Source organism: Triturus cristatus, chromosome 4_1 (genome assembly GCF_964204655.1).
Source record: "Triturus cristatus chromosome 4_1, aTriCri1.1, whole genome shotgun sequence".
Lineage (NCBI taxonomy): Eukaryota > Metazoa > Chordata > Amphibia > Caudata > Salamandridae > Triturus > Triturus cristatus.
Window position 1 is genome coordinate 812757461 of NC_140585.1, and position 72089 is coordinate 812829549.

Genomic DNA, 72089 nt, shown 5'->3' on the forward strand with positions numbered 1-72089 from the left:
GTGGAGTGAGCTGGATAAATGGCAAGGCAGGTGGGCTAAGAAGAAAGTGCCAAAAAAAGTAAGACTAGAACTGCCACGACCTGAAGCAGAGGAAGAGGAGGAGATATGCAAGTCCTTCCGATGAGAGAAGTGCCTGGTGGAAGCTATGTCCATTTGCCCAGAAACAGAAGTGATCTTGTGTCATTCAGAAATGATTTTCCAAAATTGAGGGAAAAACCAGTGGAATGGTCCAAACAGGTTGACCAGTTTGTGAAAATGTCAAAGGTCCTGTGGATAAATATGAATACCTTGCATGAGATTGTGGTTTCAAGTGATTTGTGGGTTGAATGCAAAATAGCTGTGGACTGTCCTGGGAAGGAACCTATGAGCAATCCAGTATCGAAGGGTGCATCACCAGTGGTGATGAGAATATATCATCAGGTGATTACATTTTTTAACTCCAAAAATCCCCTTGACAAAATGGACCTTGTTATAGTTGAGAAGCGCTTAATCTTAACCATGTTCCAATATACTGCCAACACGCACCCTTGTCTTACCCTCTTAGAAACAGGGAACCTGTCCGTTACATTCCCCTGCATACCCCAGCAAACCTGTGCATAGTTAAACTCATGTAATTTAACTAAGATGGCCAGTAGTTCCAATGGCATCTCCATATCCACAAAAGCACTCCGCATTTTGGTTCGAGGGACCAAATCAAATGCGGATTTAAGGTCGATAAAAGCCGCATAGATTGAGCCCCCTCCGAAAATAACAACCCGCCAGTAAATTAACAAAAGTCTAAAAACCTGATCTATAGTACTAGTGTGTGGGACAAACCCCACCTGTAAAGGAGTCAAGATATCCATTTTATCTATCCAGGTCTGGATAATGCACAACACTAGCCTAGCAACAATCTTTTGGATGGAATCAATAAGACTTATCGGCCTGTAATTACCTGGTAGGGAACGATCACCCTTTTTATATATCGGAAGAATTTCGGCACCAAACCATGTATCTGGGATAGGAGTGCCACTCGCTATTGCATTGACAAGTATCTGTATGTAAGTTACCCACATTTCTTTATCATGCAAGAACAGGTCCGCCGGAATGCAATCAGGGCCTGGGGCCCTGCCTCTCTGGATCGTTTTAAGGACAGATTCGGCCTCTAATCTAGTAAAGTGCAAAGCGATAGTTGGAATAGGCATTTGAAAGAGGTCATTACTGTGAGCGGAAGCAGTAAACTGAGCCTCATAATACGAAGTCCACAACTCAGGGGCTACATAATTAACTGGTGTTTGAATTAGTACGCCACTACCCCATTTTACAAGCTGCCAAAATGTTACCATGTTTTTCCCTTTGCTAGCTATGAGCAGATCTTGCCAGCGTTGCTCGTCCCAATCCTTCTTTGCTTGATGTTTGATTTTCTTATACCCAACTCTTGCCTTTTTAATATCACCCATGACTTTGGATCTAATGGCTCTTGAGAGTAATTTATAAGCCTCTCTACATGATTTGTTGTACTAGGAAGCTGCCTTTGGGCGGGTTTTTACCATCGTTTTTTTGGATTTAATAATACTTTTTTTTAAAGTTTCATAAGCAAATCATTATGAACCTGAAGAACAATTGCATTGGTGTCCTCCTGCGTATCACAATTTTGAAGGGTAGCTATCGAGCGAGCAACCATTATCTTCATCTGTTCTAGACCCCCATCGTTATCAATGATCATAGCCGATCTAACTCTCCTGGTATCATTAGTAAGCATGACATCTGCTATTGGCAGCTCTGCAGGCTGATAGTTGGAATTAAATAAACCCAATGCCTGCAATAATAACACCAGAGGATTATGGTCACTCTCATTCCGCTCCTGTACTACCATATCCAATAGGGATGACCAGAATTCTATGTTGAGGAATATATAGTCTATCCGACTACTTCTCAGGCCATTATTAAATGTGTGGGAGCCCATTGTGTCCGACTGGGAGCTCCCATTTGCTGCCCTCACACCCTGTTCCAAACACAGCCCCTTGAGCTGCAATGCAGCCTCAGTCCATTTTTTAATTGGACAGAAATCTAGTTGCGGAATATTCCACTGAGCATCCTCCTCTACACTAAAGTTACCATTGTCTTGGTCGAGGGGGTCGAAGGAGCAGTTAAAATCTCCCCCTATTATCAAGTTACAACATCCCCTGTTATTTTCTATAAAACTATCTAGAAGGGTGACTATGTTGGATCCTCAACCACCCGGCATCCCTCTTGCATAGACATTAATAATCAATATATCTGGTACTTGTGCAAACCGGAGCCTTATAGCCATGATGTCCGGACTATCAATATATACTTCTTCCACCTTATAACCTGCTTGCTGTCTGACCCAACAGGTAGGTCCACCTATAGGCCCACCTCTCTGTCCCCCCAATGCTACTTTTGAGAAGTTTAAGAACCCAGGATGGTAAATTTGCTCCAAGGACCAAGTTTCCTGGAATACCAAAATATTGTGATTTTCGATATATGCTGACCACTCAATTGAAGTAGTTTTAGAAGATAATCCCGCTATATTCCAAGAGACTATGGACAGATTTGATTTTAAGTACCCTTGGGTTGTGGCATCCGAATTTGCAGGAGTGATGGGCATAGTGACATTACCCAGAACTTCCAGTCCAGAGGTACTGTTAGGAAAGGTGGATCTAACTAGAGGGGGTTTTATAAGGCCTTTCTCCCTCGCCACCACCAAGCTCATATCCACCCCAATTGGAGATCTTCTCTCGATGTCCCTTGAATTCTTGGGTACCAGTCAAGGTGGAACAAACAGGTGTTCTGAGTCAGTCTGTTTCTTCTAGAGAAGCAAGGATTTCAAAGCGATTGCTTATGGGGACAAAATTATTAGATTGGCCATAAGGTAGAGGTGCCCCCCTCCTCACACTGTGCCTGGAATCACTGTTTGGTTGATAAAAGAACCCAAAGGGGAAGATGTTAATGCCATCCACCTTGATATGATGATTACCTGCCCTCTCCAATATAAACTAAACCAGGCTTGGTGACCTAAAACCCAAGACCACACAGTCACCAGCTAAGGACTTGCGGGATTTTCCGACCCATGGTACTCTGCGAGCCATTTTAAATTCCGAAAAAAGATGGTCATTTAAGCTGATCCTAGTGCTCAACAAATGTAGGGCCTTGTTCCTTAGTGTTGACCAATGCTCCAGTGTATTTGGAGAAAGCACTGGAACATTAGCCAAAATAACTGTGTATGGGTTGATTCTGGAGGAAGGTGAAGGGACATTTCCGCACTCGGAGCACTACCAACATATTGCTGGGAAGTCTGAGTACAAGTATCACTCGTCCCCTCTATCGAGGTTGATTGTTGGAATGTGCCACTTTGGGGTAAGTGGGTCGATTGAATGACTTTAGTTTCTATCCCAACTGTAGATGTGGGACAGTGTTGTTTATTTGGGGGACCCATGGAGACTGCGTCTACTCCCCTCACCATATGCATATCAGACCTACCTATTTTCCGGTCACCAGGATTAATTAGAGAAACACCAAGAATACTCTGCTGTATTTTGGTAAGTCTTTCTTCTATCAAGGTCAATTTTTGTAATGAGGGATCAAGCAAAACCGAAAGTTTTGATTCTAACGTGTGCTACACTCATCCTCATTTAACTGAGATGGAGGATCGGTATTGCCTAAGGGAGTGCACAGATTAGTTGACAGTTTAGTAGGTACCTGGCTACCATCGCTCTCTATAACGACACCCTTGCGTTTAACTACTCTAGAAACCTAGTTGTTGGACTTGGGTGGTCCTCGAGCTTTCCTTTTTTTCAATGGTGGTTCACAGCCATTAACCTGACTAGACTTCTTTCCCCTAGTAGTAACCATTAAAGAACGAGAGCTACTTTCCGGGCTAGAAGAAGTATGTGGCACTGGATCTAAAAGAGCCGGGAAAGTCTGGCTATGATGGGGAAATAACTAATCTGTATGAATACGCAAAGGATGGGATAGAGATACTGAACTGCTGGGGAGTGATTGTGGTTGGGGCTCTAGCAATAGCCTGCGTTCGGTTAGTTGAATCTCATGAATTGGCGCTGTTTCTGCCCCGGTGAGAAATGCGTCAATTGTCCCAACAACCCCAGAACCCACTCCCACCTTGCGTTTGCTCATATTGCCAAACCCCAACAACAATTACAATACCAAATATGGAGTTGCAAACAATAGCCGTTTACAATTTTTACGTTAATAAGGTGGCCCAGCCCAGTCTCCTTCAGGCTCTGACGGGCCCAGACGGGCCCGACCTTGGCCCGGGCTTCGCCCAGACACCGCCCGTGCACGTCCCGTGTTGCGTGTGAGAAGGCAGCGCTTTAAAGTGCGATGACCATGCCTCCCCTCGCAACAGCTGAGGCAGATCGGTAGAAAGCGGTTCACCCTGGGACAGCGAGTCCCAGCAGGATGTTATAGCGACAATGAGTCCCCGCACAAGCTGAACCAAGGTCAGGAATGCAGTGATATGACCGTGGCCCACACACGAAGAAATGTAGCAGCATCCGACGACCAAGTAGGACAGTGAAAGTACAAGCGCGTCCCGCGTTGCGTGTGAGAAGGCAGCTCTTTAAAGCACGATGACCACGCCTCCCCTCGCAACAGCTGAGGCAGATTGGTAGAAAGGTGTGCACCCTGGGACAGCGAGTCCCAGCAGGATGTTATAACAACAATGAGTCCCTGCACAAGCTGAACCAAGGTCAGGAATGCAGTGATATGACCGTGGCCCTCACACGAAGAAATGTAGCAGCATCCGACGACCAAGTAGGGCAGTGAAAGTACAAGCGCGTCCAGAACTGTCACAATTACAGTGCCCTCACACGAAGAAATGTAGCAGCATCCGACAACCAAGTAGGGCAGAGGCAGACCAGAGTTGTCCAATCGTGGATAGTGAGGTGAATGGCCACCAATATCATTCTTGATTGACACTAGAGTTACCCACTCTCCTGTTAGAACAGCAGAGGTTTCCAACTTACGCCTCTTGAGAAAAAGAATCCAAGTTGTAGGAGTTGCCAGCAAACAATTGACTAGCCCTGTTACTGAAGCAGTACCTGTTAAAATAGGGTCTTTTGAGAAGAATCACTGATTTGTGGTGTGTGAATCAAGTTGTGTAAATCTGCTTGGATGCGATCTTTTGTGCAAACTAAATTGCTCCATTTACTGAACATTGATTTCCAAACTCATGATGAAGTTGTTGTCTTCAAACCTTTAAGTCAGAGTTCTGATGTCAGAATGTACCCTACATTGACAAGTGATGATCTGCCACCAGAGCTGAGAGACACAGTGCCACCTGAAGTCTGGGACTTTTCAGAGATAGTCATAGGGCTCATTGAAGGTGTTGAACCTACCCGCATAACAGTGAAACCTAATGCAGAGCATCCAAGAATCCGCAATGTAATCTGACCCCTCAAACCCCTCCTGGGTTTATTCCTGCAATTGACTCAATGATTCAACAAGGCATTCTGAAAGAGATTATGGGGGTCCGTGTAACTCACCCGTTATGGGCTTGCAGAAACCCAATGGCAAGTATCACATAGTGCAGGGCTTCAGAAAGATCAATACCACTGCAGTCCCTTGTTGTGCTTTGGTACTGAATCCAGCTGTGATTTTATTTCAGATTCCATTTGGGGGCTCGAGTGGTTCACTGTCATTGACCTTTGTCAAGCATGTTTCACAATACCGTTGCATCAGGATAGCAAATTCCTCTTTGCTATTTTGGTTCGGCAGCCATGTTTTGTCATGGTGCCGAGTCCCACAAGGGTATACAGAAAGTCCGTCCATCTTCAACCAGATCCTTAATAAGAATCTAGAGTCCCCAGTAATGCCCTATCACTCAGTCTTGGCCCAGTACAATGACAACCTGTTGGTGACGTCAAATACACAGGATGCGTGTATACTATTGTCCTGCTGAACCCCTAAGCTGAGAATGGGCATAAAGTAACTCTCGACAAGTTGCAACACTGTAAAAGAGAAGTTCTGTACCTCAGACAGCACATTGAGAAAGGAGCAAGGAAGGTGTCAGAAGAGAGAATCTCGGCAATTCTGAGAATTAATCCACCAACTGCTCAGAAAGAAGTCAGGATAGTTTTGGGAATGGTGAGCTACTGTCGACAGTGGATTCCCAACTTTTTCCTAGTGACCAAGCCTTTGCAGAGGCTTACACACAATAATGTGTCAGATCCAGTACCATGGGATGACATTTGTACGTGTGCCTTCTCAGAGCTGAGAGAAAGTCTCTGTTGTGCCACAGCACTGGGAATGCCTGATTACAATAAGTGTTTCACTTTGGTTTGCAGTGAGAGGGAGGGCTGCGCTCTCTCGGTGCTTGCCCAGATGCATGGGAATGCTCACAGATTTGTTGCTTATTTTTTCAGCTACACTTGACCCAGTAGCTGCTGCTTTGCCTGGCTGTCTCAAAGCCGTGGCCGCAGATGTCAGCATTGAGCAGTGCAAAAGCATTGTTATGGGTCATCCTTCAAATGTTTTTGTCCCCCATTCTGTGGAAATATTGTTGACCATCACCAGAACTCAACATCTCATCAATAGCCATTTAACTAAATCCAGATCATGGTTATGAAATGTTCTGCACACCCCAAAGGGGATAATTATGAAACTGTGGGCAACAGGTATGCTGATGAGATCTCCAGATATTGTGCCTTTAAATGCTTGTACTTTCAATGGTGAATATCGAAATGAGGGTACAGATGGGATCAATTACAACATTTTGCTAATCACAGCTGATACATGGGAGGACGTTAAGAGGCTTCAGGAGGAAGTATCAGAAGCAGAACTGGAAGACAGGGTTAGAGCAGGGTGTGTCAAGAGAGATGAGGATGACATTTGGGTTTCAGGAGATGGAAGACTTGTGTTGCCACACACAGCTTGTTACCCCAATGGTGAGACACTATCATGGAACTGCTCATGGAGGTAGAGATGGTATGGTGCATTTGTTTTGGCAGATGTGGTTTAATCCAAGGTTCAGACTGGTGGCTGAAGGGTTGTGTCACAGGTGTGTTGTGTGTCAGCAGATGAATGTAGGAAGAAGAACTGCACTAATACTGGGTCACTGAGGGGAATCAGGTGGTCCCTTCAACAGGATGCAATTGGACTTCATTGAGATGCCTGTGTGCAATTGGCTGAGATATATCTTGGTGATTGTGTGCATCTTCTTGCTTTGGGTGGAAGCTGACCAGACCAGGAGAAATGACAGTCTAACAGTAGCTAAGTTATTGTTGAGGGAATTAATTCTGGGATGCAGGTTTCCAACTTCTCTGGAATCAGACCGAGGAACACATTTTAATAATTAGAGCCTGAAGATGTTATGTGCAGCATTGCAAGTAGAGCAGAGGCTACATTGCAGTTACCTACCTGAGGCTTCAGCTATTGTGGAGAAAGTCAATGGGACACTGAAATCCAGGCTTTTTTAAGGTATGTGCTTCGACATCTCTGAAGTGGCCTGATGCATTGCTCCTTGTGTTGATGAGTCTTCAGAGTACTCCAGATAGGAATACAGGAGTATCTCCATATGAGATAATCATGGGCAGAGCCATGAAATTGCCAGCTGTGCCGGCAGAAGCACTTGTGAACATTACAGATGATATGGTTCTTGATTACTGCAAAGGACTGGCTGATATGGTGTGTTCTGTGTCTCATCAGGTTGCAAAGGCTACAGCCCTGCCTCAACAGGAGCAATACCATGTCCTCAGTCCCGGGAACTGGGTTATGGTGAAGAAGCATGTGCGCAAAACGTGCTTGGAGCCACGTTGGCTCGACAGATGTGAAGTGCGAAGTTCTCCTCATCTGGGTGCATACCACGCATACTTGCAGAGTCCTGTGTCCCCTTGATAATGTAGCCGCACCTCTCCCTGAAGTGCCAGTAGTTACAGTGAAACAAAGGGAGCAGGTTAGTCAAGCATTTGGCCTGAAGATGTCTGAATGAGTCAACCGTTGAAGTCGGAACAAGAGCGTCCCATCCTGTAGTGTTGACTGTGAAGGGCCTAGTGTCGCAGTAGCGCGAGTCATGCCTGGAGACCAGTGGCCAAGAGGACAGGAGGGAAAAAGATAGAGTTTGCCTGAAGTGTGTGTTCCACACACTATTGCAGAAGATACTGAGGAATCTGGCCTAAGTGGCAGTGATGATGAAGGGCCAGTAGTAAGGAGATCAAAGAGAGCAAGAGTACCCTGTCAGAGGTACTCATCACTCGACTGGACTATCTTGCTGCCAATAACTGGGAAAGAGATGTTTGAACATTTTGTTGTAACAATTTGAATCCAATGGAGCCTCTTTGAACTGAACTTTGTGGCTGAACTGAGTTTGGAAATTGTATTGCCGCTAAACAGACTGAGACACTATATCCTAGATGTGATCATTAGGGAATTTGATCTGTGCATTTATTAGCGACATTTAAATAGATTTTGTAGGTAAGAAAGAAGAGTAGCTAGGCTCGAGTCTGCTGAAGGAATGTAAGGTTGTCATTTAGAGGAACACAGAATAGGGCTAAGGAAAGCTTGTGAAGACCTTGAAAATACCATAATTGCATTTCATTGCACGGATATTGTTTTGCCATTTGCACAGGTGGAAATCAACGGAGAAGACTTTTACTGCTGCTTTATTTCACCCAAACGGTCTGAGCTCAGAAAAGGTATGGAACCTAGTAACAATCGTGTTAGACGTAGATACATATGTACAGGAGTGTTAATTGTAATAACTATAGTAATTGCTTTGCTTGCAGGGTTGAGCTTACCCACACATTCTAGTACAGGAGAGATTGCATCCACAATTGTTCCTAAAGCAACATTTCCCACTGACAATAGTTTGTCTTCATTTGATGAGAAAGTCTTACATATAAATACATCGAGATTAGATTACAAACTGAATGTTTTTTCTAAATTACTTTATGAGTATGTTGATACAATGGATGCTAGGGATTGCAATGTGTGTATGCAATTACTTACCTCCACTATAGAGGGCATCACGTATCACCATATTCCTCCAACTTATGGTGTATCGAGTAGTCTGTTGATGAGCCTTTTCTATGGAAAGGGACATTTCCAATATTGTTACTCAAACTTTGTCTTAGTTTTCGCAGCAATTCCTTTGCTGAAACATTTGAAATGTCCACCTGATGCTAAAGCACTAGCATGAGTTGGACACTTCTTTAAACCTACTATGACATTGGACACTGCTTAAGCTCATAGACACAACTTGCCCTGCATATTGACAGATGTTGAGAAGAAATTAATAGCTCCAGTAGAAGACAGGAGAAGAAATATAATGGGCAAAGTAGAAAATCATACAAGTGCACCAAATTGGGCAAAGAAGGATCTCAAGCATAATGTAGCAGGAAACATTAGATTGGCTACACCATGGGAAATTGTGTGTATATACTGGAAATCAAAATTAGACACACATTTTGTGGGCAGGATGTGATTAAATGTCTTGTATATCTCTCTTTTATACCGTTTTTTTCCTTTTAGGTTAATAGGAGTATCTAAGACCCATTGGGGCATTACCAACTTTTGGAGGCTATTTACTTCCATTCTGATTTTTTTCACCCATTATTTTTAACACATCACAGTGCGTCGTAGGAAGGGATCCTTAAGGTCCTGACGAAGAAGCATGGGGAAGCTTCGAAACATGTCGACACCAGGAGGCCTAGCTCATTGAGGCATACACCCTCCTCCCCCCACCTTTTTACTAATACCAGCTTAGACGGCAGAATACATTTTCCTAGTCCAGAGAGCCAGGTATTTTTTAAATCACTCTCCATCCACTCCTGACCCTTCCTTGCACACCCCTGCACTACACATAGTAGTCTCATTAAGAACAGTGCTCCCACGTATACGTAGGTTGTAGCACGCCCCGTCCCGTAGAGGGGCGGGAAGACCCCTATGATGAAGCATGACACCAAGGGCCCTTTTGGTGTGTGAGGGGTATTTTAACAACTGATGTGTATTCTCCACGACCGTGGGATACATATTGTATAAACGGGAGACTCTTGATTTACTGTATCTGCGGGTGGATCCTTTTGTTTATGTACGCTTTACTGGGAGGAAGTATCCACCTCCACCACTCGTTGAGTGGTACCTCTCTACTCCCTTCTTTGTTTTTCTTTCTAGGATGTGATTACACCTTTGAAGCCCGTGGACATTGGGGATTGTATTTAGATGGAGTCTGAGATGGTATGGATCATGTTACATGGAGATAGTTATTCCACAGATTTATCACGTTGGACATCTTGATGACTCAAGAGTGGAAGTTAGTACCAAAAAAGGTGCCAGTGCTAGTTAAATTGCTGGAGACAACTTTGGTGCAATTATTCCATCTGTAGGAATGATACTGAATTCTTACAAGATCAGAAAACTTTCTACTGTGGTTGATAAGTTATCTTATAATACAGCTAGAGCATTTTTTTTTAACAACAAATTTTATTTGGTCATTTTGCGATATATCGGGCGGAAGCCATACAGTGGCATGTATGATCATTTGGACAGTATGTGCATCAATAACCATTTCCATGAAAATAAACAAACTCTGCCAAACATGCAGGTGAACCAATAGTATAAGCAAAATGCAGACAGCCGTCAAATTCCGAGGTACAGCACATGATTCAACAGATTCACAATATTCATCCCAGCAAAATGGTAACACAATCTGTTGCAGGGATTCTGCTCTTGCACAGAACTATGCACAGAAAACCAGGACCTCAGTGAATTGTGGTGTACCAAAAAACTCACCTCAGAACACAGAACCCCTATCCGACTAGCATCAGTGTCTCATTCGTTCTCCGTATCATCTCGAAGCTACCAATGATTAGACAAACCAGAACAAGCGACTTAGAGTACTCTCAGGAATGGTGGGAATCAGAAACACCTTTTCGTTTTTATTCTCATATCAGTCCACAACAAGAGTAATCAGAAACACGGAAAAGTTTAAAATGTTTATTTTTAACTACGTGCTCTAAGGTGCAGTACTTTAGCTAATATAAGCAGACAAATGATAAAAAATAAAACCATCAGCATTGTTACAATACCATAGAAAATGAAGGGAGAAATCATATTCAAAATGATAGTGGAAAACAAGTCCTATAATACTTTATGAACCACCCTCCCATGGCTAGTAATTTAGTTTTATAAACTAATAGAAGGTCTCTAGGATTGAATGGGGAACCCCATACCTCAAAGATCAGCTTAGGTGAATCACATCACAGGATCAGCTCTGCTCTCTGTATCTGGAAAGGTTTTCTCCAAGTGTCTGAATCATGCATGCAAAATGCAATATTAAAGGCACCCGATTTTCAGATATTTGCAGCTGTGTGCGTGTTGTGTCTAGAGCGTGGACTGATCAACCTGAATTCAACAGCATACATTGTTATTTGACCTTGACGGCTTCTGCACACAGTGTTCAGACTAAGGTCGCAGTGCACGTCTAGGGATGTGAACAACAGACTGTTCTCATGTGAAGAAAAAGAAAGCAGGCCGTTTTACTTGTAATAACAGCTACTTGTAGTGTTGTGTGCAAAAGCAGCAAAGTGGCTTATGCTAACCTAGCAATGTGTGTACATAAAACCCCACCCTCCCTTGATCGGACCACGAACAGAATAGGGAAGCAATGTAGGAACGCAGAGTTCAAGTTTGAGCGAGACAGAGCCAAGTTCATGTATTGCCAAGCCATATTATTGGTAGTAAAAGTATGAAAAATGTGTTGGGAAATGAGAAAAAATTAAAACATCTCTCAGGGGCGGTATACAGCCCACAGTGGAGTAAAGAAAATTAAAAAATATCTGGATCAAGACGTGCGGAAGAAGGAAAACTGCCAATTTAATCCATCAACGTGTAGGCACAATAAGTTGCAACTGCCTCTAAGAGGAAGTCATTATAATGTTCAGTAAAAGAGTTAGCCATCCAATCAAGTAAAGTAAATTAGCATACATGTTCTTCGATAACCGGAGCCTCTAGCACTATCAGAGGACAACTTGCGTGTTCTTCAAGATAGCTTCTCGCCAAGAAGTCATATGCCGCCGAAAATATATCCCAATTCCCTAGGACTCCGTGCGCCGCTCCACAGGCCATAATCCCGATACCAGAACAGTCTAACTCATGAGCCACTAAGGGACTCATTAGTCGATCATAATCCTGGGCAGGAGACGCCGTGTTCGACAGGCACAAACACAGAGCCTATTCGAATGGACATTCTAGGCAATGGAAAACAGGTTGCACGCAAGTAAAGTATGAGAACCAGAAGGATAATCCATAGGCTACGCTCAAAGTGGCCAATGGTAATGTTCCATAGTAATCAAGCATCCAGTCGCGTAGTTGAAGCAGCCGGGGCAGGCTGTCGCGTGATACAGATCGTGCAGCCAATGCGGAGCAAGCAAACCAACAGCAGCACACCAGCAGTCAATGCGAGAATCAACGGAAGCCTGCCGAAGATACTGGAAAAAATAGAATGAAAAAATGCCGGTATCACACCAAATATTGTTTGGAAGGAGGTCACAAGGCCGGAGCCCACAACTTTGAAAAAATGTACCACGCCAGTTGTTGACAAGGCATTGAATGTAGTATGAATCAGAGCACCGAAATGAAGTGGGAGATCAGCATCCAAAAGCGCATGCACCTTGGTGCGTGTGTTTGCTACGTGAAGGACAAATGTTTCATGGGAGGAAGTCAGGGCAACTTCTTTTTGAGACAATAGAGTCCGTATTCTGCTCATCTTGTTGAATTCTGCTTTCAAGGTTGGTATGGAAGGCCAGATGGATACATCTAGTCTCCCATGCAGGGGTGGGAAAAGGACATTTTTACAACAGACTACGCGTTGTGAGACAGTTACAATGTACGGAATCCCCACTAGCATCCCGCAGCATGCCTCATTATTCAAATGCAAATAACTACCATTAGCTAATAACATGAATGTGGGTGTAATTGCTGGCACAGGATTTCCTTCAGAATGCAAGCTAAATTCGGTGCGTGAACGTTGCATGCGCCATGCAATTGGATGTTCCTACAGACTACTGAGTGATCAGGTGTGGAAGTGCATGCCTCCCCTTTTAAATAAACATCTTTACCTTCTCTCAGGCATCTGTATGTAAATGGGAGTGATCAAACTTCATGCAGGAAAGCGGTACCCAATGGTTCGTATCTGCCTAGGGCATAGTGTTTCATACATGAACTGAACTTAAACAATGGAAATGGTAAGTGATCAATCCATGGATAAGCCACACAGCTGAGTTTGATTCAGCCACAGAGAATGGTAAAAGTTCTAACTTTTCAATATGCAATAATGAGTATGTTGCATCTTTCATGGACATGAACTGTTGTTTATCAGTCAGATTAAACGGCAGGAATAAAGATGATGTGTTCATGTAGTCCCTGGGAACTTTCCCAGCCTTCAAGGTTTGTAAAGTCCATGCAAACTGTATTATAAAACGCAATTGATTTTGACCATGGTATAAAACAGACACATCATCCTGTACAATATCCACAACAGATGAAACAATATTATCTAATGTGTAAATTCTGGAAGAAAGGGTGCTAATGCTATTATCAATGACAGTAAGCACTTTTTCCAAATTTGCTTGATCAATAGCTCTTAATCTCAAAGCAGTTTCAATTTGAGATAATTTCCAAACTTCGTTATAAACAGCATACACCCATCTTTTGGACCTGCCCCCCACAGGGCCCTTTACACAATCATTTAAATCTACTTTGTCATTTAATTTGGATAAATGAAGTTTAACAGATGCCAAGGTGGAATGTTGCAGCCAGGTTTGACATAACTTTCCTACAGAATAGGAAGTAACAGAATGGGAAGATTCAAATCGGGGGTCCACCCTAACCTGTGTATAGCCGGGGTACAGACCCAGAAAACGATGTTGACAGGAATCTGAGCATTTCTGTCATATTAACCACCTTTCAGGGTCTAGGTTGGAAATGTTGAAGGACGTATTAATAATGAATGACTGCAATGCATCAAGGGACAGATCTGTGTGATTATCCCATCTTGGATAAGCGCCCAGATCAGGAATAGAGGGTGAATTCATCTTTTTAGAATTAGCCAATCCAAAGCAGGTGATCTGAAAAATGGTAGAATTCAAAAACAATATGTTTTTTGGGATAAGGCACGCATGATGCAGAGCTTCTGTTCCTTGTACCTGCCATGTTTTAGAACCCCAAACTGACTTAAGATCAATGGTATCTTTCCACAGCTCATAGCCCCTATAGCTAATTCATCCATAAAGGACTTGGAATACAATAATTTAGTGTGGGTCAGTCTAACTTTGGAAGCTGACTCAGCGGACATTTTAAAATAAAAGGCTTCAGGGTCAGATACACTGAAATCAGTAAAATATGTAAATTTTTTCACTAGAGTTCTGGAGCTGCCCTCAATCGGTGCTGGACAATGTTCTCATTGTGTATAATTGATGATAATTCTAAATGTATTAGCTTTATGCAGGAAATGATTGCCATAGTGTTGGTAGCAAAACAACTCTCCATAATTTGCTGTGTCTAAATATAAATCTTCAGCATCAAAAGCAGCATAATATTTCAAATCAGAAAAAAGAGCCTCTACGGCTTGGACATCCCAATCATCACAGCGTATGTTTTGTTTCACAACATCCCCCATAGAAACACGAAGTACATTGGGGACATTGATCACCTCTGTGGGACCATGTATTTGAAATTTGACGGCATCCCATCCTATCCCATCCAACACAGGCCAGGCAGTAATATTCACAAAAGTCTGCTCCCTCTTCATGATGTGCGATGAGGAGTGGGGTGCCAAAGTTCCATCAATTAATCTAATTGTAGATCTTTCGGTGAGATAGTGTCCATTTACTAGTCGAAAAAATACAACCACAAATCCAATTGACATAAACAAAAAAATAGTTATAAGCACCAGCCAAATGTAAGTCCACGGGGGAATTAAAAAATGCCTTTTAAACCAAACAGTAAAAATAGAAATTTTCGATGGGGCGTTCGATGTTATAGAGTTAGTGTCAAACTAAAAACGTGACTGGTCAACTGCACTTGATTGTAAACCAGGCAACGACGCATCTGTGGGATAAGTATACTCAGCATCTTCAACAGGACCACCAGCCGGTGGAGTCAATAAAGGATTAGTAACTGTATGCATCTCGATTGCAACGTCAGGCCTGTTGGTATTTGCCGGAGCCAAAACAGAATTTCTCAGCATTGCTGGACAAGAGACCGTTGGAGTCATACTAAGAAGAATCGGCCACTCGTTGTAGTTTGACATTGTCAATGGAGATGTACCTGTTATCCTTGCGACCAGGAAGTGGAGGTAAAATGACTGTTCTTGTACCCTGCACGCCAAGCACTGGAACTGGAGCACGATAAGAGGGGTCGAACTCCTTCTTGTTCTCCACCTTCTCACGGACCAGGTCACCAACTCGAGGTAGCCATCCGACTACCGGAATCTGAAGTGCAGCATCAGATGTGGAGGGCAAGTGTTCCTTTGCAAGACTGTCTCTGGTCTCTTGTAGATTCTGTAATACAACAGAATGAGCATCTATGTCAAAGGGTGCGGCCGACGCCGCCATGTCTAGACCATCAATATCCAGGACAAACATCTTTATGCCAAGGAGCATTTTGTATGGGGTCCGCCCACCAAGAGACCTTCTAGGGAGATTATTAAGTGCACTTTGAAAGCTATACAAATGGGCCAACCAGTTCCGACCAGTACCTAAAACCCTAGCTGTCATGGATTGCTTTAAGTAACGGTTAATTCGTTCCACAACGCTATTGCCCTCAGGCCGGTATGGAGATGAAAATTTGACTTGGACCCCCAAAGATCTCATGGCATCCTTGTACGCCTTAGAGGCAAACGCTGGACACTGGTCAGAATGAAGGGTACCACATGCAAAAATTCCCACAAAGACACGCAAATCCCTGATGACAGTTCGAGCATCAGCACTCCGTTGTGACCAGACCCATAGAAAATGTGTGCACGAATCCACTACAACTAAGATGGTCTTATACGCAGTATCAGAGGAGAAAGGACCGCAGTGATCTAAATAAACACACCCAAGTGGTTTATTAGATATGTACAACTGTGTTTGAGGTGGACGCGCAGCAGTCGAAGGTTTAATCTGCTGGCAGATGTCACAATTAAGAACATAAGCACGAGTCTGTTTATACAATCCGCACCACCAGTAACGTTGTTATGTTATGTTATGGGGGATTTGTAGAGCGCACGGCTACTCAGAAGAGTGTCCCGGCGCTAAAGAAGTACCTCAAGAGAAGAGAGATCCTGAAAGCTTCCGTTCCTACTCGGCAAAATTATTGATGGAACATCCAGGTGTAAAGTTGGCGTCTAAAACTAAGGAGTTCAGGTTCAAGTCTGAGGGAGAGAGGCAGTGAATTCCATAATCTGCCTACAGTCACCTGAAAGGAACGTCCTCCCTTCCTTGTTAGAAGAAATTTTGGCACCACTAACAGATGTTGGGTCGAAGATCTTAGCGTCCTACCCGGACAGTAGGGAGTGATTCTCTTTCTGAAATACTGGGCCCCGCTATCATGCAAGGCCTTGAAAGCTAGTACCAGCACCTTAAAGTCAATTCTGTTTTTCACTTGTAACCAGTGTAGAGTTTTCAGGTGAATTGCCAAATGGGTCCTAGGCCCGACCATCATGATAGCCCTGGCAGCCGCGTTTTGCAGCAACTGGAGGCGACTTAATAAGTATTTCGGAATGCCCAGGTACAAGACATTTGCATAGTCCAGCCTTGAGGTGATCAAGGCTTGAACTACCATCTGCCTGTGAGACAAAGGCAGTAGTGAGAGAAAATTTCTCAACATTTTTAGGAGCCTGAAGCACATGCCAGTCACCGATTGAACCTGAGACTTCATAGAGAGATCAGAATCTAATAAGACTCCAAGATCTTTCACAGTGGTGACAGGGCTAGGGGGGGAAGGTTGATCCTGAGGCCACCAATTCCTCCATTCATCACCCGGTGTATGTCCATAAAAGATAATTTTGGTTTTGGCGGAATTACAGGAAAGTTGATTCCGGCGAAACCAGTCAAAGATATTGGACAAACATTGGTTAATTTCATTTTCATTAAAAGGTTCATCCTTTCCATATGTGAACAGAAGTTGTGAGTCATCCACGTAGGTCATAATCTTGGCCCCGAATGTTTCCGCAAGTGAAGCCAGAGGGGCCATATAGATATTAAAAAGAGTCTGGCTCAGAACTGAGCCCTGAGGCACTCCAACATTCAGTGAAGGGATGTCTGCTGAAAACCGTGGGGACCAGACAGATTGTCGACGATCATTCAAGAAGGAGGCGAACCAGCTAAGAACCGTGCCCCCAAGACCACATTCCCTAAGTCTCTGAAGGAGACGGTCATGGGGCACGGTATCAAAAGCTGCCGAGAGATCAAGCAGTATTAAAACTGCCTTTCCTCCTCTATCAAGGGTGACTTTAATGCTTTCTATGATTTCCAATAGGGCTGTTTTGGTGCTATAATTAGCTCTAAAACCTGATTGACAGGATGGAGGGCATTAGTGACTTCTATAAAGTTAGTAATGACTGAGTTCACATACTTCTCCAACGCCTTGGCAAAAAAGGGAAGCAATGTTATGGGCCTATAGTTGCTAACAACGGCTGGGTCAGCTGAAGGTTTCTTCAGAAGAGGGAGGATTTTACCCTGTTTCCACCTTACTGGAACTTTACCACTGACCAAAGAAAGATTCATGATTTGGTTAGCAGCGGGATTTAAAACCTCGGCGACAGAAGCTACTATTTTAGCAGGGCAAGGGTCTGTAGGCGATCCGGATTTAAGTGCCCTCAAGATGGTAAGTGAGGTATCCAAGGAGATAGATGTTGTAAGATCGTAACAGTCGCAGAAACGCCGGCATGGGCAGAGGCTATACCTTTGTGAGCGGCTGTTATCAAGGAAAGTCTGCAGTCCGCGTTGGGAATCAATCTGTCACCAACGTCGTTAATTCTCACGTAGGGAACTTTTTCAGGACTTATATGATAAGAGTATTTAGAAGGGGAACCCCGAGGGTAATTATCACCCTTCTCTGTTGCAGCAATTGATGCCAAGATGTCATCATCAATCTTACTTTTGGATCTTGTAACTGCTGCTACTAAATATGTTGCCACTGCTGTTTTCGCTGCTTCGTCATCTAAACTGTTGCCAACAGCGTGGACACCTACGTGTTGGTGCCCAAGAGTATGAATTACATTCACGAGCGGCAGACGTTGTTTAAGTTCTGCGACTTCAACCCAAACCATTTTATGCTTGATTGTGCTACCTTTGGAATCACGATACTCATTTTGAGACCAAAACAATAAATTGTCGTCGTAAGGCTGAAAACAGTAAAAAGCATCACTCAGTATAAGAGTAGTCACTCGAGGATCAGCAAACTCCAGTGCAAGCACCAAAGCACGAAGCTCTGCCAACTAGGCGGTACAATCACCCAATGTCTGCGTGTGCACAACATCAGAATTGAATTCACCATTCACGAAAGTACCAGCCACTATTGCGCAGGCCGCCGAATAAGCATGCTTAGAATCCGTCGCCGGTTGCGCTGAACCGTCAGTGTAAATGATGCAATGGTAATCATCAAGCGGGCGCAAGGACAGAGGAGCTGTATGAACAAATTCATACTGCAAGTATCCCTGAGTCTGCAATGAGGCATCAAAGATGTAAGTGACATCCGGAGATGTCAAATAAGTGGCCCATTGTATCCAACGCGGATGCAAAGCTTTAGAATTTAGTACACTTGCTTTCGTTACTGCCTCTAGGGCAGGATACAGTGTGACAACCAACATGCGTTTCCCTTGCGACAGCGCTCTCTCTTTCAGAATCGCCATCTGCACTGCAGTCAAAACTTTTTCAACAGTGGAAAAGTGCATTTCAGCCGAAGTGTACAGGTGTGACTTGTAAGCAATAGGGACTGTGTCACCCTCATTGAACGTTAAGTACGTGAAACCCACTGCGTCTGGCACAATTCTTATAACCAGGTATGTGTGGTTATCACGCGTCAGTAAGTATTTAGAAGCAAGAAGATCAGCCTGCAAAGATTGCAGGATAGCTGAATGTTCCGGCAGCCAGCTCTATTCGGAAAAAGTTGGTTGTACTAAGGCATATAGCGGCTTGATATGCTGGGCATAATCGGGAATGTAAGTACGGCCAAAATTTTAAAAAAACAGCAAAGATTGTAGTTTTTTCAGAGTTCTTGGAGCACGCAAACATGCCTACTCCTCCAGGAAGTGAGGTGCTAAACCTCGACCTTCGTTGTAGAGTTCATAGCCCAAAAACAACACTGTATACTCTGCAATGTGTGATTTTGCAAAGTTGAATTTGTAACCAAAGTCCGCAAACATAACAATGATGCGGTCAACGCGACACAGATGCGGCCATAGTTCGTCGTCTGTGAGATAGATATCATCAACATACGAGTACGCATCAGGGTCAATGCTCTCTAACAGAGAGACTACACATGCGGCAAAGACACCTGGGCTGTTTTTGTAGCTCATGGCTAATTTTTTTAACTGTTTCTGTTTGCCGCCAGAAGTAAAGGCTGTCCACTGACTGCTAATAGAGGACAGGTTATGGCTTTAAAAGCCATTGGAGATGTCAAGTGTGGTCTTAAACCTTTTTCTCACGAGACTATCAACAAGGGCAGAACTGTGGGTGTTTTGGACCGCGCAGGTCCGACAATGAGAGTTAAAATGCCGGTAATCCAAAACTAGGCGGTACGACCCATCAGGTTTGGTTACAGTGAAAAGAGGATTATTCATGGGTGACACACATGTTTCTATTACTCCTTGATATCCCAATTGTTCAAGGATTTCTGCGACGTGAGATCTAGCTTCGAGGCGCATGGGATATTGGGGTTGTGCCTGGTGCATAGACTGTAATGGAATCTCATGGCTAGGTGACAATTTATCCCATCCAACCTGAGTACGGTACAACGCCGGAGCAAGCACCTGTGCCCACTCTTCTGCAAAGTTCTGAGCTTGCTCCTTCGTCACAGTGTGCACGAAAGACTGGAGGATTACCTCCTCCCCTCTGGGAGCTGCCAAAATGAAAGCTGGGGGCCAGTCTGCCTCCGCTAACAGAATGTCATATGTAGAGGTTAGATTTTCCCCAAAAATCCCTTTTATGGTGCGTTGTATGTCACCTTCAATTAAAAGGGCTATGTCATATAGTCTGTCAGGGGGAGCCACTCTAGTGTCAGCAGTTTCTACAGTAATGAATGTATTAGTTGCTGTCGCCTTCAGATATGGACGCAGTGCTTGCCGCACTATTGTAACTTCCGCAGCGCTGTCGAGCAGCGTTAGTGCCCATGTCAGGTTCCAAAGCTGCGTTCTCACTATCTGTGGCATACCTCGCTGTTAGTGCAGCAACTTTCTTTTTCTGAAACGGGGGTCGCTGACGTGCAAACTCTTCTTGCTTGTCTTTACCGTCAGCCGGGCGGGGCTGCTCACGTCCTTGTTGGGCACCCCAACCTTTGCCACGTTCTCCTCCACCGGACTGTGAGACCGATTTTTCCTGTGAAGAACGAGGAGAACGTTGTTCAGGAACCTGAAATCTATCAGGAGACCTAATTCTAGTGCGATCGCGCAATTAATATGTGCGTTCAGTAGTCACTTGTACTGGTGACGTGGGACGAGACCCCTGTTTCTGTTGCTGCTTCCCCTGTTTTTTAGTTTTCCAATTTTGTTTAGGAAAAGCTGGACGGTCGTCTTTAGGAGGCGCAACCGTCTGAGTTTGCGGTTGCGCTATTGTTTTTGCAAAAGGCTTAAGCCCCAAACTATTGCGGCCAATGGTCTTATAAGCCTCTGCAATAATTTTCGGTAACTGTCGGAGTTTATTGACGTCGGCGACGAGGCGCAGTTCATTCGACACCTGAAAGTTATCCGCATATCCCTTGACGTTAGCAAGGATGAGATCAGCAACTACGTCGAACACACCGACAAGCCTCATTCCTAAGTCGATCGCTGCCTCCGGACTGTGTTGATCTTGAACACGCTTGATCACGGAGGGCAGTACAGTCATAGACGGTGTGCCGAAGCACTTCGAGTAGACTGCTGCAAACACTTTACCCCAGTTCTGACAATCATTTACCTCTGGGACCAAGTCTTTCTGCAAACTAATGGTAAGGATCCTGTGTTTTTCCACAGGAGTAGAATTAGGAAATACTGCTTCCAGCTGGTCAAATTTCTCAGCAAGCCAATAAGGCATATCCTTATTCTGGGGGCGCTTGCCCATTACCGAATTAACCATGACGGGACTAATAGTAATGTAGAGAATATTGTGGGGAGTGTCACCTTCCCACCAAACAAGTGCGCACTATATTCAATGAAACACTAAGGTTTCTTCACATATTTCTATTTATTGATTTTGAAAATGATTTCTCCATTGATTAAACTTCAGAAATTCATGAATCAACCGAATGTTGCATGCATAATTATCTTCTTATGAAGCAATTCATTCTTTGTTTTCAACGTTAAACATCCACCCAATGCATTTCGGGTCAATCAAATCTGACCCTTCTTCAGGGGTCTATAAAAAATGAATGAAACGGGACCATTAAGTTCACTGCACAATTCGATGAATGATAAACATGATATGCATCCAAAACATAAAGAAGAAATCTAAAAATAAACATGATTCTACAGGTGTAGAGTTGTCGAAACGATAATGAATTGCAAAAACTGGTCAATATCATAAGGCGTCAGCGTAAAACTACCTGTAAGATGTCTTAAGGATAAACGCGCTATAACGTGTGCAAGAGCAAACATGTTCATATCTAACATTCATTAAACAGACACAAGATTCTGTCCAAAGACCTGAGTATTACAAATGTCAAACCTTACAAACATTCGTGGCGCGAATCTAAATTCAAGAAAGCTTTAAGCGTATAGCCTTCATTCCATTCTATTGCAAGCGTCTATAAACATTTCTACAAAACAACTTACTGAGGACCGACGGGTCTCTGTTGCCGTTGAATCACGCTCTGTTACCAGAATTCGATTTGCGCGCCAATTCAGTAGCGATTTAAAAAACGAATGCTAATGATCATGTGATGTGTTGTGGTCATCGCCACGTGATGAGGGTAAACTGAGTACGATGATATGTTAGCAGGAGAACCAATCCTGCTGTATCACTCAACGACGTCTGTCCCACGTGATCGGGAAGACGACGGCTACACCTAAAAATGCACGTTAATGTCAACATTACCTGACTAATAAAGTTGACCTGTGTGATGTGAACTAAAAACAAGCTTACCAGAATATGAACAAGTCTGTGGTAACCTAATGAAGTGCACAGAGCTCCAAATCTTAAGTGCAAACTAGAAATCAAATATACGAAAGTGAAATAAAAGAAAATAAAATGAAATCTGAGTAAGTGAATACAAAGGAAATAAATACAAATGGTATTGGGTCCAGAGGATTCCTTCAGCCAATGCAGTGTCTCTGGAACATGTTATAGAAAGCACGAGTACTCAATTCAGTCATTTAGCCCAATAGGATGGGAACAGTTCAATTTTCTGATCCAAAAATATTCTGTTCTTAACCTCTGTTTCATAGGATCCTGGTCTCGGCGTTGTGTGAGCGTCTCTAATATTGTAAAGCGTAGTTGAGATATTTGATGTCGAGCTTCAATCCAGTGACATGCCACGGTTGATTTGGGATTCTTCAATCTGATGTTACTTTTATGTTCTGTGATGCAGATTTTCACTTTCCGCTCAGTTTGACCCACATATATTTTGCCGCAAGGGCATTTGATGGCATAAATACAATTGGCCGTATCACAAGTGCTGGTGTGGTTTAGATCAATTTGATAACCTTTTGTGGGGTGAGTGAATTTATTCCCAGCGATAACATTGCCGCAATGTGTGCAGTTTTGACATTGAAGCATTCCACGCCATTTCATAATGGTTTTCTTTGGAGTATTCAATATTTCTTTCAAATTTTTAGAGCGTTGAAATGCAAATGTTATCTTGTCATCATATAAATCTTTCAGATCTGGTTCCATTTGTATTATTCTCCAATGTTTGTTTATGGCTCTTTTGATCTTTAGCGACTCTGTGGAATATTTCAGGACACATACAGTCTTTTTCTTTTTAGTTGATGTTCGTTCTTGAAGTAAATCATCTCGTGATTGCAATGACACTTTTTCCAAAGATGTTTTAAAACGCTTTCAGGATAACCTCTTTGTCGATATTTGGCAGTTTGCTCCTTAAGGGTTACTTGCAAATCTTCGTTGTTGGATGTAATACGTTTAATTCTGATGTACTGAGAAGTGGGTAAGTGTTTTTTGAGAGGCTCTGGATGAAAACTTTGAAATAATAGACTAGAATTTTTGTCTGTCTTTTTTGTATGGACTTGAGTGCTGATTTGGTTCTGTTCTAATTTTACTTTTACATCCAAAAATGCAATAGATTTCTCATCAATGGAATGTGTGAATTTTATTCGATCATTGTAAGTGTTTAAGATGAAGATGTTGTTTTCAAGTTCTTGACGAGATCCTTTCCAAATTAAAAATGGGTCATCAATGTACCTTTTGGACTAATAGTAATCCCAGCTGGGACAGCTGGTGGCGCCGCAACTCCAGGTGCCCCTACCTGGACATTGCGAGAGACGTATTGCATTAAAGCCCTATGTACCGTAATCAAGGCGGTATGGAGTTGACGTAAGTCATCCAGCGGGGCTTGCAAATAACGTGGATGTGGTGTAAACCCGGCCAAGACTGGCCAAGTGGCCCCTGGAATGGACAAGGGATCCAAACAAACCAGTGTAATGGTGTTGGGGAGGGCGCCATTGAACCAAATACGATGCTGCCAAGCGGATATAGGAATTTCCTGCTTCCTATACGGCGTATAACTGCGATTCTCATATTACCATGACTAGTGAATCTCGATTTCATTAAAGACACGGGGGCTGACATTATGCATTATTCCTTTAATGCAGTCCAAGCAGCCGCTTATATCACAATATTAAAAGGTTCCAGAATAGAACAATAGCAACACATGAAAGCCATGAGCCATCAACAATCTGCCTCTTTTAAATGTGGAGAAAAATAAGTTCATGAAACTTGAAACATCAAAACGATCTTCTGATGAGCAGGATGAAGGAGAAGGAAGAACGAAGAACGAAGGAAAAACCAAAGGCTAGATGACACACAGTTAAGGAGCGTTACCTGAAAAGAGAAAGAAGTAAATCTCTCTTGAATGTAAAAAATAGAGTCAAGCTTATCAAGCTAAAAGGAACAAGAGATGAAACAAGTACTGTTAATAAAAAGTACAGTCATAAACTGTAACAAAAACAGCATTAAATCATTGTAAGACCACCAAGGGGTGGGATGGGAGGGATAATGGCAGCCTCCGTGTCTTTAATGAAATCCAGATTCTCTAGTCATGGTAATATGAGAATCGCTATTTCATTACAAGAACGGAGGCTACATTATGCATGTTGGTAGCTTTGTGAAACATCAGACATATGTTCAATAGGCTTGCAATAATGACGTGCAAAGGTGCTAGCATTTGACCAGTCAGCAGCTTTGAGAATATCTCCAGACCAGAGAGATTGACTAGCCATAGCACCCATCTAAGGGAGTGAGTTTGAAATTTCTTTAAGTCAATACCTGCTAAACTCATAACAGTCTTAACCCATCTAGCAATAGAGGTCGAGGTTATGCCTTTGTGGGGTTTAACAAAGGATATAAGTAATTGGTTAACATCCTGAGGGCGAAGAGCAAACATTCTGCGATCATACTCTGTCATGCAGTCCACAAAGCAGAGTTTTGGACATAAATCAAAACGTGGGTAAAATATTGAATCAGACATAGTCTTTGTTCTTCTATAAATCTCATTTTTTAATTTTTTTACAGGAACGTAATGCATTTTATTGTATGTCCTTTTGAACTTATTTTATTGATCCATCTTGTAATGCTCTCTGTCAGTTACCCTTTTATGTTGCTGCCTCTGTTTCTCAGTACCTCTTTTTCCAGTTTCTCTTCCTCCCAGTTTTCCTTCACCTGTTTACCTTGTTTTTTTTTTTTTTTCTATTAAAACATTTTGTTGAATAACATTGATCTGTACTTACAATTTCACTGCTTGATGTTACACAGTTACAGTCAATTAATACATGTTTTTACTTTTGCGCACACAAGCTTCCACTAGTATCACACGTCTTCGTCCGAGTCGCTGTCCTCCACTGGAGGGGTGCAGATGTTTCCCCTATATATGTTCCATTTACCCCACACTCTTTCCCATTATTTTGGGACATTTCCTATTGGTAAATGTGGCCTTCTCCGTTACCATGATCATTTCCATATCATTACACCAGTTCCGTAGCATCAGTACAGTCCCTACTCCCCATTGTTGCGCTATGTTTCGTTTAGCTATTATCATGCCTGTAGTCACCCACCGGCGTTCGGCGTGTTTAAGGTCTGTTGGACCCCAGACATTAAGAAGGCAACATTTAGGCTCAAGTGGGACATGTTTCTCTGTGACCTCTGTGATTGTCCCCACCACTGCCTCCCAGTACGGTACTATCTTTGTGCATATAAATCTCAAATTTGATTCCAAACATGTTATAAAATCTATTCGTAATCTCCAGGGCTTTGACATCAGAGACCCCTCTGCATGAGATTAGGAAAGGTGTTTTTCTATTGAGGAGAGTATTAACAGGCCAGTTATTGAAAAGATCAAGGATTAGTTTGACATCCCAAACACTTTCATATTTAGGTTTAGGAGGACTTCTTAAACGAATGCTTTTCATCACTCTACAAACAATGACATTTTTACCTACCGTTTTACCATTGACAAGGACATGACCAGCAGAAATAGCCGATCTGTAGCAATTGATAGTTCTATAGCTGAGGCCTTTATCAAATTGTTTAACGAAGAAGTTAACTATGTCAACAATAGGTGCTTCCAAGGAATCCAGGTTCCTTTCCAGGCACCAACGTACCCAGATTCTCCACATGTTGTTATATCTGTAGTGAGTGCCTGGGGCCCAAGACTCTCTGAGGAGAGTTGCAGCCGTCGCCGAAAGTCCTGAGATTTCATTGGATCTCCTCACACTCTCCAGGCAAGAACGGTTAAACTCCTGTTCTGAATTAGGGGGTGAACTCCTCCATCTACATCTGCAAGAAGATTCTCTAGGGTCGGAATTCAGAAGGGGGGTTGCAAGCTAGTTCTAGAGTGGTGGGGAACCAGGCTTAGGATTGCCAAAAGGGAGTTATTAGGACAAGGAAGCACTGATCCTGTCTCACTATCTGAAGAACTCTCTGAATCATGGCAAAGGCAGGGAATGCGTACACCTTGGCTCCTTTCCAAGATTGTAGTAAGGCGTTGACTGCTAGAGCACCCAGGTCGGGCATCCAGCTGAAGTTGTTCTCCAGTTGAAAGGTTAGTCTGCTTGCAAATAAGTCTAACACTCGAGAGGGCCCCAGATCTTGTTTAGGGTACTGAACACGGAAACATTCAGTTTCCAATTGCTGTGATCCAACAGGAATCTTGAGTTCCAGACTGCAGAGATGTTCGATTTCCCCAGAAGGTATTCTGCTTTGAGAGCGATCTTGTGTTCCAGACAGAACATCCAAGTTTCTTTCCTAGATTTAAGAGGTCCGCAGATTTGGTGCCTCCCAGACGATTTATATAGGCTACCGCGGATATGTTGTCCATCTTTAGAATGACGGACCTCCCCTGGAGAGTGTTTGAAGCTCAGTAGGGCGTAAAGCCCAGCTATTACTTCTAAATAATTTATGTGGTGAGATGATTCCTCTTGTGACCAGATACCAGCAGTGTTCTGATTGAGAAGGCAAGCTCCCCAGCCATGAAGGTTCACATCTGATTCTAAAACAAACTCTGGTTTTGAACCAAAGATTGCTTTTCCGTTCCACGCGTCTAGGTTCTCGAGCCACTAGGCTAATGCTGATTTGGCTTCTTGATCCAGACAGATCCGATCTCCGTACCATAGGCCAGATTTTAGGGCTCTCGCCTTTACCCTTTGGAGGGCCCGATAGTTGAGGGGACCGGGAAAGATGGCTTGGATGGAGGAGGAGAGGAGACCCAGAAGTCTGGCTAGCTCTCTAAGAGATAAGTCTTGCTGTTTCAGGACGTGTCTTATTTCCTTCCTGATTTTGGTAATCTTTTTGAAAGGTACTAAAAGGACACATTTCAATGTATCTACTGTGACACCTAGGAACTCCAGAGATCTGAAAGGGGAGAGAATTGATTTTTCTTTGTTTATGATGAATCCTAAACTTTCTAGGAGATCCATCACAGTCTTCAGGTCTTTGGCTAGTTGTGAAGGATCTTGAGACATTATATGAATGTCATCTAAGTAAATGATTAAACGAATGCCCCTTATTCTTAAAGATGAGGCAACAGCTCTCATGACCTTGGTGAAGCACCAAGGGGCAGAGGAGAGTCCAAAGGGAAGAGCCTGAAATTGGTAAAGGTGATTTTCCAGACAAATTGAAGAAAGGGTTGGTGGGATTCGGCCAATCAGAATGGTGAAGTAAGCATCCTTTAGGTCCAGTTTGACTAGCCAGTCTCCCTCCAGAAGTAAATTCCTCAAGAGATGGATGCCCTCCATCTTGAAGTGTCTGTAAACCAAATATTTGTTCAGTTCTCTTAAGTTTATGACAGGTCTCCAAACTTTGTCTTTCTTTTTTACAAGAAAGAGTGTGCTTATAAATCTTAAAGTTTCTAATGCGACCTCTATTATGGCTCCTTTTTGAAGCATAGAGGATATCTCCTCCTCTATTATTTTTTGTTGCTCTGGAGAGATATGAATGTCTCTCGGGAAAGAAGTTTGTAAAGGTATGTGAGTCAAATCTATCATAAACCCATTGACAGTGTTTAAGAACCAAGGATCTTGAGTGATCAATCTCCAATTGTGAAGGAAGTATTTGAGTCTGCCACCCACTTTTTGGGGTAAAGAAGGAGAAGGGACAGGGAAGAGAGTTCTCACTTGCAGGGTTGTTTGAGATGAAGGTTCCAAGGGATCTAATTTCTCTGATGCGTTGGCCTCTATTTCTCTGGGGGTAAAATTGAGGCACGTTGTACTGCTGATACCCTCTTCCGTAACCACAGATCTTGAAAATGGCCTTTGATTGAAGCGGCCGGAAGAGAAGCCCCGTCTTCTGGCCCGCCCAAAAAGGTTAGGGTTGAAAACGCTGCGCATATTTTGCTGTGCCTTGTCCAGGGCGGTGAAAGTTGAGACGTATTTCCCCAAGGATTTAATGGGGTCTTCTCCAAAGAGTAAACCTTTAGGGTTTTGCGAGGGTTCTTTATCCACCATGTCAGTTAGTTTTGGATTTATTTTAGTTAAAACGATTCCTTGTATTTCTGCATTAATGCTAGCGTTGGCATTACCCAGTAGATTTAATGCTCTCTAGCTTCATCCCCTGATGAGATTTGCGTTGAGAGGGGTGCCATTGATGTGGCTGTCTTCTGCGGAATCTAGGATTCTGGCTAATGGTCCCAGTACGTCGAGAAGACGGTCTTGGAACCCTTTCAGGGATTTTTCCATCCCTTTTCTTGGATCACTTCCAAGTTTTAATAGGAATTTAATGAGTTCAGGGTCCAAATTGGGGGTATAGCAGCTTTTATCCTCAGTAGAAGGTCTAGAGCATTCAGCTCTAAGGATGTTGCGAGTGTCCCTTTCTAAGAGGTTTCTTATCCATTTTTTAATGACTTTTGCGACGTGGTCCTGAGGGAACCACTCGTAACTTCTTGGGTGTTTCACATTTAATGGGGAAAACATTTCTTCCCCTAAGGGGTCAAGGATAATGTCCTTAGAGGATGATGGGAGTTCCTCTGATACCCTCTTCCGAAACCACCGAATATTGGAAATGGCCTTTGATTGAAGTGGCCGGAAGAGAGGCCCCGTCTTCTGGCCCGCCAAAAAGGTTAGGGTTGAAAACTCTGCGCATATTTTGCTGTGCCTTGTCCAGGGCGGTGAAAGTGGAGACGTATTTCCCCAAGGATGATGGGAGTTCCTCTTATGGATTGTAAAATTCTTGATCATCTTCATCATGATCAAGGACATACTCATCAGGAGGTGTCTGAAGATTCAATATCATTAGATTCGTTATCTCCCATATTGTAAAGAGCCTTTTGATATTTTGTGCTGCTAGGGACACCCAGATGTTTCGTGCTGCTAAGGACACCCAGATAAGTCATGCCGCTAGGGACACTTTGGGAGTTCGAAGTGTGAGGACCTCCATTAGAAGTTGAGGTGCTAAGACCTTTCTGAATTGATGAGGTGCTTGGACCTCCTATATGGCTCTTATCAATGTTTTTACTTTTCTTAAGTCTTTTACCCCTTAATTCAGTGATCTTGTCAGAGTAGGGGTTTGGAATTTCTGAGATTTCGTCCTCATCAGGGAGTGACCTTTTAGAGGACATGATCTGACTTAAGGTCTCCAACATGCAGGACCTCAATTCCTTATGAAGGATTTTTTGCAGGGCTTCGTTGTCTATATTAGGAGTAGGGGCAGAAGCCTTGTCTGAGTCAGAGTCAGACACGGTATATAGAAAATGTTAACTTGTAAAAAGTGGTAAAGCCCTTTAATGAAAGATAATTAGGGAGGATTTCCCTTAATAGTGACAAGGTTTATAGATGAAGGAATGTCAAGAGAATAATTCCTCTCTTATTATAATTAATTTTGTTATAGAATGTTGAAAAGGCCAGTTAAATGAGGATTTCCTGCTAAAACTCCCTTTTTTTTAATGAATAAGTTTGTAAAATAATAACTACTTGTGGATGAAATCCGAAATGCTAAAAGGTAGCGATGCACAGCCATGTTGGAGTGCGCAGCCTGCATCGGTGGAAAGAGGTGAAAAACTGGAGTTAAATGAAGACATTAGGTAAGCTCATTATGGCATGGGAAATAGAACAAGGATGATATTGAAGAATAATCGTTTACACAAAAAAGAAAATATTAAGGTTCGATTAAACATCTAAAAATCTTTATATATATATTCAAACATTAGAAATAGTACATAAACTGAAAGAAAAGGCAGGTTAATCTGGTCAGTGACGCAAGGATGGGACTAGGGAAGGGGGTGCAGGGAGATCTCCGTAAGTTGGAGATCGGTATAGAGGCAGTAGGAAGGGGGGGTGAGGTTAAGCCACACACAAGAGAACTTCAAAATAGAGATAAAAATGAATAATGGTAATGAAGGAAAATTAACTTATCTGCTTGGAGCCGCATTTAAAAGAGGCAGATTGTTGATGGCTCATGCCTTTCATGTGTTGCTATTGTTCTATTCTGGACCCTTTTAATATTGTGATGTAAGCGGCTGTTTGGACTGCATTAAAGGAATAATGCATAATGTAGCCTCCGATCTTGTAATGAAATTTGCTGGGATTGCCGAAGGAGTGTATGTGTGAAACATCTTATCATCCGCATTCACCTTCGGCAAAGTAACCCAAGAGTAAAACAGCTCATAGGGAAACGATGCATATGCACTCACTACAAAGATAATAGACATCCCATCGTCAGACATCCCGAACTGCGTCAAGTGACGCCAGAGAGGCACGCGACTATGCGCTGCAATAGCTACTTCAGCCATAAGGATACAGAGAAGAAAAACAATCTATATTAACTGTAGCACAAAAGAGTATAATTTAAAATGAAACCTTTTAATTGTCAAGCTTGAGAGAACATATATATTAATTATTTAAGTAGGTTTAAACCATCACTCCCGTCAACCGGAAACAAGAGTGAGGGTGTTGTGGACAAATATAAGCACTACTAAGGCGTCTCAATCATAAGACCAAAACGTTGGGTGCGCCATGTTGCAGGGATTCTGCTCATGCACAGAACTATGCACAGGAAACCAGGACCTCAGTGAATTGTGGTGTACCAAAAAACTCACCTCAGTACCCAGAACCCCTATCCGACTTGCATCAGTGTCTCACTCGTTCTCCGTATCATCTCGAAGCTCCAATGATTAGACAACCCAGAACAAGCGACTTAGAGTACTCTCAGGAATGGTGGGAATCAGAAACACATTTTCGTTTTGATTCTCATATCAGTCCACAACAAGAGTAATCAGAGACACTGAAAAGTTTAAAATGTTTATTTTTAACTACGTGCTCTAAGGTGCAGTACTTTGGCTAATATAAGCAGACAAATGATTAAAAATAAAACCATCAGCATTGTTACAATACCATAGAAAATGAAGGGAGAAATCATATTAAAAATGATAGTGGAAAATAAGTCCTATAATACTTTGTGAACCACCCTCCCTTGGCTAGTAAACAAGTTTTATAAACTAATAGAAGGTCTCTAGGTTTGAATGGGGAACCCCATACCTCAAAGATCAGCGTAGGTGAATCACATCACAGGATCAGCTCTGCTCTCTGTATCTAGAAAGATTTTCTCCAAGTGTCTGAATCATGCATGCAAAATGCAATATTAAAGGCACCCGAGTTTCAGATATTTGCAGCTGTGTGCGTGTTGTGTCTAGAGCGTGGGCCGATCAACCTGAATTCAACAGCATACATTGTTATTTGACCTTGACGGCTTCTGCACACAGTGTTCAGACTAAGGTCGCGGTGCACGTCTAGGGATGTGAACAACAGACCGTTCTCATGTGAAGAAAAAGCAAGCAAGCCGTTTTACTTGTAATAACAGCTACCTGCAGTGTAGTGTGCAAAAGCAGCAAAGTGGCAAGATGGCGTTTAGCTTCTAAGACGCTTATGCTAACCTAGCAATGTGTGTACATAAAACCCCGTCCTCACTACAAATCAAACACTATAATTTGGGGTGGCTCATAGCAGGGATTAGAGGATACCACTCATGGGTCCTCCTCAGGCAGGGAGGGCAAGTCGATTCCACGATATGACGCCCATCGTGTCCATATCTTATGATGTTTCCTGGGTCAGCCCCTAGCCTCAAAGACTGCGATCTCAGCTCCCATACACTTATCTAATTCGGTCTTCCATTTGCCTATAGTCAGAGGAGATGATGCCTTCCTACCCTTCGCTATGTCTCTCTTGGCAGTAGTGAGGGCAAGGAACAATAGATGCTGTTTGTAACGGTTCCCCCCAATGTCGTCTGTGGAATGCAATAGAAACAGCCGTTGGTCCAGTGGGAGCACCCACCCCAGCACCTCATTAAGACATGACCGAACCCTCTTCCAAAAGGGCTGCAGGGCTGTGCAGGTCCACACCGTATGGAAAAAGGACCCATCCTCTCTGCCACACCGCAGACACACTGGGGACTGAATGACCCCCATTCGCCACAGTCATACCCTAGTGTAATAAATTATATATAAATATTTGAACTGGATGAGCCTGTAGCGTGTGGAGACAGCCGTGCCCCTTGGGCTGGCTATCGCTTCGGCCCAATCGTCATCCGTCAAGTCAGGAATATCTGCCTGCTAGGCCAGTCGGATTTTGTCAAGAGTAGTGGGGGTGAGTGTCGTCAGTGTTTGATATATTTGCCTGATTTTATGTAGTCCGAGGTACCCCATTAGCAGGCGACCCTCCAAGGGCTGGAACTCGGGGAGAGTCTCCATATTACGGATCTGGGGGGAGAGTGCGTGTCGGAGCTGTAAAAATGTATAAAATTGTGACTTGTGGAGGCCAAAATCTGTCTAATTGTTGGAATGATTTTAAAATAGCGCCACACATAACATCTCCAAGGGTCGAAATCCCCACCAGGTCCCATCCCCAGAACCCTCTCAGTGCGGTAGCAGTTCTGAGACATATACCATGCCACAGGGAAGTTTGTTGAGTAAGTCTCCCCTTCCATCCCATTTGACTGGTCTTAGCCCGCCATAACTGTATGGCTTGTCTGCCGGCTGGCGGTAGATGGTCTAGCCTTGTGTAGCTATATAATAAATGGAGTAGGGGTACCTGTTCCATAGCGGCGTCTTGGGGAGAATTGTACCACAGTTCATTGATGACAAGGATGTGAGATACAACATAATATGAATAAATATCAGCTGCCGCGATCCCTCCACAATATGTGGATTGTGTGCAAGTGCGGAGCGCCACACGAACAGCTCCAAAGCCCCAGAGGAAATTGTTTTGTATTGCATTTACTTGTGCAAACCAGGCACGAGGGATGGGGTAAGGGAAATTTTGGAGGCGGTATAAAATCCGGGGCAGGGAAACCATCTTAAAAATGGCCGAGCGCTCAAAGAGGGATAAAGGGAGAGCAGACCATATCGTCGTTTGGTTCTTAAGGCTAATCAACAATGGGGTGATATTATATGTCCATGAAATCTTGTGGCATGTAGATCCCCAAATATTTGAACCCATCTGTGGCCCGGGAGAGCTGCGCAGCCCATGATTCGTGGCCTTGATGTCCACACACTGAGAAGAGGATGGATTTAGCAGGATTGGCGTGGAGGCCTGTGGTGCCACCAAATACCCTAAGAATTTCTAATATACGGGGTCCAGAGGACCACGGGTCAGTCATAAAAAAGAGAACGTCATCAGCGTGTAAAGCTATACGATCTGACCTTGAGCGGGACCAATCGAACCCCCTGAGCACCGGGTCACTTCTGACCCAGGCCGCCAGGGGCTCGACTGCCAGGGCGAACAACAATGTAGATAATGGGCAGTCCTGGCAGGTACCCCGCTGGATCAGAAAAGGGCGAGAGCGGTGTCCCGCGATTCGAACAGATGCCATCAAGTTTGTGTACAACAGGCGTATATATGCCAAAAAACAGGGTCCAAAGTTGACTGCCTTGGGCAACTGAAAAACATAGACCCAGCTTAATGAGTCGAATGCCTTGTCAATATCGGCTAACAGCAGGGCAGCAGGTCGGCCTAAGGTAGGGGCCACAGCAATGGCATTATGGACTTATCTGATGTTATGTCTAGTGGCCCTCTGCGGCATGAAGCCCGACTGGTCAGGGTGAATCAGATCAGTGGTACACCCCCTAAGGCGGTCGGCCAGGACCTTCCCCAGTAATTTGGGTTGAAATTAATAAGGGAGAGGGGGCGATAGGAAGACGGGTCTTCGGGGGGGTCGGCCAGGTTTGAGAAAAAGCACTATTTCTGCATGTCGCCAGTCGCTTGGTAGACTACCCTGGTCATTTGCGTCCGCAATAGTCGCCAAAAAGGGAGGCCCCAATATAGTCATGTGGGATCGGAAGAATTCCATGGGGAACCCATTGGGACACGGGGCACGACCCGGTTGCATCGCACTGAGGGTGCCAGTCAATTCTTCCAGTGTAATTGGAGCCTCCAGGTGCTCCCAGACAGAGTCGGGGAGCCGGCGAGGCGGGATGTACGCAAGGAACCCTGCTATAAGTTCGGAAGAGATCTTCTCCTTCTGAGCATATAGGGATGTGAAGTGCCTCGCAAATTTGTCCGCTACTCCCGTGGGTGACGTGTACAGGGACCCGTCTGAACCCCAAATAGTAGGTGTGACGGCCGGGGCGCCATCTGCTTGGCACAATCTGTGGAGCATTTTACTGGACTTATCCCCCCACTGATATATCCGATGTTGTGATGCCTCCCAGATCTCCTTGGCCTCGCCCAAGAGATATTGATGTACTACTTGTTGTGCGACGAGCAAATTGCGGAGAAGGATGGGGCAGGGGTTGGCACTGAGTTGGGAAGATAGGGTCGCTTGGCGCGTTTCTAGGGTATCAAGCTGTTCGCAGCGCGTACGTTTCTTCTGTGTGTGATAGCGAATTTCATAGCCCCGGACAGTCGGCTTGAGGGCTTCCCAGAGGATGGTGCTCGAGGGGGCCGAGGGGCCATTGTCTATTAAATATGTAGTGATCGCTGTATTGAGCATGTCCTGATAGGCCGGACTACGGAGGTGCCAAGGGGACATTCTCCAGTGGAACGGGGGCCTGCGTGAGCATGTGTGAAAGCGCAGCGTGACTGGGGAATGGTCAGACAGACCGCAAGGTCGATGCTGTACCTGCGAAAATCTATGGAGGAATACCCCGGGGACAACAAAAATCAAATAGGGACTGTGACCCGTGGACCGTCGATAAATATGTGTAATCACGTTCAGTAGGGTGGAATTTGTGCCATTTGTCTGCCCAGTCCAATGTCGATGCCAAAGTGTACAGTTTGGTTGGGCCCGGTGGTGGAGGGGAGTCTAAAATGCATTGTAGGTCTAATGGCCCCATGGTATCATTCCAGTCGCCCCCCATCAGGGTCAAACCAGTCGGGAGGGATCCCCAGACCCCCAATAACTTTTCAATAAAGGCAGCACCTAATGGTGGAGGGGCATAGATGCCCCAATGGTGATCTGCTCGCCATATATCGTGCCTGTGATGAAAAGGAATCGGCCCCCGGGATCCGCCCTATGTGCTATATATTGAAACTGCAAAACACACAAGATGATGGACGGAATGTTGCACATTGGCAAAGCATTCACCCCCAGCCACAGATCTGGGTTTAATCCATCGTTATTTTGCTCACCACGCCACCCCAGTTCAGACATGGCCATATGCAAATCAGTCTTGACCCTATGCCTCATGGGAACAGTCCAGCCCGAACTGCTAAGCCATGTCTTCCCTGGACCGGAATCAAGCATCCTAGGACCGGTTTCGGGGTTTCACCCCTCTTCAGCCAGGATAGCTTGACTCCAGTGGTGTAGTGAGCACGGGACCCACGTCTGGGCATACCCTTCCCACATAGGGCGAACAGCAAAACACACAAGATGATGGACGGAATGTTGCACATTGGCAAAGCATTCACACCCAGTCACAGATCTGGGTTTAATCCATCGATTATTTTGCTCACCACGCCACCCCAGCTCAGACATGACCATATGCAAATCAGTCTTGGCCTCATGGGAACAGTCCAGCCCGAACTGCCAAGCAATATCTTGATGTAAGTCACGTGCTCTCCATGACACTGGAATCAAGCTAACCTGGCTGAAGAGGGGTGAAACCCCGAAACCGGTCCTAGGATGCTAAGACTGATTTGCATATGGTTGGCTTCAAACTGGAATGGCATGGTGAGCAAAAAAACGATGGATTTAGGCCCAGATCTCTGTACTGGGGTGAATGTATGACATTGTTCTGCATTCTGTCCATCAACTGTTGTTTTTGCATTTGTCACCCCGAGTGGGACGGGTATGCTCAGACGTGAGTCCCATGCTCTCCATGCCACTGGAATCAAGCTATCCTGGCTGAAGAGGGGTGAAACCCCGAAACCGGTCCTAGGATGCTTGTTTCCAGTCCAGTGAGGACCTGGCTTGGCAGTTCAGGCTGGACTGTTCCCATGAGGCACAGGGTCAAGACTGATTTGCATATGGTTGGGTTCAAACTGGAATGGCGAGCAAAAAAACGATGGATTTAGGCCCAGATCTCTGTACTGGGGTGAATGTATGACATTGTTCTGCATTCTGTCCATCAACTGTTGTTTTTGCATTTGTCACCCCGAGTGGGACGGGTATGCTCAGACGTGAGTCCCGTGCTCTCTATGCCACTGGAATCAAGCTATCCTGGCTGAAGAGGGGTGAAACCCCGAAACCGGTCCTAGGATGCTTGTTTCCAGTCCAGTGAGGACCTGGCTTGGCAGTTCAGGCTGGACTGCTCCCATGAGGCACAGGGTCAAGACTGATTTGCATATGGTTGGGTTCAAACTGGAATGGCGTGCAAAAAAACGATGGATTTAGGCCCAGATCTCTGTACTGGGGTGAATGTATGACATTGTTATGCATTCTGTCCATCAACTGTTGTTTTTAATTTGCCACCCCGAGTGGGACGGGTATGCTCAGACGTGAGTCCCGTGCTCTCCATGCCACTGGAATCAAGCTATCCTGGCTGAAGAGGGGTGAAACCCCAAAACCGGTCCTAAGATGCTTGTTTCCAGTCCAGTGAGGACCTGGCTTGGCAGTTCTGGCTGGACTGTTCCCATGAGGCTCAGGGTCAAGACTGATTTGCATATGGTTGGGTTCAAACTGGAATGGCATGGTGAGCAAAAAAACCATGGATTTAGGCCCAGATCTCTGTACTGGGGTGAATGTATGACATTGTTCTGCATTCTATCCATCAACTGTTGTTTTTGCATGTATTGAAACTGGACTCTGCGGTGAATAAGAACCGCCACCCCCCTGGAGCCCATCGTGCACCCTGCATAGTAGTGGTGACAGAAGTAGAAGCGAGCCAGGCATGGGGCTTTCGTTCTCAATAAATGGGTTTCTTGTAGGAGCAGGATGTCTGCCCCATATCTCTTTACCTGTCGCAAGACAGCCCCACGTTTTACCTTATTCAGCAATCCCGAACATTCCAGGAGACCACCGTTAAGTCCCCGAGGGGGTATACTTCACCGGATGGCATTGGGTTCTAGGTAGAAGTTGAATAAAGCAAGGAGATCTGCATAGAAGACAATATGAAAAGTGACACATCGTCTGCATGTGCTAAAACCATAAAAACATATTAAACTAACATATCCGAAGGAATGACCCCCCACGCCCCACTGACACTACCAAGAACAAGGAGCATCTGTCGCGGTGCATAGAGCAGTGGACCCCCAACGGGGGGCCCCCCGATATCACACCAAAGGTTCCCACCCCACCCTATTAACCTAAGAAAAACGGGGAGTGCAAGACATCCTTGGCCTAGCAGCCCATGGTCAAGGTCCCACGCCCACCCAGAGAACGACATTACAGACATAGAGTCCAACATATACAATGTCTTACAGATCACCATTTGGTCCGTGGAGCAGTCCGAATCCATCAGGGCGGTCGGTCAGGGCTCGGTGACACCCTATCCGACCCCGGCCCTTCCCGCTTCTGGGACTTATTGCGTCATGGCCACGGAGTTCGTGAGGTTCGAGAGGAGTCTGAGTCTATGGCCGATGGAGAGTTCGCTCGGAGCTGTGGGAGCTCATCAGACCATGCGAAGACCGCCTCGGGGGTGTCAAAGAAGTAGGACTTGGAATTATAGATTACTCGCATCCGGGCAGGATACAACAGCATGGATTGTACATTCAATTCTCTAAGTCTGCGCTTCGCGGCCATGAAAGATTGGCATTGTTGCTGGAGCTGGAGCATTTTTAGTTATAAATACTGAGGTGGTAGCTATTAGATCTAAGGTTTGCAAAACATACTTGCATTAGACGTTCTCCTTGCAAAACAGGCCGGAGTCTGCAGGGTGTTAAAAGGTCCGCAGTGCTGTACTTACATCCTGTACAAGAGGAAGGACTTGAAGAAATATACTAAGAGCATTGCTGATCTGATGGAAGATGTGAAAGGACTGGACGCAACAGGTGCATGGGAAGCAATAGAGAATGGATTTTCTGCTGTAGAAAGATAGTTTGGAAACTTAGGGAGTGGGATTGTTATAAGCATCTTGAGACCCCTATTAATAATTGCTCTTTGTGGATTATTTCTGTTTCCAATCCATAAGGGATACAAATGTGCACAAGTGAAGATGGGAAGAGAGAGAAAAAGAGCAGACATAGAACTAGAAGGCAGGCAGAGCAGATACTATGATGACATGAAGCATCTGGAGGAGTCCAGATGAGCATTTATGAAGAAGGGTATGAGGTTTTAACTGGTCCATCTGATAAGAGATCTATATCTCGATATGATGGCTTGATACGCCATCAGAGGGGGGATTGGAGCACCGTAAAATACGTGCACTTACAACTATATACTTTGTGTGTCCTAACGCTCTTAATGTAAAGTGTTGCATTTACATTCAGTACTGAAGTGTATTTACTGTAGAACTAAAAAGTCATGTCTACTGTCTGCCTTAACCTTCCTAAAATGAAATGTAGCCTTTATAGATTGGATAAAACCATCTTCACTCTATTAAAATGTATATACTTCAGAATCGAGAAAGATGTATGTTAAAGTGTGCACTAATGCTTTCATATTCAAATTTGGAATATGGTTCTAAGTCACATTTATACTAATGTGTTCAAAGTTGTATTACATTTTCTGAAACTGCAACAGGAATCTAGTTCTGAATTTGTGTACTGACATTTTTCATTTATTTGTAGGTTTGTATACAAGCAACATATATTAATGTGCACAATTGAATAATATGTGAAAGGTTGACATGAGTAGGCCTGTATTTCTTTTGGCATAAAATACTGCTTTTACATTTCTGCTTGTGTGACTTTTTCCTTGTAGGTACGTTCACATGTCTTGTTAGTTTGAGAATAGATGTAACACTGTACTAGTGATAGAGAGCCTGAGAAGAGGACCTTGACAAAGAACATGGAAAGCCAGAGCGTTAATTGACAGTCCCTTTTCAGTGATGTATCAAGGAGTTGCAGGAACCCATGGTCAATATCATTCACAGGACTGGTCCTGGAGAATCCACTAATGTTACAGCTCACAATGTGAGAATGGAAAGGATAATGGAGCCCCTGATGGTGTGATCACGGGTTGTTACCCAGAAGATTCATGTGGCATTAACTGGTGTTCTCACAGGTTGATGGCGGCCACTTTTTCTTTGGACTTTGAGAGGTACAGTCCTCTATGCTTTCCCCTTTGATTCTTTGCTGAGTGTGGCTTAGGTTAACACTTATTTTCCCATAATAATCGTGTTCATAGGGTGCTATGACAAATAGATTTCAATATTTCAAATAAACGTACAATGTCCAAAAATGTCCATATATCAATATTTAGTCTCAAAAAGGGTTTTGAGCGTTTAAAAAAAAAAATCTTCACTTTCTTCTTTCAATCACAGTTTTGAAAAGGTTTAATACAAATCCAATAATTCGAAAAAACTAATACAATGATTACAATAACATTTTTTTTTCGAGAAATACTTTCAAACGATTCAAATTCAGGCAGCACATATCATTTTCAGTCTAATCTGCACTTGTCAGCATTATAAATTTTTCCGGAGTGTTTCATGGTGTAACATGTCACTTCTTCATGGTCAAAATTTAAGAGATGACGGAAATTATAATCTCAATACTTGTAGGTATTAATATTTTTGCTATTAAACAGAAATTCCTGACTGTTAATTTACATGTTAAAATACCGCACAAAGACTCATACATATCATTAAACACAATGTTACCGCATTTACAACTTTCAAAGTTAAATACCACATAAGGACTCATATACATCCTTCAAACCATTTTTGACTATACAAATTTGAAGGTGTAATTTTTTGTCCTTTGATTTCTCAAAGAAAGAAATGTAAGATAATTTTCATGTTTATGCAAAACTATTTGGAGAAAATATTGCATTATTAGAACACCTTCAATGTGTTCCAACCACTCTCATATGCATAGTCTTGAAATAGGAGTACATTGTCCATCAGTGGGATCATTAGAGTGATTACTGTTACTAACTCAGTTACTCAGTTAGATTCTTGGTGCTTTAGGGTCCTGTGAGTTTGCAAAATTAATTTGGACTCTGAAAGCTATCCCTACTCCCATTTGTTTTCAGATACAATATGGAATGTTGCAATATGTAGTCCTCTTGCTAGTGGCGAGACTAAGGGTACCTCTACAATTTCACAATTTCTTGATTCGCACGTTCTCAAATTCTAAGGGTTTTCTCTAACTCTTGTGCATTTTCTTTCCTGTATGTGAAAAGAGTTAAATTCTAAATTACTATAGCTATTATAGTCAGCTCTTCACTAGCAATCCGACATTCTACCCCTATGTCTTGTGAATGGTTAATCACTTTACAAATTGCGTACCTATTTCTTCTAGACATATTTAATTAATTCAATCAACATGCGTTAATGTCCATTCATACCATGTACCTATAAGTTGCATAGGTGCTTAAAGATCTACAATAAAAATTTCAGGTTCTCTGAAAATCAAAATAATTTCTTAAAAGGAAGCCTACATGTTCTGTTTCCTAAATTAATTCTGTCTTGTGTCCTCATTTGATTTGAACTGAGGATGTCCCATTTACATCCAAAACCACATTTCAGGCAAAATAACTACAATGTGATGATCTAAGGCATTATAATTGCACAGTGACGCTGAGAACAGTGCCTTAATAATGCTATCACGTAACATATCTAATGTTCCCTTGCATTATATTGAAATAAGAAGGTTTCTCTAGTTTTACTCTCTTGTATCTGATGAACATGCTGATTGAACAGGCAGAGAGCAAGATAGAACATCTAAAACAGGAAATTGAGGCAAATAAAATCTATATATCCTATTTAATATTGGAGGAAGGAACTCAAAGGAATTTTGAGATTTTGGAACAAGTGTTAAAAAAATATCAGTAAGAAATCCAAAATACAAAGAGATGAAAGAGACAAAAAATCTGGAAGAGTTTATTCTTACTCTAGAAATGATGATCTTACCTTTAAGAATGTAGAGACTAGGGATTCAACTCTTAATGGTAAGGCTAATGATACCAATAGATCGAGTTTGTTTGTAGAGGAACTCAAAAAGATGCAGTTTGCAGAGACAGCACAGAACAGAGAATGCAGAATTCATCTTCAAAAGAAGGAAAAGTGGCAAAAGGGGAGGGGGGCAAGCACATCAGGAGAAAAACAACCAGGGGTAAAAAAAAAAAATCCCAAGTGAAGGGATACAAAAAGTAACACCAGACCTAGTGGTCAATAAGGATAAGATAGGATTCTGACTGAACAAGGAATTAGTATCTTGAAGAAGGGACTGTCTTTCGCCCCTACTAGACACTGTGATGTCAAAACAGATCTGTATAAATTTACTAGTATTCTGAAACTTAAAAACATGTTTGCACAAAAACCAAGAACAGTGATTCAGGCTACAGAAGAATCAGTAAATATCTCTTCAATGACTATTAGAGATTTATAGGGCAAGCTAATGCTTATTAGCTTGAGTGAAGACAGCATTCATGATATTGAAGATCTAATACAGGTGATGGGCATAGAGGAAAGTGTGATTCAAGAAAGCAGTCTGACTAGTAAATCTTGCTTTGTCCCCAATATGCCGAAAGAGAATGTTATTGACATATGGTTTGAACTTGTGTGTACAGATATTGACTGCATGCCGAAATACTCCAATGCAAATAATCTAACAATAAAAGAAAGACAAGCACTGTATTCCTTGAACGATGATTTGAATGGCATCATAAGACAAGCAGACAAGGGGGCATATTGTCATTGAAAATTTTCATGACTACAACACAGAGGCTCTGAACCAATTGTCTTGTAAAACTGACTATGAGATCAGCAAAGGTATCAAATATAATGTTATTCATATGAAAGCATCAAGATTATTAAAAACAGGGCTGGATAAAGGAATGTCAGACCATGAGGAATTTAGATATCTTGACACAAAAAACTTGCCATACCAATCATCTATTTCTTGCCTAAGATACATAAAAAACAAGACCAAACTGTTCATTGCAGACCAATTATTTCAAGCATAGGTTCGGCAACTGAATGAATTTCAGATTTTATTGAAATCTATCTGGCACTACTTGTATTGGATCTGGCATCTTACATTAAGGATACAAAGGATTTGTTACAAAAATTGCATGACATACCTTGGAATGAGAATTTCTGGATGGTAACTATGGACATGAAAAGTCTTTATACTAGCATAAGACATTGGGATGGACTATAAGCACCGAAATACTTTTTTGGCATGAAATCTGCTAATTTTTACAACCACGCAAGAATGATTCTCAAATTTGTAGAATTTGCACTGAACTACAACTTATTTTTTAGCAGGATTCTCTCTACCGTCAAATTTGTGGGACCGCAATGTGCGCTAAGTTTGCGCCCTCTTATGCCAACTTTTTCATTGGTTGGTATGAGAGGGAGCATGCATGGAATGAGGGGGACCCATGATGGGCACTAACATGTGGCACTATGGGTTAGATTTATTGATGACATTTTGGTTGTATGGGAAGGAAAAGAAGAGAAACTTGTGTATTATCACAAATACTTGAATTCCAATCGAATTAAAAGTGAATTGTTCTTGGAATATAGCAAATCTCAATTACTTTCTTAGATCTTGAATTATATGTAAAGAACAATACACTGCATACACGATAATTCCGTATGAGTTCAGCCAGCAATAGCATTGTACACTATGGATTAAGGTTTTCCCTTTGAGACAGAAAAAGAATATTCCATATGGGGAATTAATTAGACCCAGAAAAAACTACTCTGATATGGATGACTATCGGATTGAGAAATCTTGGACTTAAGAAAGGTTACAAGCACCTGGCTATCTTCGAACTACTTTGATTAAATCATCAAATACTTTTACATACACAAGGGGAGTGATTCTGTTTAGGACCACGGAGGCTGGAATCAGGTAAATATTTGCAATGAAAGAATACCTCTTGGGCCATAGATTGATTATAACATGAGTACAGAAGGTCTGCGCTCTTTACCTACGGATATGTTCACCATATGAACTGGTTATTTCAATCGAAACTTAAACAAGAAGGTTGGCATGCATCACTTTTCTCAACATATGCAAGAAGAAACATATACAGAATGTCTTGTATTACATCAATACGTGATTTACTTTGTTTTTTTTGTTTTGCTTGTTCTTTTTTTGGAATTCACATAGACAAACTAACATGTTGATATCATTTTTTTACATACTCAAACTTGATTGTGAAACATGAAAACTTTATATACAGTGCAATGTGCAAAATGAAAATTATTTACATATACATATTCATTACGAGTCTAAACTGTCTTACTTCTTTGGTTTCGAGTATCGGGATATTGAGACCTAGTTATCCTCGGTACTTATCAATTAGTCGGTCCGAATGGTGTGGAGGTCAGAGCATATCTAGATATATTTTATAAGGGTAAAGCCGTCTTTCTTTGTCTAAACCTAAAAGAGTTCATGGCTTAGATTTCATTTTAGAGTAGAGATGCTCTTGGCCTCAGAGGGAGGGTAGTGGGCGTGCCGACGCATTTCGACCTTCATGCGGGCACCGTGAGGTTTCAGGGAAGGACTTCCTCAGGGCTGGGAACTTAAAGATGTAGGACACTAATAGGTATTGGTCGTTCTCTTAGAATGGCTGGGAAGTCACATTTTTTTCTGTATGACACAATGTTTGCTCTTTTCAAGCTCGTATTTTCTTGGTCTTTTGCTGAAATGAGTCTTCCGCTGGAGGGAACCGGTTCTTTGCTTAATACGCCCGGCTTTGTCAGCGTGCAAGTAGCGTCTTCATTACTTCCACATTATTCACGTGAAGAACGACCGATACCTATTAGTGTCCTTCTTCCCTCACCCACCTCCTCCGACCAACAAAGTCAAAGCCAAACAGGGAAGGTGGGTGAAGAAGGGGAAACAAAACAAGGAAAGGGAGAAGGAGTAGAGTCCACTGGTCTATCCGGTACGGTGTCACCAAGTTTCCTAATGGAAAAGACACAAATGTAAGTATGATCTTTTAAAACTAGGAGCCTGCTGTATAGATATTTGGCTATTCTAGTGTTCTACCTGTTGGATGTTCTGCCAGTTGTATGTAGGAGATATGAAATAACAAGAGCTTGAGACTCACACAATGTATCTAGAAAATAAACATACACTTATTATTCATAAGGACTGTAGAATTTAAGCTCTAAACAATGATAAGTGTGAAACATACCAACATTAACAACAACTACCGTTGGAAATCAACAGACCCATGAAAAATTATATATCGCCTGAAAGCTAGGAAAAAACCAAAAAATGTATTTTCCTAGTCAGGTGAATAAAGAAAGGGAAAACATTATGGCACAAAAAGGTGCAGCGTCGAAATGCGTAATTACATTGAGGTAGAAGTGGTTAAAAAAACAATCTCTTTTTGCATTGCAGTGAGAGTTGTGAAGTAATCATGTAATGAGGCAAGTTCAGGGCTGAAAGCACACTCCACAACAAATGAAGGAGCACTGTTAATATTAGTATAATATTGCCACTGGATACTTAAATAGTATTACGCGTATCCTACCTTAGCCAAGACCTATGGTTCTTTAAATACATCCATTGTTTTCAAATAGGCAGGTACTGGGATTCACAGCGCTAAAAAATGCTGCTTCTACGAGAGGAACAATATGTCTGGCCGACGAGGGAACTCCAAGGCTGAACTATGCCCCGGAAGAAGTAACGGCAACCCGGAAGCAACAGAGCTCTGAGCATGCCAGGAGAGGAATGCAAAAGATGCCTCTACTTTCCGGCGCAGATCCAAGAATGCAGGTAAGGACAAGCGGGGAATTGAAGGGAGGCTGTTATGAATACCAGGAGGTTCCGCAGGAGCATCAGGAATCTGGAGAGAATACCACAGCCTTTCCCCGTGGCCTTCCGACTCTATCAGACTCTAGAGTAACGGATGGCACACCAGGGGAAAACAGGGAAACAAAACAAGGGAAGACGGGAATACTTCAGGAAGGATAAGGGTTCCACGTCTGGGACAGGTGAGGCTGAAGACAGCTGTAGGGAAAGAAGGGTTAATCAGCCTTGCAATGATGATGTTTCTCCAATATTCAATTGCAACCCCTTGTCACACATACCATCCTACTGCTAGTTCCATACGGATAAGACAGCATCGTACTGCTAGTTCCATGCGGATAGTAAATACCTAGGACAGCGTCAAAGTAGAGGATCCTGTACAACAGAGAGATATGAAATCAGAATGGAGTTAACTTCCCCACTATAAACCACGCATGTGTTATGTTCACCACTTACCCCCACTATGCTACGGTAGAACTGAGATCGTATATGGTTTAAATCTACTGCAGGTGTAGATTTTGCACCTAATTGAGGAGTAATCCGCAAAAGGAATATGAACAGTAAGTAGCCCCCACAAACGTTCAATAACTAGCGTACATAGATATGGTTATAATGATAGAAACAAAAGGCAGCGCAAAGCGCTGTTACCGTAGCTCTGTCGAGGAGATTCGATATTACCAAGTGGTTCACGCAAGCCTTCCCAAGTATTCTCCAAATCCTAGCAGCACAGTGGAGAAACCCCCACAAGGCCAGGCAAGAAACACTCTTATGGGACCCCGCAAGCAGCGAGGAAGGGATAAGACCAAAAAGAGTAGGTAGGGTAGGACACAGGCAAAGAAAGTAAAAAAAGGAAATGAAACAAAAGGGGAATGGGTGCGAGGCTAAGATTCAAATGCCTCCTTTCTCTTTGAAGCAGAGCGTAGGGTCTGAGCTCTGCTCGGCTGGGTGTTGGCGCCGAGATCCCGGGTGAAACACCCGGTGGGCGGAGTTGCGAAGGAACTCCGAAATCGATGTCCCTGCGAATATCCCGTTGGAGTGGGGAGGTGGCTGGAGTGGATATCAGCGACGATGTGGACTTAAAAGTCCTGCGGGGGTATAGGCCAGCGTTTAAAGAACGCTAGCGAAACTGACTCGTCCTCCGGCGAAGAGAACGCGCAGAGGAACCCGGAAGCAATGGAATCGGAAGTCAGGCACAGCAATACGGACGGAAATGGGGCCAAGAGCTAGAACGCTAAGCGCGTTCGTGAGCGTTTACGCTCCTTTTATACTCTCGCTATCGCTAGGCAGGGCTCCAGGGCATGACAGAGGCCTGGCGGGGTCCGTGATGGAACACAAAGCGCATTCCCATGCAGACCCCTCCCTTATGATGACCTCAAGCGCTGACGGGGCTCGCGTAGGAGGCTGTGGGCGGGATCGAAAGTGCTGCCACGAGCGGCGCGGCACGACAGTTTATTATTGTTAGTAATATTTTGTCTGAATTTATTTCATACAATTATGACTCCATCATTTAATATTTGATGCCTTGAATGGACTTTGGAGCACTCAATAAGTTGGTACCTGAAAAGCTAGTCATATGAAGCAAAAGTATTGAGATCCATTTCGGGTCTGAGTATGAAAACTGTTGGTATGTTTGGATTTTAATTAGATCTGAATCAGGGGTTGTTTTAATTAAGTGCAGTATTTAACTGGAGAGATGTAGTGAGCTTGTGCTAGTTGGTGTCAGCACGGGGAAGCGGCAATGCGCTACGAGGCAGGTATTTTAAACAGTGGGAGCAGAAGAGAGAAACTTTGGCTATTTAGAGCAATTAAATTAGAGACTCCTATTAATTTTTAACTTTTTTCTTTTTTACTTTCCTTTAGAGATTTTAATTTGTAGCTCTTTAATTGTGCACGTGGATATTTGCACTGAAAGAGTGAGTAATGTTAAATTACCATACTCACAGGCCGAGTGGCAAGAACATTTTCCTTAGTAATAACTATCTTTATTATTTGAAACATATTCTTTATATATATATATATATATATATATATATATATCCACTCCAACGGTTCTTGGTTACCGAGTATTTGCAGCGCTCCTCGTGGGTGCGTGTCCCTGCGGCCGAACCATGCCGCTTAACATTCACCAACAATCCCTCCAACTTGGAAGAAACTGGGAAGCACTCTCAACAACTTGAATTTAACGCTTTTAATTCTCTTAGCTTCAAAAGGGAACAGGCATGCGAAGATCTACGCGTTTCGGTATCGCAGATACCTTGCTCACGATCAACTGTTGCTTTGGGTCCACCCACTATATGTTCAAATGTTGTTACATCATTTCCTGATTGTGACCCAAGCTCCCTAAGCATTGTGGAGAATGTAGTGTTCGTGAATTTGCACTATTACTTCAAATATCATGTTTATATTACGAAACATTATGTAGTGCCCTATTTACAAAAACGAACATTTGTGTCTTTTGAAAGTCTTTGGCATGATGCCTTTGTAGTACTTGTATTCACATTGTTACCCCTCCGGTGGGGTTTGTTCTCAAGATAAGGATTTGAATCTATTCAGAGTTTTTGACAAGATTCATCTGCATTGCTTATGCTTTCTTTGCGTTGTTGCCCCTCCAGTGGGGAGACTGAAACTTTAACCTTTATTTTTTGTATGTCTTTGCCCCCCAGGTGGGAAATTTTCAAATTCTTCTTCTTTGTTGTTTCATTACGTCATTGTTGCTCATCCGACAGGAATTAAATCGGTTTATGTTTACTTCTCATCTTTTCCATGTGTTAATTGTTCCATGAATTAGTTTGCTTTCATTTCCCTTTAATCTTTCATATTTTGAAAAATTCTGATTACTTAAAGATGTATGTAGAGCTCTTCTGATTGGTTAAGACCGTGCGGTTGTAATGTTCGTAATTTAAGAATGTACCTTGATTCTTTACGGCGTAATTGTTTTTCCCGATCTCCCCCACGTTCTTTTTTGGGGATGGTTTCAATTCCAAAAAATGTTAACTGTTTCCAGTCTCCTTGATGACATTGCTCCATATGTTTGGCTACTGCATTGGATCTGTCCTTGTGTATTGTTGCCCGGATATGCTCCAATATCCTCTTTTTTAATTCAAATATTGTGCTCCCAACATACCTTAATGGGCACGGACATTCCAAAATTAGATGATCTTTCAAATTCTTCGCTCTCCTGTAGGTCACTGTGGGATGCTTTCCTACTAAATCTTCCAATTTTCCATGGAAATATAACCATAGAAAGATTCAAACAAAGAAAATACAACGACAACATAGTGAGAAAATGCTGGGAGAAAACAAACAACAAAACAAGAGAAGAATGTTTATCTCGAAAACAAATGGCAACTGAACAACAAACAATTCGACTGATAACAGATTTTTCGCTGGAAAGTAAAAAAATTGTGAATATCTTAAGAAAAAATTGGAAGATATTACAACTAGACACAACTGTGAAAGAATTAGTAGGAAAGCATCCCACAGTGACCTACAGGAGAGCGAAGAATTTGAAAGATCATCTAATTCATAGTCATTTCAAAGGAAAGAAGAAAGAAACCACCTGGCTGAAAACAAAAGGCTTCATAAAATGTCACATGTGCAAAGCTTGCCAAATTGCCAAACAAATCAAAGAAATCAAATTGGCGAATAACAAAACATGGCAGATCCGACAACTGATAACATGCAAAACAGAGTACACCATTTATGTTTTGGAATGTCCGTGCCCATTAAGGTATGTTGGGAGCACAATATTTGAATTAAAAAAGAGGATATTGGAGCATATCCGGGCAACAATACACAAGGACAGATCCAATGCAGTAGCCAAACATATGGAGCAATGTCATCAAGGAGACTGGAAACAGTTAAAATTTTTGGGAATTGAAACCATCCCCAAAAAAGAACGTGGGGGAGATCGGGAAAAACAATTACGCCGTAAAGAATCAAGGTACATTCTTAAATTACGAACATTACAACCGCACGGTCTTAACCAATCAGAAGAGCTCTACATACATCTTTAAGTAATCAGAATTTTTCAAAATATGAAAGATTAAAGGGAAATGAAAGCAAACTAATTCATGGAACAATTAACACATGGAAAAGATGAGAAGTAAACATAAACCGATTTAATTCCTGTCGGATGAGCAACAATGACGTAATGAAACAACAAAGAAGAAGAATTTGAAAATTTCCCACCTGGGGGGCAAAGACATACAAAAAATAAAGGTTAAAGTTTCAGTCTCCCCACTGGAGGGGCAACAACGCAAAGAAAGCATAAGCAATGCAGATGAATCTTGTCAAAAACTCTGAATAGATTCAAATCCTTATCTTGAGAACAAACCCCACCGGAGGGGTAACAATGTGAATACAAGTACTACAAAGGCATCATGCCAAAGACTTTCAAAAGACACAAATGTTCGTTTTTGTAAATAGGGCACTACATAATGTTTCGTAATATAAACATGATATTTGAAGTAATAGTGCAAATTCACGAACACTACATTCTCCACAATGCTTAGGGAGCTTGGGTCACAATCAGGAAATGATGTAACAGCATTTGAACATATAGTGGGTGGACCCAAAGCAACAGTTGATCGTGAGCAAGGTATCTGCGATACCGAAACGCGTAGATCTTCGCATGCCTGTTCCCTTTTGAAGCTAAGAGAATTAAAAGCGTTATTGAGAGTGCGTCCCAGTTTCTTCCAAGTTGGAGGGATTGTTGGTGAAAAAAAAAAAATATATATATATATATATATATATATATATATATATATATATATATATGAAAGTTCAAATTCCTGCTACTTCCTCTCGACGGCGGCGAAGAAGGAAACTCGGACCCCACTGGACTTCAGGTAGGATGTTTATTGCAGTTCACAACCCACGCACGACGCGTTTCGGGCCTCAAGAGCCCTTGATCACATTTTCCTTAGTAATAACTATCTTTATTATTTTAAACATATTCTTTATATATATATATGTATATATATATATATTACGGAGTTTTTCGTTTCAAGCGCTCCTGTGCGCCTCAAATCCAAAGGAGACCAGGAACAAACGAACGCTGACCCAGGATGCGGGTGAGAAATTAAATTTATTATCATTAGACCAGCAATGCCTGCATGACGCGTTTTCAGCCTACGGAAGGCCTTGATCACATGACGCCTGAGGCTATGCAGGGGAAATTTAAAGTGCAAGTGCAAGGTATAACAAACTTGATTGGCTGACGCATAATTGGCGTGATAGACATGAAAAAAATACAATCAACGTTTTGAACATTTTTGTACAAGGCTACTCGTAATTCACTTTCTGTAAAATACCTAAAAATTGCAAAATACGCTAACCAATTGGTTCCATGATCCTTAAAAAAAGAGGCACTGATATAAGGTGCAATCAAATTTAAAGGTACAAACCTCAGGACAGTGACAGTTTAAAGCAAGCTGTAAATGCTTTGTATGAAAAAAACTGAACACCTGCTTGTGCAACAACGCAGTCTGCCGTGCAAAAGACGCAATGTGTGCAAATTCACGAACACTACATTCTCCACAATGCTTAGGGAGCTTGGGTCACAATCAGGAAATGATGTAACAACATTTGAACATATAGTGGGTGGACCCAAAGCAACAGTTGATCGTGAGCAAGGTATCTGCGATACCGAAACGCATAGATCTTCGCATGCCTGTTCCCTTTTGAAGCTAAGAGAATTAAAAGCGTTAAATTCAAGTTGTTGAGAGTGCGTCCCAGTTTCTTCCAAGTTGGAGGGATTGTTGGTGAAAATATATATATATATATATATATCTACAGCAAAGTTTGCCTGTTGAAGAGAAAGCCGCACTACAGGTAAGTTTGTGCCAAACCATCATTTATTGAAGGATGCTGCGAGGATTTCGGCTGGAACAGCACAAGGTATTTGTCCAGAGCCTGACGCGTTTCGTGTGATACACTTCCTCAGAGGCGTGGACTTGCAACTTCAAAGGCACGGCAATTTTGGCGATGTTTTATCATGCTTTCTCCGCCCTGAGTGGGCGTAGCCACTCCCGTGGCTTTCTGGTCTATGTAGTGCCGTTTCTTGCTTCAGTGAGCTGACGTGCCGTTGGTGCAAAATAAAGTCAAATAATACCGCAGTGGGTTTGTGATGTCAGCCTCGATACTTCGCTGCATTCTTTGCCCTTCGATAACAGGCACCTGCTCCATTAGCAGCGGCGTCGGTTGGCGTCGCTGCAGGAATGCAAACTGCATCAGGGCGTTCTCCGTGGCTCAGGCGGGGCCACTAACATCTACAGCAAAGTTTGCCTGTTGAAGAGAAAGCCGCACTACAGGTAAGTTTGTGCCAAACCATCATTTATTGAAGGATGCTGCGAGGATTTCGGCTGGAACAGCACAAGGTATTTGTCCAGAGCATGACGCGTTTCGTGTGATACACTTCCTCAGAGGCGTGGACTTGCAACTTCAAAGGCACGGCAATTTTGGCGATGTTTTATCATGCTTTCTCCGCCCTGAGTGGGCGTAGCCACTCCCGTGGCTTTCTGGTCTATGTAGTGCCGTTTCTTGCTTCAGTGAGCTGACGTGCCGTTGGTGCAAAATAAAGTCAAATAATACCGCAGTGGGTTTGTGATGTCAGCCTCGATACTTCGCTGCATTCTTTGCCCTTCGATAACAGGCACCTGCTCCATTAGCAGCGGCGTCGGTTGGCGTCGCTGCAGGAATGCAAACTGCATCAGGGCGTTCTCCGTGGCTCAGGCGGGGCCACTAACATCTACAGCAAAGTTTGCCTGTTGAAGAGAAAGCCGCACTACAGGTAAGTTTGTGCCAAACCATCATTTATTGAAGGATGCTGCGAGGATTTCGGCTGGAACAGCACAAGGTATTTGTCCAGAGCCTGACGCGTTTCGTGTGATACACTTCCTCAGAGGCGTGGACTTGCAACTTCAAAGGCACGGCAATTTTGGCGATGTTTTATCATGCTTTCTCCGCCCTGAGTGGGCGTAGCCACTCCCGTGGCTTTCTGGTCTATGTAGTGCCGTTTCTTGCTTCAGTGAGCTGACGTGCCGTTGGTGCAAAATAAAGTCAAATAATACCGCAGTGGGTTTGTGATGTCAGCCTCGATACTTCGCTGCATTCTTTGCCCTTCGATAACAGGCACCTGCTCCATTAGCAGCGGCGTCGGTTGGCGTCGCTGCAGGAATGCAAACTGCATCAGGGCGTTCTCCGTGGCTCAGGCGGGGCCACTAACATCTACAGCAAAGTTTGCCTGTTGAAGAGAAAGCCGCACTACAGGTAAGTTTGTGCCAAACCATCATTTATTGAAGGATGCTGCGAGGATTTCGGCTGGAACAGCACAAGGTATTTGTCCAGAGCCTGACGCGTTTCGTGTGATACACTTCCTCAGAGGCGTGGACTTGCAACTTCAAAGGCACGGCAATTTTGGCGATGTTTTATCATGCTTTCTCCGCCCTGAGTGGGCGTAGCCACTCCCGTGGCTTTCTGGTCTATGTAGTGCCGTTTCTTGCTTCAGTGAGCTGACGTGCCGTTGGTGCAAAATAAAGTCAAATAATACCGCAGTGGGTTTGTGATGTCAGCCTCGATACTTCGCTGCATTCTTTGCCCTTCGATAACAGGCACCTGCTCCATTAGCAGCGGCGTCGGTTGGCGTCGCTGCAGGAATGCAAACTGCATCAGGGCGTTCTCCGTGGCTCAGGCGGGGCCACTAACATCTACAGCAAAGTTTGCCTGTTGAAGAGAAAGCCGCACTACAGGTAAGTTTGTGCCAAACCATCATTTATTGAAGGATGCTGCGAGGATTTCGGCTGGAACAGCACAAGGTATTTGTCCAGAGCCTGACGCGTTTCGTGTGATACACTTCCTCAGAGGCGTGGACTTGCAACTTCAAAGGCACGGCAATTTTGGCGATGTTTTATCATGCTTTCTCCGCCCTGAGTGGGCGTAGCCACTCCCGTGGCTTTCTGGTCTATGTAGTGCCGTTTCTTGCTTCAGTGAGCTGACGTGCCGTTGGTGCAAAATAAAGTCAAATAATACCGCAGTGGGTTTGTGATGTCAGCCTCGATACTTCGCTGCATTCTTTGCCCTTCGATAACAGGCACCTGCTCCATTAGCAGCGGCGTCGGTTGGCGTCGCTGCAGGAATGCAAACTGCATCAGGGCGTTCTCCGTGGCTCAGGCGGGGCCACTAACATCTACAGCAAAGTTTGCCTGTTGAAGAGAAAGCCGCACTACAGGTAAGTTTGTGCCAAACCATCATTTATTGAAGGATGCTGCGAGGATTTCGGCTGGAACAGCACAAGGTATTTGTCCAGAGCCTGACGCGTTTCGTGTGATACACTTCCTCAGAGGCGTGGACTTGCAACTTCAAAGGCACGGCAATTTTGGCGATGTTTTATCATGCTTTCTCCGCCCTGAGTGGGCGTAGCCACTCCCGTGGCTTTCTGGTCTATGTAGTGCCGTTTCTTGCTTCAGTGAGCTGACGTGCCGTTGGTGCAAAATAAAGTCAAATAATACCGCAGTGGGTTTGTGATGTCAGCCTCGATACTTCGCTGCATTCTTTGCCCTTCGATAACAGGCACCTGCTCCATTAGCAGCGGCGTCGGTTGGCGTCGCTGCAGGAATGCAAACTGCATCAGGGCGTTCTCCGTGGCTCAGGCGGGGCCACTAACATCTACAGCAAAGTTTGCCTGTTGAAGAGAAAGCCGCACTACAGGTAAGTTTGTGCCAAACCATCATTTATTGAAGGATGCTGCGAGGATTTCGGCTGGAACAGCACAAGGTATTTGTCCAGAGCCTGACGCGTTTCGTGTGATACACTTCCTCAGAGGCGTGGACTTGCAACTTCAAAGGCACGGCAATTTTGGCGATGTTTTATCATGCTTTCTCCGCCCTGAGTGGGCGTAGCCACTCCCGTGGCTTTCTGGTCTATGTAGTGCCGTTTCTTGCTTCAGTGAGCTGACGTGCCGTTGGTGCAAAATAAAGTCAAATAATACCGCAGTGGGTTTGTGATGTCAGCCTCGATACTTCGCTGCATTCTTTGCCCTTCGATAACAGGCACCTGCTCCATTAGCAGCGGCGTCGGTTGGCGTCGCTGCAGGAATGCAAACTGCATCAGGGCGTTCTCCGTGGCTCAGGCGGGGCCACTAACATCTACAGCAAAGTTTGCCTGTTGAAGAGAAAGCCGCACTACAGGTAAGTTTGTGCCAAACCATCATTTATTGAAGGATGCTGCGAGGATTTCGGCTGGAACAGCACAAGGTATTTGTCCAGAGCCTGACGCGTTTCGTGTGATACACTTCCTCAGAGGCGTGGACTTGCAACTTCAAAGGCACGGCAATTTTGGCGATGTTTTATCATGCTTTCTCCGCCCTGAGTGGGCGTAGCCACTCCCGTGGCTTTCTGGTCTATGTAGTGCCGTTTCTTGCTTCAGTGAGCTGACGTGCCGTTGGTGCAAAATAAAGTCAAATAATACCGCAGTGGGTTTGTGATGTCAGCCTCGATACTTCGCTGCATTCTTTGCCCTTCGATAACAGGCACCTGCTCCATTAGCAGCGGCGTCGGTTGGCGTCGCTGCAGGAATGCAAACTGCATCAGGGCGTTCTCCGTGGCTCAGGCGGGGCCACTAACATCTACAGCAAAGTTTGCCTGTTGAAGAGAAAGCCGCACTACAGGTAAGTTTGTGCCAAACCATCATTTATTGAAGGATGCTGCGAGGATTTCGGCTGGAACAGCACAAGGTATTTGTCCAGAGCCTGACGCGTTTCGTGTGATACACTTCCTCAGAGGCGTGGACTTGCAACTTCAAAGGCACGGCAATTTTGGCGATGTTTTATCATGCTTTCTCCGCCCTGTAGTGCGGCTTTCTCTTCAACAGGCAAACTTTGCTGTAGATGTTAGTGGCCCCGCCTGAGCCACGGAGAACGCCCTGATGCAGTTTGCATTCCTGCAGCGACGCCAACCGACGCCGCTGCTAATGGAGCAGGTGCCTGTTATCGAAGGGCAAAGAATGCAGCGAAGTATCGAGGCTGACATCACAAACCCACTGCGGTATTATTTGACTTTATTTTGCACCAACGGCACGTCAGCTCACTGAAGCAAGAAACGGCACTACATAGACCAGAAAGCCACGGGAGTGGCTACGCCCACTCAGGGCGGAGAAAGCATGATAAAACATCGCCAAAATTGCCGTGCCTTTGAAGTTGCAAGTCCACGCCTCTGAGGAAGTGTATCACACGAAACGCGTCAGGCTCTGGACAAATACTTTGTGCTGTTCCAGCCGAAATCCTCGCAGCATCCTTCAATAAATGATGGTTTGGCACAAACTTACCTGTAGTGCGGCTTTCTCTTCAACAGGCAAACTTTGCTGTAGATGTTAGTGGCCCCGCCTGAGCCACGGAGAACGCCCTGATGCAGTTTGCATTCCTGCAGCGACGCCAACCGACGCCGCTGCTAATGGAGCAGGTGCCTGTTATCGAAGGGCAAAGAATGCAGCGAAGTATCGAGGCTGACATCACAAACCCACTGCGGTATTATTTAACTTTATTTTGCACCAACGGCACGTCAGCTCACTGAAGCAAGAAACGGCACTACATAGACCAGAAAGCCACGGGAGTGGCTACGCCCACTCAGGGCGGAGAAAGCATGATAAAACATCGCCAAAATTGCCGTGCCTTTGAAGTTGCAAGTCCACGCCTCTGAGGAAGTGTATCACACGAAACGCGTCAGGCTCTGGACAAATACTTTGTGCTGTTCCAGCCGAAATCCTCGCAGCATCCTTCAATAAATGATGGTTTGGCACAAACTTACCTGTAGTGCGGCTTTCTCTTCAACAGGCAAACTTTGCTGTAGATGTTAGTGGCCCCGCCTGAGCCACGGAGAACGCCCTGATGCAGTTTGCATTCCTGCAGCGACGCCAACCGACGCCGCTGCTAATGGAGCAGGTGCCTGTTATCGAAGGGCAAAGAATGCAGCGAAGTATCGAGGCTGACATCACAAACCCACTGCGGTATTATTTGACTTTATTTTGCACCAACGGCACGTCAGCTCACTGAAGCAAGAAACGGCACTACATAGACCAGAAAGCCACGGGAGTGGCTACGCCCACTCAGGGCGGAGAAAGCATGATAAAACATCGCCAAAATTGCCGTGCCTTTGAAGTTGCAAGTCCACGCCTCTGAGGAAGTGTATCACACGAAACGCGTCAGGCTCTGGACAAATACTTTGTGCTGTTCCAGCCGAAATCCTCGCAGCATCCTTCAATAAATGATGGTTTGGCACAAACTTACCTGTAGTGCGGCTTTCTCTTCAACAGGCAAACTTTGCTGTAGATGTTAGTGGCCCCGCCTGAGCCACGGAGAACGCCCTGATGCAGTTTGCATTCCTGCAGCGACGCCAACCGACGCCGCTGCTAATGGAGCAGGTGCCTGTTATCGAAGGGCAAAGAATGCAGCGAAGTATCGAGGCTGACATCACAAACCCACTGCGGTATTATTTGACTTTATTTTGCACCAACGGCACGTCAGCTCACTGAAGCAAGAAACGGCACTACATAGACCAGAAAGCCACGGGAGTGGCTACGCCCACTCAGGGCGGAGAAAGCATGATAAAACATCGCCAAAATTGCCGTGCCTTTGAAGTTGCAAGTCCACGCCTCTGAGGAAGTGTATCACACGAAACGCGTCAGGCTCTGGACAAATACTTTGTGCTGTTCCAGCCGAAATCCTCGCAGCATCCTTCAATAAATGATGGTTTGGCACAAACTTACCTGTAGTGCGGCTTTCTCTTCAACAGGCAAACTTTGCTGTAGATGTTAGTGGCCCCGCCTGAGCCACGGAGAACGCCCTGATGCAGTTTGCATTCCTGCAGCGACGCCAACCGACGCCGCTGCTAATGGAGCAGGTGCCTGTTATCGAAGGGCAAAGAATGCAGCGAAGTATCGAGGCTGACATCACAAACCCACTGCGGTATTATTTGACTTTATTTTGCACCAACGGCACGTCAGCTCACTGAAGCAAGAAACGGCACTACATAGACCAGAAAGCCACGGGAGTGGCTACGCCCACTCAGGGCGGAGAAAGCATGATAAAACATCGCCAAAATTGCCGTGCCTTTGAAGTTGCAAGTCCACGCCTCTGAGGAAGTGTATCACACGAAACGCGTCAGGCTCTGGACAAATACTTTGTGCTGTTCCAGCCGAAATCCTCGCAGCATCCTTCAATAAATGATGGTTTGGCACAAACTTACCTGTAGTGCGGCTTTCTCTTCAACAGGCAAACTTTGCTGTAGATATATATATATATATATATATATATATATATATATATATATATATATATATATAAAAGTTCAAATTCCTGCTACTTCCACTCGACGGCGGCGAAGAAGGAAACTCGGACCCCACTGGACTTCAGGTAGGATGTTTATTGCAGTTCACAACCCACGCACGACGCGTTTCGGGCCTCAAGAGCCCTTGATCACATTTTCCTTAGTAATAACTATCTTTATTATTTGAAACATATTCTTTATATATATATATATGTATATATATATATATATATATATATATATATATATATATATATGTATATATATATATATATACTTATAGACATGGCTTTAGGGAAAAACCATGAGATTCACTTTGTAGTTTAAAGTTCAAGACGCTGCCTTTAGTGACAAGATGGAGCACATGTGAGAGTAAAACTCGAGAAACCTTCTTGTTTCAATATAATGCAAGGGAACATTAGATGATAGCATTACTGAGGCGCTGTTCTCAGTGTCACTTTTGGAGCTGCATCATACATGCAGCACATTTTCCTTATTTGTGCCGGGTGCACCTGGCTCAAACAAGGAAAATGTGCCATATTAGGATTAATGTGCTGCCCCAGGCCAGCCATGCCCTGGGGGCAGCACATTTATGTGAAAAACGGAGCGGCTGCTTTGTGTTGCCGATGCCACTAACCTGTTGTTAGACTCAAGGCTCAATCCACGGGAGCGACGAGAACTTTCCCACACTCCTCTGAACAGTCCAAGGATGAGAAAATAAAATACACTCACACCCCTATACTGTCCCTTGGAAATGTGGGGATTTGAAGCCAAGGTGGAGAGTCTTCTTATCCCCCAGCCGGTTTCCCTCAAGGCGGACCAGAGAACAGGAGGGGCTAACCTACAGGGAGACACAAGATAAACAAACATATAAAAAATCCTTCCTCCCTCCCACTCAAGTAGTATAGAACAAAGGTAGAATCAGTGCACGCTCTACAGAAACACACTTTTCTCTTACAGGCTGGACATCTCTTGATGTCTTCTAAGAAATCCAATCGGTGGTCAGGAAATGTAGGTAAATACGTCTTTACCTATATAAGTAACCAGCAACTCCTGCGAAGTCCAACAAACGAGGGAAAAGGACGCTGAGGGTGTTATCTAATGAGCTAGCTGGATGCTGGAAAACTGGAAGGGGCGTGGTACAGGACGAGATCTGAAGCCAAGCAACAACGCTTTGGTCACTCATGATTTATGAAGCAAGGGAGTGCTAGCAAACTCCACCTCTGGCAACGCGGTGAGGGATTACCGATAAAGTGTGATTCTTTCTATAGAGCCAGCACTGACGTTTCCCCTGTATCCCAAGAGGTCGTGCAAGAGGCTTGACCCCTAACAAGTTGAAGCTTTGAGGCAACCTTCATGCCCTTTTAAGAGGTATTAGAGATCCGCTTGCAGGCGGGTGCTGTGAGTCACTGCACCCGCTTGCAAGGTGATGTCGGGGGGGTCCATAAGACCCCCTTTATCCCTCCAGAGGGCTGCTATCAGGGGGCACACTGACAGAGCACCACCTTTAAGGTGGTGCACTGCCATTGTGCCTACTGACAGAGGCAAAGGGATGCCCTCATTGGCATGCGGCCACACCTCCATGCAAATGAGGGAATGCCCTCTGGTGATAGCGCTGGTGCTTTATGTGCACCAGCGCTATCGGAATTACAGAAGGGGATGCTCAAGTGCCAGCGGCCCCTTCTGTAATACCAAAATGCCCCGAGGGGCACGCATAGCGGGCGCCAATACCTGTTGCACCCCAGGGGCACTTGTGTAATACGGAATTATGCTTTAGATCATCACATTGTAGTTTTATGGACTGAAATGTGATTTTGGCTGTAAATGGGACATCCTTGGTCCAAATCGCGTGAGAACGTGATACAGAATTAATTACTGGTACATAACATTTAGGTTTCCTGTTAAAACAAAATTGGGATTTTAAGAGAACATGTGATTTTTATTGTAGATCTTTAAGCACCTACACAACTAATGGGTACATGTTCCGAAAGGATAATAATACATGATCTCTGAATCCATGAAATAGGTACGCAATTTGGAGAGTGATTGACCATTCACAGGACATGGGGATAGAATGTCAGACTGCTAGTAAAGAGCTGACTATAATAGCTAGAGTAATTTAGAACTTAACTCTTTTCACATGCAGGAAAAGAAATGCACAAGAGTTAGAGAAAACCCTTAGAATTTGAGAACATGAGAATCCAGAAATTGTGATATTGTAGAGGTACCCTTACTCTTGTCACTAGCAAGATAACTACGTATTGCAACACTCCATTTTGTATCTAAAAACAAGGTAAGTAGGGACAACTTTCAGAGACCAAATTAATATTGCAAACACACAGACCCTAAGGCACCAAGAATCTAACTGAGTTAGTAACAATAAACTCCTGAGTATCTATAGACTATGCATATGAGAGTGGTTGGAATACAATAAAGGTTTTATAGCAATGTACATTGGCTCCAAACAATTTTTGTATAAACATGTTAATTATCTTACATTTCTTTCAAACGTGCATACCTTCAATTTGTATAGAAACAATGGTTTGAAGGATGTCTATGATTCCTTATGTGTTATTTAACTTTGAAAGTAGTAAATGTGGTAACATTAGGTTTAATGATATATATGAGTCTTCATGCAGTATTTAACCATGAAGACTAACAGTCAGGAATTTCTGTTTAATAGCATATATCTTAATGCCTACAAGTATTGTGATCATAATTTCCATCATCGCGTAAATTTCAGACCTGAAGAAGTGGCATGTTACACCCTGAAACACGTGCTGGCTGAAAAATTTATAGTGCTGACAAGTACAGATTAGACTGAGCATGATATGTGCTGACTGAATTGAATCGGTTAAAAGTAAATCTCAATTTTGTTGTTGTTATTGTAATCATTGTATTCGTTGTTTAGAATTGTATATCCTTAAATCTTTGCAAAACTGTGATTTGAAAGACTAAAGTGAAGAAAAAAACATTTTTGAAATGCTCAAAAACCTTTATGAGAATAGTTCACAATGAAACTATATATAAGGACATTGTATGTTTATTTGTAATATTGAAATTCATTTGTCATAGCGCCCTATAAACAAGATTATATATGTTTAAAGTGTCGACCTGGTTAGGCTACAGTCTAGTAAGTAGCCTCTCAGTGCAGGGCTGTTATTATCTTTGCCTAAGCATTTTGATGTTACTTATTTCTCTATCTCCAGAAGACCCTTGACTGAGCGTCTGCAATGTTGACACCTTCCCAAATTTTTTCGCTTTTTCTGCATTTCCCCAACTTTTTGAGACCGCTTTAGATTTAATCACCCTTGATGGTTTAGACTTTAAATTAAATGACTTTAGGCATTACTCATGTTTAAGAGAGAGGATTGGAGACTCTTCTCTGAGCAGCAGATTCTACTGTTAGTTTGCTGTATTGCTGTGACTGAACTTCTTGTTTACCTCATGCTGATGCGCCTGAACTTCTTTAGGAGATTTGGCTATCCTGTTGTTGTTCTGTACCTTTACAGCATTGTTTTGAGAGTCATTTACATTAACCTGACTAACTTGTAATAAAACCTTTTAACTTTATTCTTTGATTCCCAGTTCTTATGGTGCAGCCAGATGGTTTACACTGTTAATTAGATGTGTTTGATTAATGCTAACTCCCTTCACCTCTCAGTCGCCAAAAAAAGATCCATCAGACAATCAATGGTAAGAGGTTGGCCCAACGCTGGATTAATGTCAATGTCAAAGAAGGTTTGGGACGCCATCAGGAGAAATGTAACTCCAAGTCTGGTGTTACAGGCAAATAACCAGGTATATGTGAAATGACAGAATTCAGAATAATGAGTTTGTGGTTGTAACCATAGTTTAGCTTTTTCTAACTTTAAGGGCACCGTTGCTTGAATTTATTGTGGGTAACCGATGTTTGATTTAGATACTTTGTTTTATCACTTGTTCAGTACGTCTTAGGACTAACTTTACAATGCACCAGCAGGTAGCCAGAAATAACTTCCTCTAGGGTTGGTCAGGGGAAAATCAAAGAAGTGAAGCTTTAAGAGGAAAAGAAAGTATAAATAAAAACGAAAGGTAAAACTGAGGAAGGGTGTCTAAGGTCTGCTGAAAGCTGTGTGGAGAAGATGAGATGTGTGTGGAAGATGGAGACCTTGATATAAGGACTGAGATACTGTAGCTGAATAATGATATGCACAAGGTGCACAGACACCATGCATCTCTATTTCAACTAGCGTATTTCTTACACACTGAGCAGTGCTGAAAATAAATGCAGGGAGTGCAGATTAATCTTTATTAATAAAAATAAAACAATTGTCATAAAAACAGTCTGGGAACTTTTTCCGAGTCCCAGGAGTTCTGTGCTCAGCCTTTATCAGTAAGCCTTTTGCCACTGTTGTCCTGGGGTGTTACCTTTCTTGCACCAAGTACCCCCCTTCAGCACCTTACCCTCAGGGTGGCAAAGTCAAACAGTTTAAAGCTTATTGAGAGGTGGTGTGAAGTAGTAATTCAGAACTTAATAACACACTTAATAACAGGGTTGGGTGGGACAAAAAACAGGCCCGGGCAACAAAATAAAAGTGTCCCCCATTAGAAAACTTCATAGCTAAAAGAGTGACCCTCATTTGCAAATAAAGACCAATTTTTAACTTGTTAAGACACGCTGCACTTGTATTTTGCAAGGCATGGGAGACTGCATGCATCTGTTTGCTGCAGGTGATGTTAGTAGTAATATCTGGGAAATCACCAGTAAAAACCAGCCCCCCTGACCACAAAACAGGCCCACAAAGTGCTAAAAAACGGCCCACACACTAATCTATCAGACCAGACCATCAGGCACTGCCTGATTGCCCTACAGGCCAGTCTGACCCTGCCTTATAATGATTAATACATCATTGTCCAGCCACTGCTTTTACTTAAGAGAAAACGTACTTTACTTTCAGAGGCACAACACTGTTCTGTACATGAAAGATCAAGGGCAAAAATGTGGTAGCTAGCAATCACTGTGTGAGGGAACTGACTCATATGAGCAGATGCTTTTTGCCATGCTAAGGTGGAGCATAACATAGTCGGTGAAAGCTTGTGCTTATTGCCCTCCTAAGAAAAATGGTGGGTACAGGTATTCTATCCCCTGCGTGTTGCTTGCTTATCACTCCCATAAGAAATATGACTAGGATCATGGTAGTGTGTAGCAGTCCTCAAAGTCACAATTCCAGTGTGATACCACTCCCCTAAACTGTATCTTCTTCTTTTCTTTTAGTCCATGGTGAGTCTGGCAGCTGTGTGTGGACACTTCTCAGCTCCCGGTGGTAGGCAGTTCTGCAAGGCCCACTAGGAACAATAATATTGACTCAGCCCTGGCCTGGGTGCTGCTGCTGACTTTTGCAGGCACAAGCACCGGTTGTGGAGACAGAGTGGAATGCATGCAGGTCTGTGCTCTGCTGGTGCTGCTCAAGATTAGATGGATTTTCTCTTGAGCCCCAAAAACTAACTCACCCCCCAATAAAGTGAAAAGCAAATCCAGGTATGGGGCAATCCAATGAAGGTCAGCATAAACACCAACTGCAGGCTGTAAATTTGATGAAACACAAACTTTCTCAAGGTGCTAGGGCTTCTATGGGAATTACTGTATAGGTACCACTCAGTGACAGACATTTCCTATTGCGAAGAAAATGCAAGATGCAGTTGTCATTTTCTTGGGAGCCAAGGCACCAAAGGGGTTTTTGCTTCTAAGCATGAGCCCAGGGCCCAGTGCAGACCCTTCCTTGGGTAGGAGTGGGCAGCATTCTGCTCCTCCTGCCTCAGCTCCTCACAGTCCTTGTTTGCTAGGTAACCTCGCCTTCATGCAATGGTACCTCCAGCACCCCTACTCAGCAGTAGGTCAGCATCTTCCCTCAAATGAGGCTGAAGGCAGCCCTTCCTTGCAGATTGCAGAACTTATAGGTTAATTTTCCCAAACCTGGTGAAGGAGAATTGTCAGTCAGCAACCCCTGGAGCACAAAAGAGATTCTTGGTCTCTAAAGATATAGGACCTTGATGCAGGGGGGGGTCCTCTGTTTGATTGGAGGAGTGTCAACCCACTAAGCTAAATGCCCCAAAACAAGCCCCAGAGATGAAAAATTAAATGGTAATAAAGTTAATTTATTACCATTTTATTTTTCATCCTCCCCAAACCGAGTGTCAGGACGGGGTAGGGCTTGTTGCGTGGTAGCAGCAGGGAGGAGGGTGGGCTGCCTGGGCACTTTCGAAAGTGCACATGTCTCTTCGGCTGGCCGTCTTGCATTGCCCAGCCAGACATGCGCACTTTGAAATCTCTAACCCACCCGTCTTACGACAGGTGGTTTAGAGCAAGTTCAGGGCTCCAGTGTCCTAGGAAGCGGTGAGAGAAGCCACTCCCTCTAATCCTGGCCCTGCTTTCATGCAGCATGAGAGCAGCACCAGGATTGGTTGGGGGAGTTGTTGAGGGTCCCGCGCTGGAGGAGAAGATGAAAACCGGACCAGAGCACAAAGGACGTTCGTGCAGGTAAGTTTGTTTTTATTTATTTTATTTATTTTATTTATTTAGTATGCCACCCACCCATTTGTCCACCCCACCACTCTAGTGCTGCCAGCCGCGACTGGGTTGATGAGTAATCTTAGCACAATGAGTGGTGAATTTAATGACAAGACAGGAGGCTAGCATTGTGCATTACCTTTTATTCACCAACTTCTTAGCAGCACCCCATACTTGTAGGCAAAATTGTGTATTACACAGGTTCACATTTGGGATAGGTTGCAGACTGTACCTGCCTTTTGCGTATTCCTCCCAGACTGGTCCAGTCATGGTCTTTGTCTCACATAGCCAACTTTGGATTTTGGATTCTCCTGTCAGAGGAGACCCAAAACAAAGGCACAAGAGGGAAAGGTTTCCTCATTTAACAACCTCTCAGCCTTTTGAAGGCACCACTTCCCGGAACAATGGAGGAGGAAAGGGCAGGGGTTTTCCCTACACTTCTTATGGACCGGCTCCAATCCTGCCCAGCCCAGAGTCTGGTACAGTACAAAGGACGTGAGTACCATTCTGGAGAAACCCTGCAATCCATATTGCACACTGGGTTGTCTACAAACTCAATTTTATGCACACAAAGACCAAGCACATTCATTAATCACCCACATATTTGACCCATGTCACGAAGTGATGGAGCGAAGGCCCAGTTGTAGGTGACTGGCAGACAATTGAATACACGGGAGAGGTCAGCAGGCAACTCTCCCGGCAGGCCGCAGGTAAAAAAGGCCTGCCTATAATTTGTTGCTGCCACCATTGTCAGTCCTCCACAGCCCGGTGCGATGAGGGGAGTCAATCTCAGTAAATAAGGGCCACATGGAGCTCCCCTACACACCACAGAACCCGCTCTGAGTTACATTCCTTGTCACAGGAAACTCAACGCACAGTCATGACTGTTGTGTGTGTTGAGGCAAGAATAAACAACAGCTATGAGGAACTAGAGGTAAGGATTGATGCTCCCCAGAAGCATGCAGGGGACCTTTCATGGCCCTAAACGCAGACCCAAAGCATTAAACAACAATGGCAAACAAATCATATGAAATACAATCAATCATTAAAACATTCAAATCCGCCCTCACAAACACTAACCGTGGCAGCAAATAAAACAAAGCCACCTTATAGTTATGCAGCAAAATAAAATGGCCTTCTTTCTATGTCGATTCGTGCAGATCGATGTTCTTTTCACAATAATATTGGCACGAGAAAGTGAAATATCTGAAATATCTCAGTAGGTTTTCACACATCTTTCATGCAGATTCGGACTGCCGGCGTCCATTGTCAACCTAGGAAATGAATAACCAGGTCTAGTCATCCAGGCATCCCCTCTGTTTATTTAGCGTGCTGCCTGTGCAAAGTAAACAATACACAAGCATTCCATCCACTGTTAGGGGTAAAGCTAGAAAGATTTTTTTTTTAAATAAACGTCTTCATAAAAATGTAACCTTCTTACTGGCATACGTTTTATCTACTACAGACTACTCATAGGTATAAAACAGCCTTCAAATTTTGTTCTAAAAAAGCGTTTTTTCATGTCGTACACAGATTGAAAAAAATAGAAACATGTATAAAAACAGAATGGACAGAAAGGGCAGCACCTATGAGGGTCCAATAATGCCTTCTGTGAGATCTGGTGACATTCACAAGCGTTTGACCTGTTGGCCATTAGCAGCCTGTAAAGCCATGTGGCACAGTCTCCCGTTTTGAGCGCCCTGCATGCAGTGCCTTTTTACAGATTTCATTTAACCCTCTCTATGCGATTTTACAAAGCCCGTACTTCACACAGAGGTGTCGGAGCGCTTTACAATACAGCAAAGTCCATTAGATCAGACAATACAGGTGACATGGTAGCGGTGACAGGACGTATAACTATTAGAGTCGCGCAGAGTGAAGGTAACATATTTACAAAATATACATTCACTAAAAAATTACATATTGCAAACTAACGTTGGAGGCATATAACTTGTGCAGGCACATGTAACTACTACAGTCAGGCTGAGTGATGGTTACATATTTACAAAATAGAGATTCACTAAAAATTACACATTGCAAACCAAAGTTGGAGTGATTAGGGTTTCAGGAGTACATTTTCCATCATTGAAGCGGAAGGACGAACTCGTTCTCTTTTTAACAGATGTAACCCTCTCCATGCCAGACCTTTCTTCTTCCTGATCAGGGGTTTCCACCCGACCTCCCATGAGAGCAGCGCTGCACAATGCCCGGAGCTCATTTAGCCGATTTCTGAAAACCATTTCAACCGCCCAGGAATCTTCTGCTGTAAAGTTATTGAAGAGAGAAGCCAGGGCTCAGCAAAGGAGAAGAATATACACTGTATGCACCCAATAAAAGAAATGACAATGGTGGAAATGACGACCAAGGGACAGGCATGCATGCACTCAGCAAGTCGGTCCAGGCAGAATCGTCAAGCTATGCAGATGAGTGTTAAAGAAGCTTGGGCCTATTGAGTCCTAATGGAGGATCTTCTCTGTGACACATTTTGGCTTATTTTACAAACGGTTGTATGTTGGTACAATGCATGCCTGAACGACGCATGTCTGAACCACTAGATCTTAACCACGCATGCCTTTATCACGCAATGTTGTGGTAAAAACCTGATTGGTAAAGGGAAATGTGTGCTAAAGATCACACCCCTGCCCCTAGCCCTGAAAACTGTCCCTTTTGCCCCAGTCAGCCCTGAACCCTAAAAATGAACCGTACACCCTAAAAACTACCCTGAACCCAGCCCTCCCCGCCCTGAGCCCTAAAAACTGTCCCCTAGACAAACCCTGACCCAGCCCTACTACACTGACGTCCTAAGTCCTAAAACTTGTCACCACACCCTAAAAACTAACCCGACTCCAGCCCCTCCGACCTGAGCCCTAAAAACTGATCACTACCCCTGTAAACTACCCTGACCCAGCCCTCCTGCCCGGAGAACTAAAACTGCCAAGAGGCCTGAAAACTGTCCCTTCCCCCCGCTCTGAACCCTACAAACTGACCCCATGTCCTAAAAACGACCCTGACCCCAGCCCCCCTCCGCCCTGAGCCCTAAAACTGCTCCCTGCCCTATAAACAACCCTAACTCTCCCGAGCCCTAAAAACTACCCCACCCTGAAAAACTACCCCCAAGACCTGGGACTCCCTAGCGTTTACTGCCAAGAATAAGAATAGCAAACTTTTTTGGGCAGCAGTAAAAGAAATGAAACAGTTTACGCAGAGAGAAAAATTAACTGTAGCATAACTAGCGAGGCTTGGGAACAGCACTTTTCAAACATATACACACTAGTCTCCACAGACTCGGAATATATGCCGCCCACAAATATTACCCCAATAGAGTTAACTCTGTGTGAAGTTGAGGAGGCTATAAATCAGAATATGGGGGTAAAGGCCCAAGGTCTTGATGGGGTACCAATTGATCTTTTTAAATATAACCGTGGCTTTTGGGCTCAGCTGCTACTGAACATTTTTAACAGTTTATGATACCCTCCTGTACCAAGCACGTGGTCAACTTCAATAATAGTACCAATCTTTAATAAGGGAAATCGCTTGGAGCCAAGCTGTTTCAGGCCAATCTCACTACTTTAAACATTTTGGGTGGGGCCTTATACAATCGGATCAAAGAATGGGCAAATGAGAAAGCTATTTTTTACCCATGTCGGTACGGCTTTAGATCAAAGATTGGCACAGTAGAGCAGTGTCTTAATCTTAACCTATTGATTGGCAAATACACAATAGCACAAAACTCCCCTATATATATGGTATTAATGGACTTGACCAGGGCATTCAATAGTATAAACCGTTCGAAGCTTGGTCCACTCTTTTAACCGTTGGGTTGGATGCAGCACTAGAGAACTTTATAGCCTATTTGCACAGAGACATGAAAGCCAGAATAAGAATAAATACTGAAGGGACGGTGTCCGGGCAATTGGAATTTTTAGGGGAGAAAGACAGGGGTGTGTTTTAGCTCCACTTTTATTTATTTTATACATAAATGACCTCCGCCCCTTTTTACTTACCACTACCCTTGATGTGCCCAAAGTTAAGGGCTCCTATCTTCCCTCGCTGCTGTATGCTGATCATGCAGTTTTAATGGCACATACCCCAAGGGCCCTACGACAGTTAGTGTATGGATTTGTACATTTTATGAAATCCCTGGATTTACACATCAATTTTAATAAATCTTACATAATGACCTGTGGGCCACAGAAATTGAACCTGGAAACTCTAAAATGCACTTGCACTTTCTTATATAGGAGAATAATGTTTATAGATAATGGTTTATGGACTGAACATGTAACATAGAGTGCCCTTCTCCCCCTTCTGCATATTTTTAAAATACAGTGTGACTAATAGCCACTGACGGGGCAGAGATATGGGACATTAATAAGTGTAATTCAATTTAAGTGAAAGAAAACAGGTTTTGCAGAAGAGTATTTAGGGGTTCCCATTTTCTCATCTTATTTTATTTACCATAGTTAATTGAATATCCCATATATTGAAGATTACATATACGCCTGACCTCCACTATTATGGCTAGCACCATGGAGAAATACGGAGGCAAGTCTCACTAAAGATATTATTCGAGACTGTCTCACATGTGAAAAAGGCAAGAGTATTCCATGGCTGGCAACCGTGGAATCTCGCATACAGAAAGTAGGCTACCAACGCTTGTTTGAAAACCCGGAAGGATTGCCAACCGTTAGTAAAAAGGAGCTTCAAACAGCCCTGTACAATTCTCTCAATGCTGACAGATTGGCAACAGAGGTTTTAAAGTAAAGCATAGCAGGATACATGAATTTTGGGTTGGACAAATTAATGGCGATGTACCTAACAAAATCTTTGGGGCGATGGGAGAGAAGCCTGTTGTTTCGAATCAGGGCTGACACTGTGAAATATATGCTATGCTTCCCCCTGGGATATCAGGAAAATGTGGACTCCATCCCCTGCCCAAGTAAGGGGAGTTCAGGCCGATCACTGCTACACTTTCTATTCTTCTGTGGTTTTTACTCTACTTAAAATAAAAGACTTCTACTTCCCCTAATTAAAAGGCTTGCCCCCAGTGACAATAGAGAAGTATAAAGGAAGTTCCTTCAACTCACTGATGACAAGACCATTTTTTCTGTGGGAATGTACTTGAAAACTGCAGTCCGGGCACGTATGTCAATGACCACAGACTAGCAGTGGTCTATAGCTTGCTTAAAGTACATGGTCTTGAATTTTAATCATAATATTTTATATAGAATGTTAGTTTTTAATGTTTTTGTGGGATTTTAAATTGTATTTTTAAGGACACCTCCGCAGCAGAAAAGCGCAAAGTAAATTGTATGTGAGGGTAGAGTCAGGGTGTTTTAATCATTAACATGGCGGACCATCAAGCAGGTTTTTGTTTTCAGATTTGAGTCTGTGCTGCGCAACTCAAAATTCTCAAGTTGTGCTATTGGGAGCAGGTATTATGAAATAAGCCGTGTTGCACAGCAGGTGGTGCAACGATGAGAGGAGGGCAGATGCGTGGTGAAACAACAAGCAGCAGAGGAGGGTAGGGGTGAGGGAGAGGGACTGCAGAACATGCACTATGAGTGCATGGGCAAAAAGTAAAAAAAAAGAGTATCTGCAGGAGGATGTGGCCATGGAAGGATACTGGCCACAGACAGAAAGCTGTACTTGGTCCATACTCCATGGCAGGGACACACGGCAAAGCCCCAGGAGGACCCCGAGGTGAGAAGGAGGTGGTGACCAATAAGAAATAAAGGAACAAGAGTGGCATCGGAGCCAACCAATGGTACGTAATGGTAAGTAAGGGATGGGCTTTAAGCCTGTTTTAAGCTTTTTTATGTTTACAACAGATTTCTCAAGCACAGTGCAAGTGCTGTGCAGGCAAAACCAAAAAAGGGGAGGAAAAGATAGTGACTGAGAAGTGAAGGGGAACAACATTTTTCACCATATAAATACACCAAGAAAAGCAAATTAGAATACTTTCATTACATTTTTTTTTGTTCTTCACAGTACAATACATTACAAAGCATTAACCAACCACAAACCAGCTACCTCTTGTCGACTTTATCCTTCTCTTTGAACCTGCACAGTGCTCCTCTGCCTTTTGGCTAGGTTTGCGCTATATAAATACCACATATGTACATAAATAGATTTTTGATTTTGTTATACATTATAGTGAAGACTACACTCAACAAGGTTTTATAGTTGTACGCAGTCTGAAATTGAAAACGGGCAGTAGATAGCAAGACTGACCCACCAAAATGAAATTGTAGCACATTAAGCACCAATTGGCATTCTGGTGTCAGTTCTTGTACATTTTCTGTGCCTCTTTAGGCATGTTGAGAAGAGCCATGAGGAATGGAGAGAGTCTCAACTACAGATTAAAGCACATAATATGCTTGTGCAGTTTAGGATCTTATTATACAGTGCACTAACTAATCATGTGAGAAGGGAGGGCAGTGCTGAATCTGCAGGATGATTATGTGTCCACCAGAAATCTTGGTACCAAAGGCAAGTAATTTTTGTTTTGATAGATGCATCTTCCTATGGATTCCTTCCACAACAATACCTCCCTGAGAAGTTGGACTGAGTAGTGCTGTTTAACCGAGGCAATGTTTAACAAAACAACAATGTCTCAACTGGAAGTCATTCAAAGGCAAATTTCAAAACAATAATGAAATCACAAGGGAAAGGACGGGAGACCACCAAGAGAGTAGAAAAAGGTTTGTATTGCAGGTAGTTATAACAGCACTACGGTACAATAAAGGTACAGATGACCAAAAACACACAAGTGAGCACTGGGCGTGCTAGTGATAGTGAACGGCGCAGTGAGCACAATAGGTGAAGACAGCGTGAACGGCGATAAAATGATAATGACAATATGGTCAAGATATGATTATGTACAATCAAATTTGAACGAATTTATAAGTGACCACAGAAAAAAAGCCAAAGTTCTTTGCTGAGGGTTGTCGACGGCGTTTCAGCCTGATTGATTCCAGGCCATCATCAGGACAATGGTCATAAATAAACGTGTGCTGGGCGTAAATTCAGTGCAAGAATTCCAAGGGTAGAGATTGACCAAGTTGTGAAACAACGTAAAATCAATGTGTCAATGAATGTTCAGCATCAAGGAGGTATGAAGCCAGGAAACCGGAATTCGGGAGCCTGGCGTGGGCATCAAATCAAAAAAGCCTCGGGTGGAGTAGCAGAGGGCTAAATCGCTGGGGGTCGCTGGGGATCGCATGGCTCGAAGGGCAGGAACAAATCCTATGGACGGACGAGTCAAACGTCCATGCCGGTAGCGGCAACCACTATGGAACCAGCGATTTAGCCCTCTGCTACTCCACCCGAGGCTTTTTTGATTTGATGCCCACGCCAGGCTCCCGAATTCCGGTTTCCTGGCTTCATACCTCCTTGATGCTGAACATTCATTGACACATTGATTTTACGTTGTTTCACAACTTGGTCAATCTCTACCCTTGGAATTCTTGCACTGAATTTACGCCCAGCACACGTTTATTTATGACCATTGTCCTGATGATGGCCTGGAATCAATCAGGCTGAAACGCCGTCGACAACCCTCAGCAAAGAACTTTGGCTTTTTTTCTGTGGTCACTTATAAATTCGTTCAAATTTGATTGTACATAATCATATCTTGACCATATTGTCATTATCATTTTATCGCCGTTCACGCTGTCTTCACCTATTGTGCTCACTGCGCCGTTCACTATCACTAGCACGCCCAGTGCTCACTTGTGTGTTTTTGGTCATCTGTACCTTTATTGTACCGTAGTGCTGTTATAACTACCTGCAATACAAACCTTTTTCTACTCTCTTGGTGGTCTCCCGTCCTTTCCCTTGTGATTTCATTATTGTTTTGAAATTTGCCTTTGAATGACTTCCAGTTGAGACATTGTTGTTTTGTTAAACATTATCGCCCGGTCTCTGCTGGGATAACGGGTACACTCCTGTTGTTTGTTTCTTTGTTTAACCGAGGCAAAGCAACACATACCAGTCAAAGTACCCCGCATGTGTTGTTTGGGAGGTGGGACAGAAATGATTGATAAAAGTATGCAAGGATGACCACGTGGTCGATTGCAGATGTCAACCACAGAAACACCTCTGGTGAGAG